Source organism: Pongo pygmaeus, chromosome 11, assembly GCF_028885625.2.
Source record: "Pongo pygmaeus isolate AG05252 chromosome 11, NHGRI_mPonPyg2-v2.0_pri, whole genome shotgun sequence".
In the NCBI taxonomy this organism is placed as follows: domain Eukaryota; kingdom Metazoa; phylum Chordata; class Mammalia; order Primates; family Hominidae; genus Pongo; species Pongo pygmaeus.
The window spans coordinates 46,627,412-46,699,500 of NC_072384.2; the positions used below are offsets into that span (position 1 = coordinate 46,627,412).

The 72,089-nt window shown below is 36.8% G+C and overlaps 1 long non-coding RNA gene across 1 annotated transcript; it reads left to right on the plus strand.

The window, feature by feature from the left end:
* The first annotated feature begins 8,783 nt into the window (after positions 1-8,783).
* On the plus strand, positions 8,784-56,364 carry LOC129031890 (uncharacterized). The gene is made up of 4 exons (XR_008501141.1): positions 8,784-9,039; positions 48,085-48,146; positions 49,135-49,241; positions 55,686-56,364. It is a non-coding gene; the product is annotated as an uncharacterized LOC129031890 (long non-coding RNA).
* The last annotated feature ends 15,725 nt before the right edge of the window (positions 56,365-72,089 follow it).

Below are 72,089 nucleotides of genomic sequence, written 5' to 3' on the forward strand. Positions count from 1 at the left end.
AAAACTTATTATAAAGCTGCAGTAATTGAAGTAGCATGGTCCTGGCATAAAGGCAGACATACAGACCAATGAAACAAAATAGAGAGTCCAGAAATAAACTCCCATGCATACGGTTAAATGACCTTTGAAAGAGTACAAAGATGATACAATGGGTGAAGGACAGTCTCTTTAACAAATGATGCTGAAAAAACTGAGTATCTGCATGCAAAAAAATGCAGCTGGACCCTTATCTTGCACTATACATAAAAATTAACTCAAGATGAATTAAAAGCCTAAACAAAGACGTAAAACCATAAAACTCTTATAAAAACTCCAAGGGAAAAACTTCATGACATTGGATTTGGAATGATTTTGTTTGAATATGACATCAAAATCACAGGGAATAAAAGCAAATTCAGAGAAATAGGACTACATTAAATTTAAAAACATTTTTGCATCAGAGGCAACAATCAGTGGAATAAAAAGGCAGCCATGGAGTGGGAGAAAATGTTTCTGAACATGTATCTCATAAGAAGTTAATATCTAGAATACATAAAAACTTCTACAACTCAACAACAATGAAAAAACGTGATTTTAAAATGGGCAAAGAACCTGAATGCACATTTCTTCAAAGAAGATATACAAATGATCAATGAACATATGAAAAGATGCTCAACATCACTAATCATTAAAAAAATGGAAATCAAAACTATGTGAAGTATCACTTCATACACATAAGGATGGCACTATCAAATAAACAAAAACAAAGGAAAAGAACAACTATTTTGTAATCATTAAAAAAAAACTTTGGTAATAATATGGAAAAAATGGATAATTTGTGAACTGTTGGTGGGAATAGTATACCCGCAATAAGAAACAATATAGCAGATCCTCAAAAATTTAAAAACAAGTCACCATATGATACAGCAATCCCACTTCTAGGTATATAACCAAAAGAATTGAAAGTAGGATCCTGAAGAGGTATTTGCAGCACTATTCACGATAGCTAAGACACAAAAACAACCCAGATGTCCATGAATGAATAAAGAAAAAGTTTTATATACCTAACGTGGTATATAAAAAAGAAGTAAATATTGCCACATTGTACAACATGGATAAACCTTGAGGACACTATGCAAAATGAAATAAATCAGTCACAAAATTCAAAAACTATATGACTGACTTAAATGAGTTATCTAAAGTAGTTAATTTTATAAAGACAGAAAGTAGAATGGCAGTTTTCAGGGTCAGGAGAGAGAGGAAGTAGTTGTTTAATGGGTACAGATTTTCAGTTTTGCAGGAGATGTATTCCACAACAATGTAACATAGTTAGCACTACTGTATTGTACATAGCTAAAATGGTAAATTTTATTTTATGTGTTTTAACCACAATTTAACAAATAAGTAACTAAATAAATCTCTACCAAACTCAGTGTTTTTATCAAGATTTATCTAGTTTTCTCAAATAAACTCTCTGTAGATTGTCTTAAGCCTTTGGTTAATTTCAAAAGCTACAAAAATGTTGATTTTGACAATTTTGCCATGTTCGTTTTGCTTTTATAGAGAAGTGAATGTTTGGAGGTGTTTACCTCACCATTCTAGATGTCTGACCTCCCCAACTTGAATCTTAAAAGATCACATTCTTTGGTAATTTGGCTCAAAAATCCCATTCATAGCTTAATTCCACAAGTAGCTAAGTAATGCCCTATATATCCTGCTCTTGATGGTATTCCTTAAATTAAAACTACAGTATAGTGTTCTAAGCACTGACACGTGTAGCACAGTTGAATAGATAGAACAGGGAAGATCTATTTGAGTTTGCACAAGTCAGTCTCGGATTCTGCAATGGTAAAATGATTATTGTGATATTTGCTTCTTTCCAATAGCAGCCCCACAATTTCTATTTAGAGGGGCAGTGGAGAAGTTACTGGTTGGATCTGGAGAACTATGGAATCTGCCTTGAAATCATCTTTTCATATGTAAGACAATGCTATTTATTTAGATTGCATGTCTATTTGTGGTGACTTGGGGAGGAGCTTTGACTAGAGACTTTATCTGCTTTGCAAATGCACTGTTTTATTGAGAATGCCAGTTTATTGAGAGTCTTTGTATGAGGGCCATTGAGGATCCCTAACCCTTAAGCACAGCAGCTGCTTCCCTTTTCCTTACCTTAATACTGTAAGGAAGAAGGAGGGAGCATATGCTATTTTAAAATTATTAATCTACACAAAATAAAGTGTAGCTGGTGACTATAATTATGTAATGACTTTAGCAGCTCCCACTAAGTGTGACATCTGAGACTAAACATTCTCTGTTACAAAGGGCAGGGGCTAACTGAAGACCATGTTGTGCTTTTTATGTAGATTGCTTCTGAGAAAAAACAATTGTCCCACGACCCATCTCCTACGTGCTAACTTACCTTTACAAGTCAGTAGACAGATGTCTTAGCACACAGTTTCCTAAATATCATATTGATTGATGTCACTATGTTAATTAGCTGAGCAGTCTGCCTTACAAAGGACCTGCATGAGTAATCATGGTCAATCAGTTAAAAAAATTAACTTTTCCTTTTGCCTATTATGCAGAAAATGAAAGAGTGGGTCACTTGTCATACATGAAAAAACAAGCAAGATAATTTTTTCATACATGAAAAAATTAAGCAAGATAAGGGAGTGATAACTAACGCTGAAGTTAGATACAAAGGCTTTTTTTCATGCCTTTTTCCATCATTCCAAAAGATTCCGATGATCCACCAAAGAATCAGTATGGTTTTATGATTAATCTAAGAGAATAATGTGACTATATTCCACAACTTAGCTGAGACAACTGCCCACAGTGCCTCAGCCAGGTAAAAGGTTTTGATGATTGGGGAAGTGGTTGAATTGTTCCTTTAATCTAGATTCAATGGAACAGATCTCTCAAGTTCAATATTATAGGGGTGTGGAAAAGTTATTTTCGGGGGTTAATAATTCAATATTGCCTTATTCTGTGGTTTCAAATTTCCATTAGCAAATGATTTCCTTTAATAAATCTTTTATGATTAGAACTAGCTACTCTGATGTCTTCATAATTGTCGACCTCACCATTGTTTATTTATATGACTCTTTTGCCCTTGTTTCTTGTTGAACACAAGTCAGTTATTTGCTGTGCCTCAGTGTCTGTGTTCTCAATAATATGGTGAAGTCTGTGATTAAAAAAAGGCCAGATCTGCTGTGTATCCACTTTTAGGATTTAGAACAGTGTTGTACTTTTACTGAGTGTCTAGAGCAAGTCAATGACCCAATCACATTGAGATCTTACTGTGTTTTGTTATTTAAAAAACATTTTCACCTCCGCTATTTTGTTTGATTAGATTCTAAGCAATCCCAATACTGTAGAATCCCTTGGCTAGTTGTAATAAATTACTAAGGTTGTTGGCATCAGTTATCTGGCCTTATAAGAGATTCCCAGATTTATTTTAGGGAATGACTCCCTTTTTATTCTTCACCTTGTGATTAAAGTGTGAGAAGATCACATCCCAGTTTCCAGAGAAGATACTTGACTCAGGTATGTCCAATCAATGCATTCTATACCCCAACCACAGTATTAATTTTCATGGATGGTATATAAAATAGTAAATCTTATATGCTTGGCACATGCATTAAACTTATTTAATACTTCCAACAAGCCTACAGAGTAGGAATTACTATTACCTTTAATATGCAGATAAGGAAACTGAGACACAGAGTATAAATTTCCTGGAAGAGATCAAATAGCTAGTGAATGGTAGAGTCAGAATGCAAACCCAGGCAGTCAACACCAGTCTCTCACCAGGGTACTTAGAGTCTAGTTCTTTGCTAGAATCAACAGGAAGGAAGTGCTGCAAGGATAAGTTGAGGCAGGAGCTGCTTGACACCATCAAGTAGAAAGGCCTGTCTGAGAAAATGTCATCATAGAGGAAAGCACATAGAAGAACGGGCTGAGTTCTGATGACATTGATTGAAGCCTTGGATTTAGTGGTTTCTGAAGCTTTTAACCTGGGACTTGGCAGTTTTGTTAGCTAATATATTTTTCTTTTCTTCTTAACTTGCAAATGGCAAGTCTAAAGAAAACAAAGTTGAAAGCAAACTTTAAATTAAATTTGCACAAGCAGTTATCATCACTGCCCTCAGAAGAACCATTATTAAACTGGCAAGTGTTGAAAGGATTAGTGATATGCATTTTAATTCCATAAATATTTATTTAGGTGAGGGGACTGGGACCTGGGAGATTCATGCTCTTTATATTATGCATTAGGTAGAACAAAACTAATCTTGTTAAGAATTGGTGGGGGCAGGGGGATAGTGAGTATCTTGGCAATCACTAACAAAATGGCCACCATCCTTAGAAAGGAAAAACTAAAAAACATTAAAAAAAACAAAAAAAAACACTTTGTTTCCCCCTGCTACTCCTAATGATGAGTAAATCTCAAAAAGAGGGCATTGAATTGTCAGAAAGATTTCAGAGTCGAAAGAAACACTGTAAGTTTCACGTATAATACAAGATTCTGTATTCCAGTCCTTGATGTAACAGCTAGATTCCTGTCTACAAAGATCCTATCGTGTAGAAATCCGAGCTCCTTCAGCTTCAGCTTAGATGATCTTCTCTGTCCACCCTCTGAGAGGGCAAATGAGTGATCCCAACCCCTAATAGAAGTGGTCAGAAACAACCTTAATATTATCAGGTAATTCATCCTGCCATGCTGCCCAGCAATGCCCCTCGGGGCCTGCTACTTGAAAGTGCCCCTCTTGTAGTCCGCTTGTCTGATATGCTTGTGCTGCCAAAGAGAGTGCCCCGAAAGGCACTTAAGGGATTTGAAGGGTATATGGTTACAGAATCAGTTTCATATATGAAGAATTTGTATCTGCTATCATGTCAGTGTTTGAAGAGTGAAAAAAGCACTCAATATACTTGCATTTATGAAAACTAGAGATAGGCTGCTTCCCCACTCTCCAACCCAATCTTAAGCAATTTATGCAGTATTAATGTCTACAACCTGCTTTCTGACTTCGTTTATCACTTTACTTTTTTTTTTTCCTTTCTGATTGGACAATTACATCTAGACTAGTTATAACAGCCAGTGCAGCACCAGGTCCTCTAATTTATGTGTTAATGTGGTGTTCTGGAAGCTTGATGTTAAAATGATGAACATCACCTGGGAAGAAGATTGGAAGAGAGCAAAAGAACTGGCAAGTTGCCCTGTGGAAATAGCTTTCGACTTTATCAAACCATGGAGTAACATGTCAGATTATATTACGTACAATTAATTATTAATGCAGTCTGGGCCTTATTTTGAAAGGCTCAAACATGCACTTCCAATAATTTCCTTCCCATGGAAAATCTGTTGTGTCCCTCAAATTGAGCAGCAAAATGTCCCTCACAAAATACCTTAAGGCTTCCATTTCTCCAGATTTAGCATGCATCTGAGACAAGAAAGCTTTCACAAGCCTCCTTGCCACGGACAAAACAGAGATGTGTTTTTGCTTAATTAAAATTCTTTTTTGGCAACAGATGTCCTTGCAAAAATAGCTCAGAGTGCGGTGAAGCATTTTTATGGGCTGGAGTTCAGCAATGAGGAGCCCGTCATCTGCCTTCTTTGCTCTGAGAGCAACACAAGAGACCAGGTGGCTGGTCACAGTTTGAAAAGTGAACAAATGTATTTATTCATTCTGAGCAATTTGCAACCCACTGGGAGAGCAGGAGCCCTGTCCCAGCCCCTAGCTTTTGAGAGCTAGGACTGTGAGAGAAGGGGGCTGTTTAATTGCCTTGCACAGTTTCTCTCACTAAAGCAATTAGCACCCAGAGGAAAGTCCAGGAGAAGAACACAGCCAGGCCTCACACACATATGGTGGCCTGAAATCGGCCTGCCTACTGTCCCAGGCACACAGATGATTCAATCAGTGATTCAGGCGGAGACCACGATGCTCCGCTTCCTGGGTTTGCTGCTGCTGAAATGTTATCTTCCTATTCTTGAGCTTCTAATCCATTGAAGAACTAGCGTACAGAGGGTGGGAGCTCATCAACTTCACACCTCGCTAATGCTACTGGAACGAGAACAACAACAAAACCTTAATAGGCTCGAGAACTGAAGGAAGAGAAGTTTTCTTCTGATCTGTACTCAAGACTAAAGTCACTGCCCAATGGACAGAGAAATGAGATAAACCAACAGAGGTCACCTGGCTAAGTATCTGAATACAATTAGAACCTGGATCTTAAAATAAATCAGGCAAAAGAACACACACTTTAAAAAATAAAAAAAATACTTGCTAAGGCTTGTGTGGGTAGGACACATGGCTGTCATATATGACAAGATTCAGTGAAAATTACTTGAATCAATTGTGCGTTGTTGTCATTGTTGTTTTTAATCTAACTACAAGGCTAGATTACAGCAAAGGCATTCTGTTTATTTTTAGTATATTCTGTCAATGACTGAACCAGATAATGCAATAGAGCATAGTTCATTAATTAAGATAATCACACATATTCCATGTTAGTAAATTTTCCTGATAACTGAAGCCTTTGTCTTAAAGATTTAAGGTTTTCTAAAATATTTAACCACTTTCCTTGGAAATAATTTTAAAATATACCTGTCTCTTTATTGTTATTCAACGTTCAGAGAACACTCACGGTTCACAGAGGGCTACATTAACAAATTATTCTCTTCTTCCTTTTGTGCAAATTGTGTGCAATAATGTTCCCTTTGTGGTTAAGCTATTTTTTTTTATATTGAAAGAATACAATTTTATAAGTCTTACTTCTTTGCATGCAGACGGGACATCTGAGTGATTCATTCTAAGAATCTGAGGAGGTAGACAGGGTTACTGAACAGAATTATCCATATACTCATTTAACAACAATTTAGTGATCACCTACCCTGTCAAATACTCTTCCAGGAGCTGGGATTCAACAGTGAACAAAACAAAGTTCTAGGCACCTGGAATTTGCATTTGAATAGGACAGATAGCCAACTTAGCATTAAATTCATATGCAATATCATTTCAGATAGAGCTGAGTGCTACAAAGAAAAACAAAGAAGAAAAGGGGAGGTGGTCAAAGAAGGCCTGTGACAGTTGAAAGTGATCTGAATGAAAAGTGGGAGGAGAAATTCATATAAATATGAGAGGATAACTCCAGGCAGGAGTTTTGGTTGGGAAACAATTCTCTGTGATGTTTCTACATGTGAGAACTTTGTTGGAAGGACCTTTTTAAAGATGTTTGTATACCAAACAGCTTTGAAAGCTAAAACAGTATCTCCCTCTGGGTTAAAGGGCAGATTTGTTTCTTGACCAAGGTAATAAATGATCATCTCTTTCTGTGGGTCAAAGGTCAGGCAGGTTTGTTGTAAGGACTTTAAAAGATTGGAGATTTCTAAACTCAAAGCTCAAAAGCTGGAACACCAGCAAGGTGTGTACAACATCTACTTAGGCTGCCTTTGCAACACCTTCATGGAACTTGGGAGACAGAGCAACCAATGCAAAGAAGAAAGTCATGCTGCCTGCTGTGCCAGAAATAATAAACCATCTAGATCTATTTCAACTCATGGGAAAAAAGGAATTTCAAGAAGGAGGGAATGATTAACTGGTTCAAAGCCAGAGTATGAGTAAATGAGGACTGAGAATTGGCTGTTTGATTTATCAACATCGAGGGTCACGCCAAATAAGAACTGTTCCTGAGGGCAAAATTACAGAGAAGATGAAAAGAGATAAGAGAGATATTGAGTATAGCAAATTCCCTCAAGAATTTTCCTGTAAACCAGAGCAGAGGAAATGGGTACTCACTGGAAAGGTATATGGGAATCAAGAGAGGGGTTTTGTATTGTTGTTTTGTTTTAATATAAGAGACAGTATAATATGTTTGCATGTTGGGAAATAATGAAGTGGGGGAGGAATTTAATGATGCAGGAGAGAAATGGCATCCCTGGAGGAGCAAAGTTCTCAAGTAGCTAAAAAGGAATGAGCTTCATCATGACACCTGCAGTGCTAACCTCACATCGGAGTGCAGGCAATTGATTCACTATAACAGAAGAGGAGGCTTAATCTATAGCACAGGTGCAAGAAATGTGCAAAATTTGGTAATGAGTGGATAGAGAAGTTTTCTTCTGATTGCTTCTATTTTCTCAGTGACTGAAGTGAGAATCAAGTCATCAGTCCAGAATAAAGAGAGTGGAAGGGCTATTGGAAGTTGAGGAGAGAGATGATGGGGTGAAATAGTCACTTAGGAAAGTCAAAGAAGGCATTGATTGGAAAAAAAAGTAATATTGTAAGATGACACCAGAAAGTGTCTACATTTCTGCACCAGTGGTCTTTAAGATATTAAGTGATGTTAAAAAGTCACTCTATAGGCAGGAAGCCGGGGGTGGGTGGGGGATGATTCCATGGCCAATTAAGTTGGAAAATACTTGGCATCAAAAAACTGATCAGGTATCTTTACTAAAGAAGATTTCAGAGGCCTTAATATGTTATGCAAATGGTGACTTTCCCAAAAGGGTGATAGTATTCAAGATTTCCTAGATGTATTTAACTGTGGAATATTAGTAGGGTTTTACAAAACATGTCTTAGAAAATGCTGGGTTAAATCATTGATGTCCAGCTATATTTGTCTAGGTTAAATAGACCACTATTCCTTTGGAGTAGAACTAGAAACATCAGGCACGGTTCATCAGAGAACTGGGTTCTAAAAGCAGTAATTGACACATTTAATGAAACACTCTAGTCATTGTGAGACACAGCATGACTCTAGTCATTGTGAGACACAGCATGACCTCGAGACCCCATGACTTCCAAGGGAGATCACTGGTTGAGTTTCCAGAAATGTGACCATAGGGTAGTCAGAAGTCCAGAGGAGGAACCTTTAGACCAGAGAGAAAACAGCCTTTTTACCCTGAGCATTCACTGAGGGTTGGAAGGGATGTCTACAGAAATGATTATGGAATAGCTTGGAACCCTCAGGCACAAGCCTTCAGCACACAGGCAGGTAGAAAGTGATTTCTGCACTTCAAGAGCCTTGAGGGAACAACCACAAGGGCTCAAGCTCAGGAGCAAGGTAAGTAAATGGGTTTTTATTAGGGATAGAGTATTTCACTGGGCTTAGTAGCAGTTCTATTCTGATTCTACTTTGAGTTAAAGTCTATGTAGCTTATGCTAGCACATCTAAAATAAAATTCTAGCTATGTTATTAAAAGTTTTCAGTACTATGTAGGAAGGGCATTCTGAAAAGGCTGGCTAGAATTAAAATAAAATTTTAATTTGTTCAAGTAGTGTAACTTCTATTTTGGCTATTTTTGTCATTATCCCTCTTAAGCTTTGTCTTAGGAATTAGAAATGAGTGTACGTGTGCATGTACACACACACACACACACACACACATACACACCATGTCTAAAAAATGACAATACCTGCATTCAGAGGAACAGCAGGACAAGGTCAGTCAAAAGACTCTTACTCCTCACCCAGGCTTGGAGTGAGTGAAAGTAACCAAAAGAAAAGGGGTTAGGGGCCACTGCCATAGAAAAGAAAGGAAAGATTCATATGGAAAGAAAGAAAGAAACGTATAATGAGACATGCTCTTGTCTAACCCTGAAATGTTGGTGCTCAACAAGAGGTGCCAAAGATTTCTGCAAATGAAAATGTAAGTTGATATTTACTCCTTCTGCAAAATACTTCTTGGAGTCAGCACTGCAGAGGTGGCTTTTTCAAAGCCTCTTCCATTTTTCTGATGACACACGACCTTTGCTGTGTCTTTTGTAATGCTCTTAACACAAGGGTTGCAAATGCAAATGACTTCAAAGACTAGGCATGTAATGTCCATAAGGAAAGCTGGGCCTCCTATTGGAGTGGTGAGGGCCATGAAACTGGAAAGGCATTACATTCAAATCATTTAAGAGCATTGTAACTGGGCCTGCAAGCCGACAGTTTAAGACTCTGCTTGAAAGCATGCCCACCTCCTTTTGGAAAGTGGGATGCGCAGGCTGCTAAGGAGTCATCTTCGTCACCACACCTGTCCAACGTGCTGCTTCCAATGTGCTGCCTTATGTTATACATGATTGTCTAGAAGAAAAACCATCATCTTCCTTTGCAAAGAAAATACAGAGGTTTTATGAAGACTTTTTAACATTTATAAGTTTACAATTGTATTCTAAATGCTTGCATTGCCAAATATCTTATTTCCAAATAAAAGATGGAAGATGTGTGAGTGCAAATAATAGTATATTTCAAATCATTCATGAATGTATGATTATTATATATGATAGTTCTATGATATACGCAAATGTAACATGACATTATATACACATGTGTATGCATTTCATAGTCATTTAACATATATAATATTGTATAATACATGATCATATATGTATACATATATACATATACATGGCTGATTGGCATTAGAGAAAGTCGTGTGTATTATTTTAGGAAAGCAAGAATAAAGTGAGATAGAAGAAAAGAAAGCAAAGGAAAGTAAAGAAAAATTATTTTGAGAAAAACAGTGCATTCCTTTAATAGTAATTTCTATTACTGTACATTCACATAATCGTCATCATTGTTTCACTCACTTTACATAATCTATAAAAGAAAAGCTAATCTGTAAACATAAGTCACACAATAGAGGACCATAAGCCAAATCCAGTTTATAAGATTTGGTTCACATTTCTTAAAAGAAGTTTGATTTAGCAAACTCCATTTTGAACTGGGACATTTCACACAGACATTCATGTTTTCCCTCCTCTCTTTTGACAGAACATGGGCTCTACAGCGCACTTCAGTCATCATCAGAGCTGCCACACCCATTTACATTATGTACTGGATCCTGTTTGGCATTTGATTTTATGGACCCTCTATTTACATCCAGTACAGTACGCAGGGATCTATCTGTTTTCAACAACACACATCTGGTGGATGAAGTCCAGAGAGTGGTGCAGGGGCGGAGAAGCCTTTTTAAAATAAGGCATGAAAAATTTAAACCAACAAATATAAACCTATAAAATATGCAGGGCATTAGAAGATCCTGTCTCCTGTCTGGAGGCCAAGGGATCATTTTTAAATGAGAAAGGCATCCTTGAAGAATGCATGCTGGTCTAGATCTAGGCCAAGTGGTCAAACAAGGGGCTTCCAAGGAATTCTATCTCAAGCTTAAAGGTGTTGAGAGTTGAATGAAGTTTAACTACCTTCTGTAGTCAGATTCCAGGTTCTTTTCTACAAGTGCTATATGGTTTCTTACAATGCCAAAGAATCCCTGGCCACAAAATAGTCTAGAAATGTGTCACTGAGCCCTGGTAGGGGATCAAGTTTCCTTGAAAATTGGGTCATAACTTTTAGTTTCAGATTCTTCTGTGCAGTTGGAATATCAGAATACTATATTGTAGGGGAGAAGGTAGAAAGACTGGAACATAACATTTTATTTTTACCAATACTATGTTATGAAATTGAAAAATCTACCCTGGAACATGCCCAAGTCAAAGGTGCATTAGAAATTGACCCCCCAAAAAATACTTTCTATAAAAGCTTTTAAAAAATACCTTAATGTATTCCCATTTCCAATTATTTTACATTTAAATTATTTAGGAATGTCAAGGCTATGAGAGATTTAACACACAATTAAGTTTCAGGGTGAAGGTGGGAGTAAATAGAAAGAGAAGAGACTATCCAGAGGAAATAATTTTCTAAATTAAAAAATGTTGAAAGACAGGGACAAGGAGATGGTTCCTGAATAGGAGAAGATAGAATTGAGAAAAGTCATAAATTTTGTGAAAATATTATAAAAGGATTCATTTAACAGGGAAGCATTTACTAGTATGGTAGCCCAATCCAACGTATAACTAAAATAAAAATTCTGCTTTATGGTATGTTTTGAAAGGCATAAAAAAGCCCTGAACACTAAATTAACTTTCACAAGAACTGCAGTAATGAAAAATGCTGTGAATACCGTCACACTGATTGGTTAAAGTAAAGTGTGCAGAAGGCTTCTTTCAAAAGAAGTTGGGGGATAAAACCTTAACTAATGTGTACTCATTTTAATTTGTCTGAAACTCTGTGACCTTGGATATGTTATATAATCTCTCTGGGTCTGTTTCTCATTTCTAAAGTGTACTGGTCTGTTTTCACGCTGCAGATAAAGGCATACCCAAGACTGGGCAGTTTACAAAAGAAAGAGGTTTAATTGGACTTACAGTTCCACATGACAGGAGAAGCCTCACAATCATGGTGGAAGGCAAGGAAGAGCAAGTCATGTCTTACATGGATGGCAGCAGGCAAAGAGAGAGAGCTTGTGCATGGGAACTCTGCTTAAAACCATCAGATTTCCTGAGACTTATTCACTATCACAAGAACAGCATGGGAAAAACTTGCTCCCATGAGTCAATTACCTCCCACTGGGTACCTCTGACAACGTATGGGAATTCAAGACGAGATATGGGTGAGGACACAGCCAACCATATCATTCCACCACTGGCCCTCCCAAATCTCGCATCCTCACATTTAAAAACCAATCATCCCTTCCCAACAGTCCCCCAAAGTCTTAACTCAGTTTAGCATTAACTCAAAAGTCCACAATCCAAAGTCTCACCTGAGACAAAGGAAGTCCCTTTCACTTATGAGCCTAAAAATCAAAAGCAGGTTAGTTACTTCCTAGATACAGTGGGAGGGGGGTAGGGTACAGGCATTGGGTAAATACAGTCATTCCAAATGGGAGAAATTGGTGCAAACAAAGAGGCTGCAGTCCCCATACAAGTCTGAAATCCAGTGGTGGCAGTCAAGTCTTAGAGCTCCAAAACGTTCTCCTTTGACTCTGTGTCTCACACCAGGTCACGCTGATGTAAGAGGTGGGTTCCAATGGTCTTGAGCAGCTCCACGTCTGTGGCTTTGCAGAGTACAGCCTTCCTCCCAGCTGTTTTCATGGGCTGGTGTTGAGTGTCTGCAGCTTTTCCGTGCAAGCTGTCAGTGGATCTACCATTCTGGGGTCTGGAGGATGGTGGCCGTCTTCTCACAGCTCCACCAAGCGGTGGCCCAGTAGGGATTCTGTTTGTGTACTCTGACCTGACATTTTCCTTCTGCACTGCCCTATCAGAGGATCTCCATGAGAAGCCCTCCCTGCAGCAAACATCTGCCCAGACATCCAGGTATTTCCATACATCCTCTGAAATCTAGATGGGGGTTCCCAAATCTCAATTCTTGACTTCTGTGCACCCATAGGCACAACACCACATGGAAGCTGCCAAGGCTTGGGACTTCCACTCTCTGAAGCAATAGCCTAAGCTGTACCTTGGCCCATTTTAGCCATGGCTGGAGTGGCTGGGACACAAAGCACCAAGTCTGTAGGCTACACACAGCACAAGGACCCTGGGCCCAACCCATGAAACCATTTTTTTTCCTAGGCTTCTGGGCTTGTGATGGGAGGGGCTGCTGTGAAGACCTTTGACATGTCATGGAGACATTTTCCCCATTGTCTTGGGGATTAACACTTGGCTTCTTGTTACTTATGCAAATTTCTGCAGCCAGCCTAAATTTCTCCTCAGAAAATGGGATTTCTTTTCTATCACATTTTCAGGCTGCAAATTTTCCAAACTTTTATGCTTTGCTTTTCTTATAAAACTGAATGCCTTTAACAGCACCCAAGTCACCTCTTGAATGGTTTGCTGCTCAGAAATTTCTTCCACCAGATACCCTAAATCATTTCTCTCAAGTTCAAAGTTCCACAAATCTCTAGGGCAGGGACAAAATGCCTCCAGTCTCTTTGCTAAAACTTAACAAGAGTTACCTTTGCTCCAGTTCCCAAAAAGTTCCTCATCTCCAACTGAGACCACCTCAGCCTGGACCTTATTGTTCATATCATTATCAGCATTTTTGTCAAACCCATTCAACAAGTCTCTAGGAAGTTCCAAACTTTCCCACATTTTTCTGTCTTCTTCTGAACCCTCCAAACTGTCGCAACCTCTGCCTGTTACTCAGTTCCAAAGTTGCTTCCACATTTTTGGGTATCTTTTCAGCAACACCCACCTCTACTGGTACCAATTTACTGTATTAGTCCATTTTCATGCTGCTGAAAAAGACAGATCTGAGACTGGGCAATCTACAAAAGAAAGATATTTATTGGACTTACAGTACCATGTGGCTAGAGAAGCCTCACAATCATGGCAAAAGGCAAGGAAGAGCAAGTCATATCTTACATGGACGGCAGCAGGCAAAAAGAGCTTGTGCAGGGAAACTCCTCTTTTTAAAACCATAAGATCTTATGAGACTTATTCACTATCGCGAGAACAGCTCAAAAAAGACTTGCCCCATGATTGAACTACCTCCCACCAGTACCTCCCACAACATGTGGGAATTCAAGATGAGATATGGGTAGGGACACAGCCTAAACATATCATAAAATGAGATTAAACTAGGTGATTTGTAGATACTTACAGCTCTAAAATTACATATATTTCTATATCTTTTCTGGAGGAAACAATCTACCAGTAGACATTCATACTCTGCCAGATTATTAGTTAGCAATTCCTAGAGGAGGGGAAGACCTTAAGATAAATGCAATATAGGACAAATTGCAGTTTCTTAGTAAGAGGCAAGCCTCAAGGAGGCTCAAGAACTCATTCCTTGAATAAACATTTATTGGGTACTTATTCAGATCCAGGCCCAAATATGAATTAGATCCAGTCCATGGTGTTCGAGGTACTTGCTATCACTGTGGGAGACAGGCATGTAAGCACAATCTAGTAGGTAAAAGAACAGGGTGTTCTGGGAACATGCTGAAGCAGCCTCTAGCCCAGATGGAGAAAGATACTGTTTTAGAGGACAGGACCTAGGACACATGAACACAAAACTGAGTCATCAGGGATTAGTAGGAGTCAGCCAGAAGAGATGATGGGGATAGAGTCCTTCCAGGCAAGGTGAGCAAAATGTGCAAATCTTAGATAAGAGAGAGCATGACCATTCTGAGAACTTCAAATTATTTAGCATAGTGGGAGCATTGGGCTAGATGGAGGAATGTAGAAAGATGATGAGCATAGGAGCAAGCAACGGTAGGAATGTGGCACCACAGTGGGGAAGGCCTAGCATTTAGGTGATGCTGGGTCAGCTTGGACTTGGCTGCATGGGAGCACTGCACCTCAGATGGTTAGAACTCAGCAAAATGAGGGTTGGTTGATGGAAAGAGAAAAGACAGAAAATCTCACATGCATAGAGTGCTATGGCAAGAGCACTTGTTCATCCTTCATTTTACAAGTAAAAAGACGGAGGCCTAGAGATTTATTTAAAGCAATATTATGTTATGCTTATTTCCTGATTTTGTCTCATGTTAGCCAGGTATGTACTCAGCTGTCTAGCAGGCATTATTATCAGGTGTCCTGCGGTATAAAACCATGTCAGCATTTCTTCCCCCAACTCCATCCTCTACTTCTCACCAACTGTACCTCCATGAAAGGTCCATGCTCTGTGATCTCATCACATGTTTAATGTAGCACTTATACTGTAACAGAATTATCCTCTTACTTGTCTGCTTCCCCTATCCTCCATGAAGCTGTGTACTATCAGGTCGGTGCAAAAGTAATTGTGGTTTTTGCCATTACTTTCAAGGGGGGAAACAGCAATTACAATTTTGCACCGTTACTTTTGCACCAACCAAATACTTGGTGATAGAGTTTTTATTTCAACTTTAGATTTTCAGAACCTAGCACTGAGCCTACCACACTTTAGTGCTTAATAAATGTTAGCAGAATAAAGTAAGATATTAATATGAGCTTTCTGGGTGGGGTTTTAGGGCAGATCTATTCACAGTGGAATCCTCAGATCAACAGCATCCTCATCACCTAGGACTTTGTTAAGGATGTAAGTTCTCAGAGCTCACTCAGACCTAATGTATCAGAGTCTTTGTTGTTGGGGGCCTGACAACAAGCCCCCCAGTTGATTTTTATGCATGGAAATTGGAGAAGCAGTGTGTTAGGGGACATGAGAGGAGAATAAGACATAGAAAGGAAAAAATGCACAAACTCAATAAAGAGGTATTTTCACTGTAGTCTATTCTTATTTTTAAAACAGATAAAAGCTAAAACACAAGTGAGATTATTGGAATAAATCATTGGAAATATATTCATTTAGGTGATGTGAAAAGGAAATAGGTTGTAATCTTCACTCTTATAGTTTTATACAAGTGTTATTGGTACCTTACACTTGCATATGTTATCTATTTTAAATGACACTAATATTATATATATTTTTTCTTTACATTTTGCTTACATGGATATATAATTATACTGAAGAATATATGGGTAAAGTGAAAAATCTTTTCTATATTTCTGTCCAAATCCCAATACCCACCCAGAGAAGTAACCATCATTAAGAGCTTGAGGTATCCTTCTAGACTTTCTATGCATTTCCTTTCTTATGTGTCCATATACTTACACAAGAACTTTTAAAATAATAAAGAGGATTCTGCTATATGTTAGAGTTTTGTGATTTTCTTTTGGTACTTTCTCTCTCACACACACTCTCTCTCCAGGCAGATGCGTGTGTGTTTGTATCTGAATATATTATTTGATATGTTTTCATGTCGGTACACATAGATCTACTGTGTTGTTCTTAAAGTTTCAGCATATTTTCTTTTGACTTACAAACCCTTATTAACTTAAACAGTTATGATTGATGACTGTTTAGGACGTTTCTCTGCTCCAGTAAAGAATGCTGTAATGAACATATGTGTGTGTATATATTTGAAGGTATGTGTTGAATATTTCTGAATGATAGATCTGAGGAAATCGCTGGATCAAAGAGTTTATGTACATTTATTACTATGTTATCTATCATCTTTTAACTTACACTTTCACCAACTTTGACCCCCAACATTTCTATCAGTCCTTTTGTGAATCCCAGAGGCAGGCTGGGAGATATCACCATGGTCATTATACAGAAGGCACTGAGATTTAAAGAGGTTAAGGAAGTTGAAACAAGTCACTGACCCCGTACTTATCCCTGATACAGATTTAAAAGGTTGCATATCAGATTCCAATTTATGATAAGGCAGCATCAACACTTCAGTTTTCACTTTGCCAGGACTTCTTCAACTCCATGATAACACCTGCTTACTATTCCTGAAGAATCCTTGGGTGTGAATGCTCACATCAACAGTCCATCCCAGTTCAGAAATCAGCTTCTAATTCCTTAGTCTGCCCAATTTGCACAGCAACACTGTGACCTGCATGTGTTATGTCAACATCAAAGATGAGAACTGAGTGAATCCCAAGGAGCCAAAACAGCCTCTACTTGGCTGAAACAGGCAGAGCTGGAGCACACGGTCTACATTTCAGTCTAGCAAATTTTCCACTACACTCTACTAATTTAGCTCTCACCAAAAAATAAGGAAGGAAATCTGAAGTTAAATTTCAAGGGTTTAGAATTTCATTCCTGTATGGGCCATGTTTAGCTACACAAAATTTAGGGGCAGTCTCCTCACATAGGTTTTGAAATTTCCCACAGACGTATTTCAGGAAAAATCTAAACTACTATAATCATGATCAGAATCACCTCCCTCCTTGAAATTAAGCCAGGTGGGAGGCAACTGTGAATCATTTAGGCCCTCTCTTTCTCTGTCTATAATTCCTCAGAGTTATTCCCAAAGCCCCATTTCTAAGCAGGCCTTCAGAAACCCACCCCATTCATTCTCACAGACTTCTTAGGTGTTATATTAGTCAGGGTTCTCCAGGCAAACAAAACCAACAAGAGGACATGTGTGTGTGTGTGTGTGTGTGTGTCTGTGTGTGTAAAGATATTTATTATAAGGAATTGACTAATGTGATTATGGAGGCTGAGAAATCCCAAGATGTGCAACCAACAGATTGGAGACCCAGAAGAGCTGGTGGTATAAGTTTCAGTTCAAAAGTTGGCGAAATCAAGCCCTAAGAAGAGCCAATGTTTCCATTTGAGCCGAAGAAAAGGAAAGACTGATATTCCAGCTCAAGGCAGTAAGTCAGGAAAAGTTCCCTTTTACTCACAGAAGGTTCAGCCTTTTTATTCTATTCAGGCTTTCAACTGACTGCGTGTGGCCAATCCACATCAGGGAGGGTAATCTCCTTTACTGAAACTGATGATTCCAGTGTTAATTTTACCCAAAAAGCATCCTGTGTTAATTTTACCCAAAAAGCATCCTCACAGACACACCCAAAATAATGCTTGACAAAATATCTGGGTACCTCATAGCTCAGTCAAGTTGATACAAAATTAACAATCACAAGTGAAATCACCTTTGATTCATTCTGTAAAAATTCCGAAGTTTTGACAGTTCCAAGACTGGCCAGGAAGCAAGAAAACAAGAGAGAAGTTTTTCCATTCATCTATCTAACTCTAATTAAGTCATAAGGTTGGAGGAAAGACTTCCTCCCACTAACTTCCATTATAACTGCAGGTACAGAGCAAAAAATACCCAGGATACATTTATGACAGCATATACAATAATATATATGTGAACACTGATAAAAACACAAAATGACAGAGTTATAGAATTCCAGACACAATAGAGGCCTCAGAGCTCACTCTGATCGACCCACTTATTCTTCATATAGGTATGTAAAAACACCAGAGACACATAATGATTCATAGACAGGAAGACACAAACACATGAGCATGCAAGAGGCAGAACACATTCAGATGGGCAGTGATGCACACTTTTGCAGCAGCCCTCCTTTTACTCTGCAAAATATCAATTATCTGGTCACATACTCTGATTTCTTCTCACTTTTGCTTCTTATTTATTAGGATTTTATCCTGGAGTGACTCCAACCATATCCCATTCATAATATAGCCTCCTCAAACTTCCTTTTCATGCATTCCTCCTATCTATAAACGAGGCCAGTTCAGTACCTATGGAGGGTACCAGTCCAATTATGGACAGCACAATGAATAGGAAAGTCTGAGTACTGACCTAAAATTATTGCTGTTCTCTGGGCTTTAACAGATGAGAGAGAAAATGCTTCAAAGATAGGGTGTGTACAAGAACCACAGTTCTAAAAGAATTGATACCACAGTTAACTACAATAAATAATACATAGATACATAATAAATTAATTGATGATTCAGAATCAGTACAATAACCCACTGGAATGAATTCAAAGTGTATCTATGTTACTTATTGGACTCCCTCTTCTATCTCAAGAATATCAGTAACCTCTTCCAAGCATTCCCAGACTCTCACAAACCTGCCAATAAATCTGTCTTCTTTCAGTCAATCCCAGCCCACTTCCATGTCTCTACAAGAGTGTTTCTCTTTTGAAAACACTCTTTCCCCTAGAATTGCTTCCTTTCCTTAAAATTCAAATGCTAAAGTGGTTGGCAGGTTGTACTAATTTAATTTAGTTCAACATATAAAAACAAAAGAACTGTTTATTTATCAATCATCATAAGCCCTGAAACAAAGTATTTAATTGTGTTCTTCAGGATCTGCCTGTGTGATATAAAATTTTGCAGAAGAGGACATGAGGGGAATTAAAGGGGTTGGCCCATTTTCCAAGGGTCATACTGAGTTGGAACCAGAGTTCATAGCCTGTTTTGTTAGTCTTTCAATTTTAAAAAATTTAATAAAAATAAAGAAGGTATTTAAAAATATTCCAGGTTCCAGTTCTTTTGTGATCAAAGCCAGATCCAAATCAACCAACAAAGATGTATATGCATATAAATGGCTTTTAAAACCATGGGAACAATATTACCTAGGAAAGGATGTAAGCATTAGTGGGCTAAGAGGGTAGGTATGGGCAACTCAGTAATGAACTTAGATTTTATGGGCTTATGTAATTTAGAGGGCCTTCTTCAAGGAAAATAATAAAAATTTATAACACAAAATTGGATACATTAAAATGATAAATTAATTGCAATAAATTACAGATGTAAAAATGAGGATAAATACCACCAACATCACATAATGCAGGAAAATTGATTAATATTTGTAAGTCTTAACTGCCTGATCCACTTTCAAATAGTTTTCCCCCTATTTTTTCCTGCATATTCCAATTATTTTTCATACAACAAAGATTTTATAATATTATTTTCCACTGGGAGAACAGAAAAGTAATCTGGTCTTTCTTCTAGCATTTTTCTCCTCTATACTACCAATATTTTACCCAGTGTTGGGGCCATAGACACATTCATGTCATGGTGCTACCTTTGGCCCTGTACCCTCATGTCCTAGCAACAGGTGAGTTGCCCAATGGGATGTTTGGCAAAAGCCTCATTAACGTGACATGATTGTATGTATCACACACATGTAACCCACTAAATCCAAAGGAAACATATCCTCCACCCAAACTCCCTGTAACTGGATTCCCAAAATGCCTACAGACAATCTAATACCACTGAACATTGTGGCAAGACGGATGGGGAAGTTGAGGTGAAAAAATGACTGTTGCTTTAAACAGTTGTGGTTAAAATATTTTACTTTTGCAAATTTTGCTAAAACATATGACCATGTTAGCCCTTTCTTGGGGTTTTGGAAGAGGTCCATGCAATGGAGGGGTCCTAAACCTTCTACTTTTATCAACTTCACAGCCAACCTGCCTCTGGGTCAGGAATCTATAAAGGCGAATGGGGAAGAGAGTCATCAGGGGCATTGAAGAAAAATCCAGAAAGCGGGGTATCTTAGAAACCCAAGAGAAGGGGGTATTTATAAAAGGGCATGAGAAACTATGTTAAATTTTGCTAATAAGTTAAATAATATAAAATGAAAAATATCAATGGATTTTACAACATGGAGGTCATTATTGACTTTAACAAAGCCATTTAAGTGGAACAGTAGGGGTGTAAACAAAATTATACAGTTATAAAGTGTATGGATGGTGAGAAATTAGAAACAGAAATTTATTTAGGTGCTATTAGAAGAAGACTTCCTTCCCATGTTTTGGAACCCTTTGAACCTTTGATTATTTCATCACAGGGGTAACTTCTTGGTTTTCTCATCTACCATACCAAAATTATCTCTTTACATGTTTCACCCTTTGATTAACAGCTTCTTATGATTAGGAACAAAGCTTTACATCTTATATCTTCAATGCCTACAATGCCTACATTGAAGATACAGTGGAAGTTACTGAGTAAATATTTGTCGAATGAATGAATGCCTTTTAGATATAGTTTAGTCTACCTCTTGCTCTCTAGAAATTTTTTATGTCCACCCTACTTAAAGAAAAATATTCACTCCTTGAAAGAGGACTAAATAGGATTTCACGTCTTTGGTTATTTTTCTCCCAAGAGAGAAAGAGGTAGAGAAACAGAGAAGCAGAGAGAGACAGACAGACAGACAGAGAGAGGTATTTTTAAAAATCATTCTTCAGAAATTCGGTCTAATTTAATCCAACTAACAGTTATTGAACACTAACTATATCATCAACCCTAAGACTCAAAATGAAAAAAATATTGTCCAGACTAAAAGTGAAAAAGTTTAATTTAACTTGGTAAATAATAAGATAGATGCCCAGGATCCCAGGAAGCAGGGAAGAGGCAGGGTATGAAGGAGGCTCCCTGGGAAAGACAGAAGCCTGAGCTGAAGTTTTAAGAAGGTGGAAATTATCCAGGCGAAGTAAACTGAAATTTCATTCCAGGAAAATTGTGCATGTGTCAGGAGTGCAAGAAATTTGGTAACATGAGAGTCAAGAAATAGCAAGATGTATCTGAAAACACTTAGGGGCCAATTTTGAACTACACTGCAAGGGATGCAAAGAAAGTTGATTATTAGCCTGGTTAACTTCTGGTTAAAGTTAGAATTACATAGGAAGCAGAAATTTGGCTTCCAAGCCTCTCTTGAAAACTAGAATACGTCTACTCATTTAATAGGAAACTTGCCTCCTATGAGTTCCCAAAGAATGAAAAGATTCTTTGCTTCCTTCTTAGGACTTCACTTGTCCAAGTAACCCTTGCCATGCACTGCCCCACAGTCCTGAAAAGTTCTGGAAGTAAATCTCACTGCAGCTGCAGTACAGTCACAGTGTGTCTGCTGACTACTCGAGAGTGAAAACAAATAGCAGCCATGTGCTGGCCACACATTCCAATGGGGATCCTGCCATCTGTCTTTGTGTTCATACAGCCATTCAGATTTCCAGTTCATACCAGCTCGATGCCACTTCCAAGCAGAACTTGGAACAGTTAGAACAGAGAGCAAGTTCATGGACAGCATCAAGCTTTGCACAGGATTTAGCACACTCACAGAGAAGCAGCAATGTGAGGGCAACATTACAGTAATATTTGTGATAATGATAATAATAATTTGCCAAGATAACAAGTAGAGTAGATGGTAGTAGAGCCAGTGGTGTGGAGCGGGCACAGAGCTTGCCTATATTACAAAGCCACACATACTGCATATTGGGGAAGCCAAAAAATGTTTTGCCATGGGCACAAACCTACTCTCAGCGAATTGCATTACTGAGTTAATTAATCCCTCTTGCAGTGCTCTGAAGAAGGTATTTGATTATTATCCCTGTTAGTGGTTGAATTGTGTTCCCCCAAAACATACATAGAAGTCCTAATCTCTGCCACCAGTGAATGTGATCATATTTGCAAATAGGGTATTTGCAAATATGTATTCAAGTTAAGAGAAGCCAGATCTTAATCTAGTATGACCAGTGCCCTTATAAAAAGAGAGAATTTGGATACACACAGGATGAATGCTATGAGAAGACAGAGGCAGAGATTGGAGCGATTCATCTACAAACCAAGGATTACCCAGGAATGCCAGCAGTCATCAGAAGTGAGGAAAGCAGCATAGGACAGAGTTTCCCTTAGACTCCTTAAAAGGAACCACCTCCGTTGACACCTTGATTTCAGACATCTAGCTTCTAGAACTGTGGGAAAATAAATGTCTGTTTTTCTCAGCCACTCAGTTTGTGGTACTTTGTTACAGCAGCCATAGGTAGTCAACATATCCCTGAAACAAATAGGAAAATGATATCTAGAGAGGCTAAGTGCCTTGCATGGATATTGAAAGAGCAAGCTTTGGAACCCAGCTCTGTCTGACTACAGGAGACAGCTACCCCTCTGCTGACAATGTGGCCTTCTCATAGGGTACTGCTTACATAACAAGAGATATTTAGATTACCAGTACCCGCCTTTAAATAGTTGTGTTTTTGTTTTGTTGTGTTTTGTTTACCACCTAAAATATCTACTGTGGGACTGGGGGCAGATTCCTTAGTGCAAAGACAATGGGAAGGACTATTGAGAATATTCTCATATTCTGAAGATGAGATAATGTTTTTAATACTTGTTCTAAGAACAAACATTAACAATTCTAACATTGACAATGTTTTTAATTCTTGTTATTATTATTATTGATACTTAATAACCTCCCTATATTCTTAAAAAGAATAATTCTTAGTTTTGAGGATTTTTGCTGAGCATAGTTATACACAGCTATAAATACTATGCTATCAACATCCAGTGACGAGCAACTGGAAATTAACTTTAAACAGTGTGTTCTCTCCTATGTATGAACATGTTATCAAAAAGAGGTCCTGATCCAGACCTCAAGAGATGGTTCTTGGATCTCACGCAAGAAGTAATTTAGGGTGAGCCTATAAAGTGAAAGCAAGTTTATTAAGAAAGTAAAGGAACAAAAGAATGGCTACTTCATAGACATACAGCCCCAAGGGTTGCTGGTTGCCCATTTTTATGGTTATTTCTTGATTATATGCTAAACAAGGGGTGTATTATTCATGCCATTTCTTTTAGAACACATAGGGTAACTTCCTGATGTTGCCATGGCATTTGTAAACTGTAATGGTGCTGGTGGGAGTGTAACAATGAGGACAACCAGAGGTCACTCTTGTCGCCATCTTGGTTTTGGTGGGTTTTAGCTGGCTTCTTTACTGCAAGGTGTTTTATCAGCAATCTCTTTGTGACCTGTATCTTGTGCCAACCTCCTATCTCAACCTGTGACTTAGAATGCCTAACAGTCTGAGAATGCAGCCCAGTAGGTCTCAGCCTTATTTTGCCCAGCCCCCATTCAAGATGGTGTTACTTTGGTTCAAATGTCTCCAACATATCTGCCCTCCCTTTTACAATAGAACCCTGAATCCTAAGGGTTGCAGAGGGACAAAGATCCATCTTCTGTAACTTCTTCATGCTGAATAGGGGTGATGATATTCCTGCCTAACTATTAGGATCTCTTGTATTTGGGGTAGAGAGGAACTCAGAAAGAGTCAGTATGTCAAGGGCTATTCAAAACTCTGAGTTCTGACAAAAGGTGATATCTGGAAGATTAATAACTGTTCAGTTTAAGAAAACATTCAGTAAGCTTATCCTGCATTCCTACACAAAGAGTGCAATAGCAATATATTCCATAACACTAAAGCAAAATAAGCAAAATTGTCCCAAGTATACTAAATTAGAAAGTTTTCCATGAATTGGCAACTGTTGGAACCAAGCTGATACGGGGTTACTAGCTGATTCCAATGTGTCCAGAATTAGAATATTGACCCAGGTTTTGACATCACTCATCCTTCTTGTTTATTCTGAGCTGTAGTCAGAGATCACTGGCTGGTTCACAGAAATAAGCAGGTTTAGTCTAAATTGCAGGAAAAATAAAACTGAAAAACAACTGAGACTAGAATAACAGGGGTACCATAGTTCTTAAAACATAATTTTTCTTTTTTTTCTCTCTACAGTTTCCCATTTTTACTAAAAACAAATCATGGTAAGACTGATTTGCTTTATTATACTTGGCTTGATTATTTGCATAAAGTATAGCAAGAATAATTATTTTTCACACATGCTGTTATTAAATTGGCTTTGATGGAACTCTGTTCCACAGAGAGAATCTCAGATAAGACTTTTTTAGGGCTGAGACCTGCCATGGGTTTGTACCCTCAAATTCCTATGATTTGGGTAAATGTCTCTCCTCTTAAGGTCCCAGGATAACTTGGGGCTCATGGGACTGTCACAAAGTGACATTCTTTACTTACCACAGGTCAGGAACTGTACACAGGGACTGTGTAGACAAGGTATGAGGCCAGTTTTCCAAGGGGCTTTTATTGGCTCTATAAGTCAAGTTTGATTCCTTAAAGGAAAGCATGCCATTCCAGTCAAAGCCTAACTAAAATAACCAGTTTCTCCAATTGTGTTTTGTTGCAAAAGAAAACAGCTTCTTATATCACTTATGCAAATAACTATATTGCATAAGTTAAGAATGTTCACAAGTAGTTTCCAAATTTTGGAGAAATCAGGTAGAGAGAAACAAATATGCTACAAATTGTGTTCACAGGAGTATACTTTACTCAATTGTTAAAAGCTGTAAATAGCTCTCAAGAAAAATTTCCTTGACTCTGAAAAACAAAACAAAGAATCAGAAACATTTTAAGTAAGAACTCAAAAATATTTTACTTAACAATTATAACTATTAAAAAGATATACTAAGTCATATTATGATTATAGGAGTTTCCCATAATTTTGAAACATACACCAATAACAAATTTATACAAACACAGCCCAAAGAAAGCCAAACACCATTTCATATTTGACAATGCTTCCTGTATGAGTTTTATACCAAAGAAGACAAATGTCACCTTTGTATTAGTGTACTATTAATGTTAAACCCAATTCTTAATAAAATCTTATAGACAAATCTATCCAATTTAATTAGTATGATCATAAGGTAAGATTTTCATACCTTTTATAACCCTTTACAATTTTTTGTTAAAGAGCAAATCAGTGCTCTAAGTTCTGTTGTGCTTTTATTCCAATGTTCAATTTATGGAAAAACTGAATGCCCCTTTAACTTTAGCTAATATGTTCACACACATAATTTTTTATATGATTAATTTTTTATAGACCTTCCACAAGTTGCTCAAACCTTCAGCTTTACCCTATCTAACTTAAAACAATCCTTTGACACTTTAATCCAGGAAGAAAAATCCATATTCCCATGACTTCTTATAATCTTTTACTAAAACACATTTCGCTTTTCTTATACAACTTGCATGTAAAACTGTTTTTTATTTCCCAAAGGTTACTAAAGTCATGTAAACTAAGAGGCATTATACTTTTTACTTTTCTGATAAAATTTAGGCTCTTATTATTATTAAACCAATTAATTAAAGTTCTTTCATATATAAGCATCACACCCATAATACATATAAATAAACAGAAGATAAACCAGCCAGGAATTGAACTCTGAACCCAGGCTACCACTGTGATGGCAGAAACCAAGAGAATGTACTGCCACATGGTTACAAAGTCAAGCTCCCAAGGACATGAAACAAGATTAGAAGGAAATTTATCCAGTTGTTTTTTTCAGGGGCCTGAAGAAAAGTTTGTAACGGACCAGTTTGCTGGGCCATCTTGAACTGCAGGCTAATAGGGTCCTAGGCCCTCATTCTATCCTAAGGTACCCGTCTTTGTGACAAAACAATACAGAAAGACACACAAAGCAAACTAAATTTACTACAGTTGAAGACTAGCCTCACAAATACTTTTTCCCATTAATCACAACTTTACAGAGGAGATAAACAGTGATTTTTACCATTCATTCAAATGGTTTGCACAGACAGAGAGAAACAGACCAGTAGTCTGACTGATAAAAAAAATTCTTACTCTTGGCCAGGCACGGTGGCTCACACCTGTAATCCCAGCATTTTGGAAGGCCAAGACGGGCGGATCACGAGGTCAGGAGATCAATACCATCCTGGCTAACACGATGAAACCCCGTCTCTACAAAAAAATACAAAAAAGTTAGCCAGGCATGGTGATGGGTGCCTGTAATCCCAGCTACTGGGGAGGCTGAGGCAGGAGAATGGCGTGAATCCAGGAGGCAGAGCTTGCAGTGTGCCGAGATTGTGCCACTGCACTCCAGCCTGGGTGACAGAGCAAGACTCCGTCTCAAAAAAAAAAAAACAAAGGAATAAACAATTCTTACCCTCTTGCCAGTATGCCAGGATTCTGGGTTCCCTCTCCCTGAGCAGCCCTAGTGACCCAGTTGCCTGCACAACAGCCCTGGGGCCAAGCCGTAACAAAAAGGAAAATTATCTTTTTCTGTTCTGGACAGAGTAAAATACATGTGACAAAACATAGAGTTTAGTCCCTCTGCTTAGCACCCACCATCAAACTGGCAAGGCTCAAACATGCCCCTAGTTGGGCCCCATCATCATTAATCCAACCTCCCACCAGGAGTTTCAACATGTGGTCTCTGGGCAAGATGGCAGCTCTGAGTAATAGAAAAGATAGGAAAGGGAAAGTAGAGAGACAAAAACATTGCCTGCGGCAGGGTGGAGAAGGTGAGCAGCTCAGGGAGGCCAGAGAAAAATCCACCCATTGCAGTGACACTGAAAAGTCCAGAAGGTCATTTGTCAGTTGTGAAGGGATCTTTTACAGCAGTCCCATCAGCTTCCGGGTTTCCAACTTTAAGGAGAGAAAAAAGCTCCCCATGTCCCATAATCCCATACATGCCTAATTCTGTCACCCACAGCCATCAGCAGAGAGTGCAAGGTAGGTTAATCCAAAGAGAATAGCAGTTAACATCTCATAATGCCAAATCCATTCTTAGCTGAGAGGATCTTTACCCAGAAGGGCCGCCAACCCCCTAAATCTTAGGAAGGACTCTAACCTTCCTAAGTTGGGCCTCGAACCCAAATTCAGTCAAGCGTTCTTGCCTTTTATTAAGAGGGGCCTTTAACCCACTCTGTTGTAGGAGAGACTTAACTCCCCTAAGTTGGGTCTCTAACCCAACCTCATCCTTCACCTAGGTATATGCACCCCACTTACCCAAGTCAGCCAATTGGTGCATGCAGATGATTTTCCTCTGGGTCAGGGGGTCTCTTCAGTATTGTCCCTTCTGTGGTTCACCAGAAAGATGTTATCAGACCCCACCACTTACCCAAAGTTAGCCTTTGGGTCGGGGGTTTCCTCACTATTGTCCCTCCCACGGTTGCCAGAAAGATGTTACCAGAAAGGGATTCTGATCCAGACCCCAAGAGGGGTTCTTGGATCTCACGCAATAAATAATTCAGGGCAAGTTCACAGAGTAAAGTGAAAACAAGTTTATTAAGCAAGTAAAAGAATAAAAGAATGGCTATTCTATAGACACGGAAGCCCTGAGGGCTGCTAGTTGCCAATTTTTATGGTTATTTCTTGAATATATGCTAAACAAGGGGTGTATTATTCATGCCATTTCTTTTAGAACACATAGGGTAACTTCCTGATGTTGCCATGGCATTTGTAAATTGTCATGGCGCTGGTGGGAGTGTAACAGTGAGGACAACCAGAGGTCAGTCACTCTTGTCGCCATCTTGATTTTGGTGGATTTTGGCTGGCCTCTTTACTGCAAGCTGTTTTATCAGCAAGGTCTTTGTGACCTGTATCTTATGCCAACCTCCTATCTCAATCTGTGACTTAGAATGCCTAACAGTCTGGGAATGCAGCCCAGTAGGTGTCAGTCTTATTTTACCCAGTTCCTATTCAAGATGGTGCTACTCTGGTTCAAATGCCTCTGACAAACACATCCCTTTTCCAATGCACTGTCCAAATTTTGTTAATTCTCTTTGGTGGAGCCCATACAGGCATTAAAAAAAGTTATTTAGGCAGATAGGGTAAGAATGTCCTCAGTAAGGTTTTCCTTTTAATGACAAGCAGCCCCAAAATCATTTCTTTTTTCAGAAAGAGCAACCCATAAAATTGAGCTGCTGACATAGATAAGCAAGCTGGAAGCTTGCACAGGTGAATGCCAGCCACTTTGCCAATAGGAGAAGGCTACCTGGGGGCCAGGAATGTTCAACATGGAGGCTTCTTCTTCCCTTTTCTTTGTCAACCATATTTACAGCAAGGAACAGACAACATGGCCCAGGCCAGGAAGAGACCCCCATCTACATAATAAAAGATTAGTTTGGGGTGGCAGGCCTCTTTGTGCAATTTGTAAATGGCACAGCTGGTCCAACCAATCTTTGGGCCCTATGTAAATCAGACACCACCACCTCAAGCCAGTCTATAAAACCCATGCATTCTGCCGCGGGCCAGAAGACCCACCCAGGACACCCACTCCGCAGGAGAGAGAACTATTCTCTTTTCTCTTTCTTTTGCCTATTGAACCTCTGCTCTCAAACTCACCCCTTGTGAATGTCCATGTCCTTCATTTCCTTGGTATGTGGCACCAAACCTCAGGTATTAACCCAGACAACAATGCCACTTCAGTTCTACACTCTATTTGGCTTTTATCTGTCTAAGGCCATAAACTGGGCTTGGGAACAAAGTTTTTTCCAAGCTGTGTCTTCAACTATTACCTACCAATGTTCCTTCCTCCAATGTGGTTGCAAAGTGCTTGCTTCTGCTCTCCTAGCCAGGTCAGAAATGGCCTTTGTCTGTGTACAACTGGTTCGTTGTGTTTTTCTTGTGGCTCCACCACATGCTCTTTTCTTTTGGGAGAGATAGGAATAGGGTTTGAGGAACTCCATTGTCGGAAAGAGCCTCCTTTGTAAGGATCTGAACTGAAACAGTTCTCTCACTGCATTGCAGCCGGATCACTTTGCAGTCCCACCATTAAATATTCTCCTGAAAACAATAGTTCAGGGTGTGTGTTTGTTTAATCACTTCATGCTCACTAGAATGCTACAAATGCTTCACCTCTAATCACAGTTCCTAATAGTGCTCATCATTATTGCATACCACAATGAAAATTGAAGAGTCAGTTCCTCCTTTCTGAAGGTTGAGATACTTAGAATTCTAACATAGAGGCATGGTGTTAAATACTTTGTTTATTCTCACAGTTGTTCCTTCTCTAACTGTTAGAAAAAGAAGATAGAACAGCAGATGGGCTACTAAACCCATAACAATACTGTTTGAAATTCTTGTTGTTTCTATTTCACACAAATTGGAATTTAATGAAAACATTTAAATATAAAATGTGTACAAATAGAAGAACCTTGGGAAAAACTTCTCCATGAGGAAAATGAAAAATACAGTGAAAAGAAAGAGTCTCAAGACCTTTCGGAGAAACTAAGGGTACAGACATCTTTAAGTAATTAAGCTATGTATTAGTCGTGGCTCTCCACTACCAGCAATAGTCTTTGCTATGGTTTGAGTGTTTGTCCCCTATAAAATTTACGTTGAAACTTAAAACCCATTTTGGCAGTATTGAGAGGTAGGGCTTTAAGAGGTGAATTGATTAATCCATTCATGAATTAAGGGACTAATGAGTTACTGGATTAATGAGTTACTGTGAGAGTGAGACTGGTGGCTTCAGAAGTAGAGGGAGGGAAACCTGAGCTAGCACACTCAGCCCCCTCACCAGGTGATGTCCCATAATGACTCAAGACTTCACAGTCACCACCAGCAAGAAGGCTCTCACCAGATGCAGCCCCTTAACCTAGGATTTCTCAGCCTTCATAACTGTCAGAAATAAATTTTGTTTCTTTATAAACTACCCAGTTTCAGGTATTGTTATAAGCAACACAAAATGGACTAATATAGTCCTAATATTTTATTTTATTGGATGAAATGTTTTTTCTAGATTGCTGAAATCATGGATTGTAGGAAGCTAGGACTTTAAGATGCCAAACATATATCCAATTACGTATTCTTTCCAAATATAAAACTTCGTAAATGAGTGTGCATGTGAGTGTGCTGTATGTGTATATGTGTCTGTGTGTGTGAGGGTATATGTATGTGATGTTTGCTGCAAAGCTGCCAACTCTCATTCTTTCAGAATGAGGTGCTTCCATTTATTGTCTCAATTTCAATCTGCCTGGGGCCTAAAATAAAGAGAGTCACAATTGATTTCAGTTGGATATTTAGAAACTCATTCAGATTCTTTCTGAGTCAATTAGATGATCACAAGTTGGCAGCTCAGTAAATTTCCTGCTGAGAACTAGATTGCAAGGGGGGAAAAAAAACAAAGATATTATGTGCAATTGTTCATCAAGAATCAAGAGTCATGGATGAGACCATAATTGAAACACCTGTTCTTATATTTGCTGGGGCCCATTTTGAGTACAAAGATGAAGAAAATACATCCATACTATATCTGTGACAGAATAAGAAATATATATTTGGTCTCTGTCCTCATTTCTGATACAGAGCTTCTAAAATCCTTGTAATTTCCTGACTGATAGTATCTTTTGTTATAATATTTGGTCTTAGTCCTGGTTCCTGGTACAAGAGCTTCTAAGAACCTTCAAATCTCTGTAGTGATGTGTCTTTTTGCATGCTAATGAGATGACTGGTGGCTGTATTTCCTAGATACCTTTAGGATGGGGCTAGTCACCAGATAGAGCAAGGCATGACTAAAGGATTGGAATGTTCAGCCCCACTTCTGACTTCCAGGGAGAGAAGGGCAGCTAGAGATTGACTTAATTATCAATATCCAATGATTTAATCAATCATGCCTATGTCATGAAGCCTCCACAAAAACTCTAAGCATAGGGTTTAAAGAACTCCTGGGTTAGTGAACACATCTATGTGCCAGGAGGGTGGCACACCCTCAGCTCCACAAAGACAGAGCTCCAGTGTCAAGGATGTTTTCAGACTTCATCTATGTACCTGTTCACTGTTCACCTGCATCCTTTGTAATATCCCTTATAATAAACTAATACACATAAGTAAATATTTCCCTAAGTTTTGTGAGCTGTTATAGCAAATTATTGAACCCAAGTTGGGAGTTGTGGGAACTCTTAATTTGCAGCCAGTAAGTCAGAAGTACAGGTGACAAACTGGGACCTGTGATTGGCATTTGAAGTGGGGAGCAGTCTTGTGGCACTATGCCCTTTACCTGCAGGGTCTACACTAGCTTTGAGTAGTTAGTGACAGAATCAAATTATAAGACACACTGTTGGTGTCCAGAGAGTTAGAGAATTGAATGGTGTGGGAAAAAGACCCATATATTTTGTGTCAGAAATATAGGTATAGAAGAACAGTTGTTTTGTTTTGTGCTAAATTATCCATAAATTTTTTTTTATTGTCTTTTATAGTGGGCATCAGTGAAAGCAGTTGTCTATTACAGTAGTCTTTTTTTTTTTCTTCATTTCTTTTTTTGAGATGGAGTCTCACTCTGTCACCCAGGCTGGAGTGCAGTGGCACAATCTTGGCTCACTGCAACCTCCGCCTCCAGGATTTAAGTGATTCTCCTGCCTCAGCCTCCCAAGTAGCTGGGATTACAGGCACGTGCCACCACACCCAGCTAATGTTTGTATTTTTAGTAGAGATGGGGTTTCACCATGTTGGCCAGGTTGGTCTCAAACTCCTGACCTCAGGTGATCCGCTCGCCTTGGCCTCCCAAAGTGCTGGGATTACAGGCATGAGCCACCGCACCCAGCCTTCAGTAGACATTATTTTATGAGACACATGGTGAGACTGATTTAACCTGAAGCCAACAATGATTTGGGCTTCCTTTCTTGCTCTTGCTATCTATTGAGAGAGTAAAAGGTCCTAAATAAGGTTTTAAAGATATTCAGAAGCACTGGCAAATATGAGTTGAGACCATATTCCAATATCTGATCACCAACAAGAGATAAATTCTAAACAATTTTATATAATTCCATTATCTCCTCAGCAATGGCCTTGTCACTGGGAATAATACTAGAATGCCTATTATTGTCTTATAAAACTAGTAGTCAATCATTATTGTTTTAGTAGCTACCAAGAAAGTTAAGTTTTTCAATTAGGTTATTATTTTAAGTAAAGAAGAAGCTATACTTGATTATTTAAAGCAGGGGTCAGCAAACTTTTCTGTAAGAGCCAGATTTTTTTAGACTTTACAGTCTCTGTGGCAACTAGTCAATTTGCCATTGTACTGTGAAAGCACCTGTATACATGCAACAGATGAATGTGGTTGTGTTCTAATAAAACCATACCGATGAACACTAGCATTTGAATTTTATATAATGTTCCATGTCATAAAGTATTATTTTTCTTTAACGTAAAAATCATTCTTAGCTATAGGTTATACAAAAACAGACGGGATTTGGGCCCATGGGCCATAGTTTACTATCCACGGATCTAAAGAATTAACACTGATTTGAACTACATCTCACTAAATATCAATATTCTATTTTGCCTAACGCTCAGTGCTAAATGTCATAGGGATAAAAGGCCATGGCAGTTAGAAAAAACAACACTGCTTTGTGTGCCAGAAAGCATTAACAATTCCTTTCACTGCATTCCTCCAAATCACATAATTTATTGACTATCCCCTTGTCCGTGATTGAAGGATCTAAGGAAGGAAATTAATACCTCAATTATTTGACAGGGCCAAGGAGAGGTATTTTCTGACTAATGAAATATTTTAATCAACTAAAGGTTATCTGACTTATGCATGAAGTCATTATTTGGGATGCAAGGACATGTGGAAGTCTCCTGAACATAAGAAGAACAATTTTATCAGCCACAAATCTTCCGTCTAGAAACCTAACTGTGGAACATTCTAGTAATACACACACTTTAAAGACTCAATAACTAAAAAGGATAAAAAGGCTATATTAAGAACATATTCTATGTAAATATATAATATAAATATATAAAATATATAAACATAATATAAATAGAATCTGTTTCAAATTTCTCTTCAAACAATAGTCAGCAGAGGTTTCTGATATTCACAGAATGGAAAAGGTGTTTTTATAATTGAATCTGATTTAAAATGCAAAAAACTAAAAGTGACTTTAAAAACCAAGAAGAATTTCAATGTTGTACAAATTAAAGAGTTTTTGCTAGAAAACTTTAATGTGCGAAGTTGTCTCCACTGTTAACTAACAAATCCAAAATGTAACATATTTTTTCTCTTGAATGAGGGGAGATAATATGGAAAAAAAAAAGAGAGAGAAAGAGAACATTGCTTTTATTACAGTAAGTGAACAGGGAGCAGATGTTTAGCACCCATGACACAGTAGGCTTCCCTAGTTGAGATGTTGTTTTAACTGTCTGTCCTAGATGTGAGGAAGTTAAACAGTTACATCCTGGCTATTATATTATATTTCATAGTATAAAACATAATACATATTACATATAAACATATTAAACATAATATATATTGGTTCTGTTTCTCTGGAGGATCCTAACTAATATACAGAAAATGTTTTGGAGTTTTGTAATGGAAAAGCCATTTTAATCTCAGATTTCAGCAAGGAAAAAATGTTCTGAAGTAAACAGACAATGAAATCTTCTTGTCACCACCATCACCACCATTACCATAGTCCATCAAATGCTATTTATGGCAGATTCAGCTGCAAGACCCTGATAGCAATTATAGAGAATTTAAAACAAATAAGCAAAGACCAAGCAAAATCTATGTTGTTAGAGAAAAGAGAATCTAAGGAATATCCCCCAAATACTTTGAATAAATTTTAGGTGTATTGATTAAGGCCTGGAAAGGAAAAAAAAATTGCACACTCAAATGAGATAATTGAGGAAATTTTAATAAAGGGGCTATTTATTACAACGTAGAAAGAGGTTAGAAAAAGCCAGAAGGGAAGTGAAGTATCTCAGGGTTCACATCCACTCTCACAAACTCCAGGCCAGAGGCAGCATGGTAGGAATCAATTACTAGAACTTGGAGAAAGAATTTCAAGGTGTTGTAACCACCCAGTGGGTTCACTTTGCCCGCTGCCTAGACAGAGCTGATTTACCCGGACAGAGGAATTGCAATGGAGAAACAGTAATTCATGCAGAGCCGGCTGTGCAGGAGACTGGAGTTTTATTATTACTCAAATCAGTCTCCCCAGGCATTCAGGAATCAGAATTTTTAAAGATAATTTGGTGGGCAGGAATTTGGGAAGTGGAGAGTGTTGATTGGTGAAATCATAGGGGTCGAAGTGAGGTTTTCTTGCTCTCTTCTGTTCCTGGGTGGGATGGTAGAACTGGCTGAGCCAGATTACCACTCTAGGTGGTGTCAGCTGATGCATCCATTGCAGGGTCTGCAAAATATCTCAAGCACTGATCTTAGGTTTTACAATAGTGATGTTATCCCCAGGAGCAATTTGGGGAGCTTCAGACTCTTGCAGCCAGAGGTGAAATGACCCCTAAACTGTAATTTTTAATCTTGTAGCTAATTTGTTAGTCCTGCAAAGGCAGACTGGTCCCCAGGCAAGAAGGGTGTCTTTTTAGGAAAAGGCTATCAATTTTGTTTCAGAGTCAAACCATAAACTGAATTCCTTCTCAAGGTTAGTTCAGTCTATTCCCAGGAATGAACAAGGACAGCTTAAAGGTCAGAAGCAAGATGGAGGCCGTTAGGGCTGATCTCTTTCACTTTTATAATTTCTTCAGTTATAATTTTTGCAAAGGCGGTTTCACTAGTTTCACATTTTCTTGATTGTCTACTTTCCTTGCTAAGAGTTTTTCCTATTAATTTTTCTGACCCTAAAAGTTTCTCTTTGAGATTTCTCTTTGTGGTTTTTCTCTTCCGATTTGCTTCCTTATGTGTCTTTCAGTTTAAGGACACGGAGGGAATACTTATAAATATGCTACCTCTGATATCTTGGAAAGAACTTCTTTTTATTCATTTGCATGTCTCCATTTTCTAAATCTAAGGTCTCTATGACCCTTGTGGTATATCTGTGCATTTTAAAATATGTGTTTATCAATTTGTGTTCAAATACCTCAAATATTTTACATCTCCGTACCATGGAATTTCCAGAGAAATTTTCATTTGGCACTTGGGAAATCATTCCATTGTACACAGAATAGGGGCTAGTGTCTTTCATTTGCCCCTGTAGATGCACCCTTCCTTCATCCTTCTCTATCCTGTCCTTGCTCCAGAGGCTAATCCACATGGACTACAGCATAGAACTCTCTTGTCTACTAGCTTCTGGTTGGGTTTGTCCAATAGGGAGACCCAGGAGATTGGAGAGGAGGAATGTGAACTTGTTGTATCTATTCCCCAGCACCCTCTCTATCTGTGTGCTGTAGGTTGGCCCTATCCTTCTGTCAAAGGCCGCAGCTCCTAGCATGCAGCCCATCCTGAAACCATCCTTGCAAACATTGTAACTGAGGAAATTATAAAACTGAAAGAGATCACACCTAGTGGACTCCATCTTGCTTCTGACCTTTAAGCTGTCCTTGTTCATTCCTGGGCATAGGCTGAACTATCCTTGAGAAGGAATTCAGTTTATCGTTTGACTCTGAAACAAAATTGGTAATAACCCTTTCTCAAAAAGACACCTTTCTTGCCTGGGGACCAGTCTGCCTTTGTAGGACTAACAAATTAGCTACAAGATTAAAAATTACAGTTTAGGGGTCATTTCACCTCTGGCTGCAGGAGTCTGAAGCTCCCCAGATTGTTCCTAGGGATAACATAACTACTGTAAAACTAAGTTCAGTGCTGGAGATAACTTGCAGACCCTGCAATGGACGGATCAGCTGACACCACCCAGAGTAGTAATCTGGCTCAACCAGTCTGCCATCCCACCCAGGGACAGAAGAGAGTAAGAAAACCTCACTTTGACCCCTTATGATCCCATCTCCAACCTGACAAATCAGCACTCTCCACTTCCTGAGCCACTACCTGCCAAATTATCTTTAAAAACTCTGATCCCTGCATGCTCTGGGAGACCGATTTGTGTAATAATAAACTCGGGTCTCCTGCACAGCCAGCTCTGCATGAATTACTCTTTCTCCATTGCAATTCCCCTGTCTCAATAAATCAGCTCTGTCTAAACAGTAGCAAGTGATCCCATTGGGCAGTTACAGTAGTATCACAAAAGATGAAGGAAAGGTGGGTCAGAGTGAAGAAATACAACCTTTTCAAAGCAACAGAGGAAAAAATGAAAGACCAAAAAAATTAAAGGCCATCATCTTTGGAGAATTGTAAATTCTAGAATTATAGAGATAATGCTAAATGCTCATTCTTTGCATCCATATACTTAACTAAGTGGATACTTTTTTTGCCCAAAGGCATTATTATTTTCATAAAACCAAAAACCAAAACCACCAACAACAAAAGGTCTTCAACTGCCATTTCAATCCCATGATTTCAGGATGCCTATTCTCTTATTAGAGTCTGTGGGCCATACGGGCACACATGGCAGAGCTCCTAGCACAAGAGAGGGCTTCAACAGGTGTTTGCTGAATTCATCTCAGGAACAAAAGTAGCCACAGATGAAGTAAACAACTCTTTGAGAAGCTGAATAGTGAAGGAAAAGTCGGATGAAAGGCCTAATGGGACGAAGAACTCTAACTCGGAACTAAGTTGCCACAAAGAAGAAAATTGTTTTTAAGTTACAAAATTTGCTTATAATAGGGTACTTGTTTTGCTTGCCATTGCCTTGCCAGTAGTCAGTGAGTAACTATTAGACTGCATAAGACATATTGCAATGCTAACAAATGATAGAGGAAAGGAAGTCAGGCAGTCTGTAGGATTGGGCTCTTTGGCAAATAACTTAGTGGTGCAAATAGCAGAGCTGCCATAACCCAAGTGTACTCCAGCCCTGTGTAAGTATCCAAGAGGATTGAATTTAAAGGTTGAGTGAGGCATTGGTGGTTCTCAGCAAACAGCAATATTTGGAGTTAGGTAATGGAACCATGGTAATAGGTAGTTTTTCCCAGTTAAAATATATCACCATTTGCCAGCTGATTGTCATGGGAGCATCCTACATGGAATGGTTTGCAAGATTTGAGCAGGGTCTGGGCCTTAAACTAGGGAAGGCCTTTGATCTAAGTGACAGAACAAAGAACAATGTACTTGGTCACACATATGAGGGCAGGCCCTACTTATCTATTACAGACAGTGCCTAGGACCTATGATACTTTTAGGAGTCCATAAATTTTTTTATTTTTATTTTTTAAATTAGAATGAAAAATGCATATAAAAGTAACAAATATGTCATAAAGAATCCAGTCTGAATTGTATTTATCTTTATACAAATATAGTTGTAAGAAAAATTTTCAATATTTTTTATGAAAGAAGGAGCACATAAAGGCAATAATGTGTAGGATCCGAAAAAGTCCTTTGTGGCCCAGGAAGAGGTTAGAGAGAAAAGGCTGGGGTTCAGTGACCATGAGGAAACATGGGGCTTACGCCAGCACACTGGATCCTAGCTTTTTGTATGCAAACTCTCAATTCCACCTTTTCAACCTTGGAATCGGCTACAGATAGAGTGGTACAAAACCACCAACCATTCGGTACTTGAGGAAGCAAAGGCTTTGATCTAGATTCTAGATATCCTCAGGGGTATCTGAGCACAACAATTTAAATTCATGAATCTGACAAGACACAGGCCTGTGTAATCACCAACCACTAGTCTTGTTTACAGACCAAATGCTGGTCTTCACAAGTCTCTCTACCCACTTGAACTGATTTCTAAGAGTCAAAGTTAATAGTAAAATCTAGAACTTGATTTCTCCCACATCTCTGGATTTTAAAAGTGACAAGAGTTATTTTCTAAGAATTATGGGTCAGAAGGTGAGATAGGGAAGTAACAATGAAGAAAGATTAAAGGAGAAGAAAGTTTTCTTGCTGAAAGATTTACATGTTTTTTTTTTAATTGATTCCCTGAACCTGTTCCCATCAATGAAAATATAAGAGGGAGAAAATGAGGCAGCATTAGCCTTATCAATCATAAGGCTATCAATAAAAGCCTATCACCAAGAAGCCTTCTGTGTTCTCCGTGTGTGGGGAAGAAAGCATTCTGACTGCTCTGGAAACACACTAAGGACCGATATAATCCTCCTCACCAGAATCACTTTTCAGCCCAGTGTGCACTCAGAATGCACAGAGCTCCATGTAAGAAATGAGGATGTGATAGTCACTCAAGCCACAGGAAGATCACTTTACAACAGACACCTGCACCAAGGCTAGAATGGAGATTTCACGACCATTTTTAGCCACCGGTAGCCTTTCAAATGGGGACCCCAAGTACCCAACTTTAGTGGTTTGGTGGCATGTGTCATTCACAGGAATAGTCATCACTGAAACCAAAGGAAATTGTTTCTTTAATAAGACCTATGTTTGAAAGTGTTGTAATTAAATTGCTAAACATATCATCAAGTAAGTTTCATATCAAAACTATATATGTGTGTGCTTTTGTTAGAATAAAGTATAAAACCCAAAGAGGTAGAATTATTTTTTATTCCCTCTGAAAAGTTTATAACAAAAAAAATCTAAGCTTTTTAACATTCAAAGCTTTATGGAATCTCACTAAGACACCCAAATGTGTCTATATTTCTGAACTTTCTATGGTCTTTCCACCTGACGGCATCAGACTGTCTAGAAATCCAGCTGAAATTCCCTTCAGATGGTCAGTATTACAAAAGTAAATGTTGTGTGACCTTCAGGCAGCAGAATAACAATCCAACTTGTCAGGGTGGCAGCTGATCCATCAATGATGTTTTTACTCAATGAAAAGCCCCTAGCGTAATTAAACATTTTCTAGGGCAAAGCAGAGCCATGAGTCATCCTACTAGAAACAATATCAAAGAGGATGGCAGAGAATGCCACTTACCAGGATCTTGTCACTCAGAGTAAGACTATATTTAGACAAGTTAAAGTTGAAATCTGAGCTGCCTTTGATGACAGATCCATGAGCACAACTGGACTACCGTTTACTTGAAATGCAGAATGGATAGCATTGCACTGACTCTGGGCAAAAAACAACTCAGCACCAAGAATTCCAAGTCATCAGAACCTGTCCTTCAAAACTGTTTGCTGAACTTAGCTTGGTAACTTCAAATTAAGTAACTTCATGTTTTGAGAGTCCTAAGATAAAAGTGATCTGGGGTTGGCCTATCTTTGGATGTTACAAAATTCTGGGGCTGAAACTAGAGGAAGAAAAAGGAGTCTTAACAAGTCTTTAACAATTGCGTGTAGATCATTAATAACTACCTAAGGATAATTGCATATTTTACAATTTTACTTGAAGATAGTTAATTGTAAATAACAGAATATATAATGGGACACTCTTTGAAGGAAGCAGCTAGAAATCAAAATTAAATCTGTGCATCTGAATGTATTTGGCCTACTAAAATGCACAAAACTTTAACTGACATCAGCCATATCTATAGAATAGAAAAGAATAGATTTAAAGTTGAATCATTCAAAATGCTAAACACTGCATGTTCTCACTCACAGGTGGGAACTGAACAATGAGAACACTTGGACACAGGAAGGAGAACATCACACACTGGGGCCTGTTGTGGGGTGGGGGGAAGGGGGAGGGATAGCATTAGGAGAAATACCTAATGTAAATGACGAGTTAATGGGTGCAGCACACCAACATGGCACATGTATATATATGTAACAAACCTGCATGTTGTGAACATGTACCCTAGAACTTAAAGTATAATAAAAAATAATAATAATAATTCAAAATGCTGTATAAGATTGGAAAGAATCAAAAAAAGATTAATATACATCATAAATATATATATAAATATTTGTATTTTACAAAACAATATCAAAGAAAATTGTAAAATACATCAAATTATAACATTTTAAATAAACATGGTGATGCTCTTAATGTCAATTTGTACATGCTTTTAATTTATCTATATAAATAAAAGATTAACCATTTAAAGCCTACATGGATAAAGCACACAGATGTATATTTTACAAAAGAGGAAATACAAATGGCTGGTAATTTTTTATAAACAAATATATGCAAGTGAAAATGAGAATTCAAATGCCATTTTTTGATGTCAAATGGCCAGAAATTCTAAAGAAAAAATAATATTCAATAATGGTTACAATAACTTTGGTGGGAGTATAAGTTAGAGCCAGATTTCCAGAAACAACTTAATTACAGTTATTAGGAGCTTTAAAAAATATTCAAATCACACAATGGATTTTAGGAGTTTATTTAGACATTTTTGGTAAGGAAGCACAACTATTCATATATTTCTCATGGAAGAATGGTCATCCTCTTCAGCTTCCTGGGGAATGCTGTTAAGATTAATGAGAGAATAAGGAAATATTGACTCAGCTCCTCAGATCAGCAGAATACTAGAAATAATTTGGGAGATGGAAGCTACAGCTTGATTATGGATACAACCTCTTTTTGATTCAGTTCATTCTCCTCAGAACCAACTTCTAGGAAATAACCAGATTATTCACCCATAGATTTATTTGCAAAGGTATTGATTACACTGTAATTTGTAATTAGAAAGAAAAAATAAAATTGTCCAGTAGATGGAATAAACTTCCACCCTTATTAATACACATCTTATCTATTAAAACTATTTTTAAAGATAGACTGTTAAGTAAAAATAAAATCTCTTGATAAAAGTATATGATTTTTACAATATAGCAGTAAATCTAGACAGGAAAACTCTAAAATATTTATGATGTTGACCTCTGAATTGTAGAAATAGGGATTTTTAAATTGTTTTACAATAAATATTTATTTTAATAATAATGTCAGACATGTCTGTTTGGTTAAAGTACTTCTTGCAAATTGTAACTACAGCACCAAAATTCCATTTGGTAAAAATGATTGATTTATTGCCAATTTATTATAATAACAAAAGTGTAGTCTTCCTTCAAACAACATTGTAAAGACCTCAGATTTTCATAAAATCTTTTCTACATTCTTTTCAAAATAAATCTAAGTCGCCTAATTACTCTGTGCTTCACTGAGTTTCCTGCTTTGTAACATGGAAAATTTGTCAATAAAATTGTCCTCTTCATGCATTTGTAAATTCTATATCATATCTGCCCTAGGTGTTACAAATGACCTGTAACAGTGGGCAAAAAAATAAGAGCCAGCAAATGCTATTTTCACTACTGGCCTCCTATGGATTTGTACTACCTAATGTTCTTTGAAGAGTTTTGGACCACCTCTAAACAACAGCTGTGAGGGGGAACTGCAGTACTTCAATCCTTGTTTTTGGCAGTAAGTATTTGTTTTTAATGCGAAAGCAAACAACGAAAGAAAACCTTTTCCATCTGCTTTTACCAGAAAGAAAGTCAAATGGAAGTCACACTATCCTCAGCAAATAGCACTTGACTTTAGTGCACAAACACATCCTTCATTTACAGACACAGCCTCCTAAAGTGTTAGGTCAACATTACAATGATAAACAGTCAGGGGCTAGGTGCTTAGGGAGATTTTAGGCAATGTTGAGTAGGGCTCTCCTACAGTGTCAGTTTGGGGCTCCCTGTCTATAGAGTTGAATCTTTAGCCGGAGATTCTAAAGTATCAATCTCATTTCTTGCTAACCCAAGCATGTTGAAGGAATATTCTCCTTCTTCAAAACTGCTTGTACGTTACAGATCAATCCATATTTAATTTTGTGAACTTGTGAATATTTATTTTACAAATAGCAAGAGTCCAAGCCACTGCCAGGTCCATATACTATTATACGGGGCACATGAAAGTGATAATGAGAGTTACCACACGTATCAGTATGTAAAGCTGTAAGCACAGCTGCTAATTAAAACTGACTTGGGAAATTGGATTAAGATAGCAAATATAGCCAATGTATTTATCTCTAAGTCCCAACTCAAATGTCCACAAATGAAGAAAACATACCCCTTTTCCTAAATTGTAAATTTATTATAGCACTGGAAACCATGAGAGAGTTAAATTTATGTCAAAAATTTTAAGAAATCTTTCCCAAATAGAAAGCAATTGGAATAAATATGCACAGAAAAAGAACTGCCACAAAAGGTAGAAGGGGCTTCAAAGTTGTTCCACACTCAGAAAACTGAGGCAACCATCAGAGTGATCTGTAATGTTAGAAACATTTGAAGAAATTTAGCAGATTAATCAATTGCTCCCTGCCCCCAACACCACACACACGCACACACACATATGCACAGAAGCAACAACAGAGATCTTTGGAATGCTGCAGCATTAAGCGTGTGAATATGGCCCAAAGGGGCTGTGCAGAATGTCCAGTGTCATGAGGAAAAGGGAGTGTCAATGTCTAGGAAATAAACTAGTATAATCCACCAATAGCATGTTTACCATTGTCCTACAATTATGTAGTCTACAGTAAATGGAGTCACATCTACAGACAGATGCATTGGGACTTACTGATTCAAAGGTGACATCTGATCAAGAATTGTGAAACATTTTAAGAAAACCAACTCCATGAAATAAAAGGGCTGAACTAAGAATGAGAACAAATAACTGAGGAAACAACAGAGCAAACAGGAGACCCCAAAATAATATTTTTTAAATTGAAGTATAACTTACATAAATAAATGTCTAGGTATTAACAGTTTAGTTTGATAAATGTCGATAATTGTGTACATTTGTGTGACTAACACTCCAAAATAAAATTTAAAACATTTATATCACTCCAGAAAATTCTCTCTTGCCCATTCACTCAATTTCTCTATCACAGGCAACAAGTTTCTGATCTCAATCACCACAGAATAATTTCGTCTTTCTTCATTTTATATAAATGAAATAATAATGTATATATTCTTTAAATCAACCTAGTACATTTGTGTCTATGTTGTATACATAATTAGCTTGTGCATTTTTAGTTAACAAATAGTATTCCATCATATAATTATAACACATATTATTGACCCATTCTCCTGTTGAAGAATGTTTGGCTTATTGTCAGTTCAAGCCTATTATGAATAAAGCACCTATAAACATTCTTGTACAAGTGTTTTTGGTAAGAATGGAATTGCTATCACAGAGGGTAGATGAAAGTTTAACCCTGTAAAAAAATGCCAAACAGTTCTCAAAAGTGTTTGTACCATTTGACACTCCAACAAGCAATGTATTAGATTTCTGTTTGCCCTACATCCTAACGAACATTTGGTGTTGTCAGTCATTTTTATTTTAACCATTCTAGTGGGTATCGTGTGGCTTAAATTTGCATTTATATGATGAGCGATGGTGTTGAGCACATTTTCATAAGCTTATCAGAGATTCTTATATCTTCTTTTGTAAAATGTCCAAGAGTAATTTCCATTTACTAATTGCATTGTTTGTCTTTTTATTGTCAATTTTTAGAGATCTTTTGTATATTCTAGACACGAGCCCTTGTACCTTGGTCAACAATCAATCAACTGTGCATAAGTCCATTTCTGGACTCTACTTGTTTATCCAAGTAGGCAATATCACAATCTTTAAGACTGTGGCTTTATAGTAAATAGAGTAAATCTAGAAAACAGTTAATGTAAAGTTTGCTATTGTAATCTTTTTTCCAAGATTGTTTTGTGTAGTCTAGATTCTCTACATTTCCGTATACATTTGGAAATTAATTGCTAGTTTCTAGGGAGAAAAACCTATCAGGATTTTAAGTAAGCTTGCTTTGAATCTCAAGCTTAATTTGAACAGAACGGATATCTTAGTAATATTAAATCTTTGAATCCACAAGCATGGCATATATCTCTATTTATTTGTTGTTTTCTTTAATGTCTCCATTCAATGTTTCATAATTTCCAAGCCCCACACCTTTCACTCTACCTATTACTCTGTATTCAATGTGTTGTGCTACTATTATAAATGTTATTTTAGTTTAACTTACCAATTTTTCATTGCTTGTATATAGAAAGAAACTTTTCTTATATTAACTTCTATATTGCAATCATGTTAGATTCAGTTATTAGTACTTTTTTGGTTAGTTCTTTTGGATTTTCTATGTAAACAATCATGTTGTCTCTAAATAACAGCAGTTTACTTCTTTCTTTCTAATTTTGGGGCATTTTATTTCTTTTCCTTGCCTTGTTGTTGTGGCTAGAACTTTTTAATTTAATGTTAAACAGGAGCAGTGAAAGCATATATTCTTGTCTTGATCCCAATTTAGGGGACAAAATTTACTGTTTCATTATTAAAAATAAAACCATGTGAAAGATTTTTAATAGATGTTCTTTATCAAATTTACGATGTTTCCTTCTATTTTTCATTTGCTGAGTCTTAATGTTATGAAAGAGTGTTGAATTTGGTCAAATTCTTTCTGTATCTATTGAGATAATCAAACAATGTTCCTGATTTATTCCAATAATGTGGCAAATTACATTGATTGACTTTTTAAAAAATGTTAAACCAACTCTGCATTCTCCAAGTAACACTTTACTTGGGCATAATGTATCATCCATTTATATATTGCTGGATTCAGTTTGCCAATATTTTGTTAAACATTTTTGCATCTATAATCATGAGAGATACTAGACTTAAATTTTCTTTTTTCATAATAGCTTTGTCAGGTTCTAGTGTTACAGTAGTACTAACCTCATAAATTAAGGTGGGAAGTACTGCTGCCTAGTCTATTTTCTGACAAAATTTTGTAAAGCCTAGGTTATATATTTCCTAAATATTTGATAGAATTAAAACATAAACATATCTGGTCCTGGGGTTTTCTTTGTATGAAGATTTTGAGTTACTAATTCAATTTCTTTAATACATATTAAACTCTTCAGATTTTCTACTTCTTCTTGATTCAGTTGTAATAAGTTGTAGAGTCTGTAGTGATGTCTCTCTTTTTTCTTATGTGGGTATTTTCTGTTTTGTTCTGGTCATTCTTACCACAGGTTTATCAATTTTACTAATGTCTATAAAGAACAAGACAAGTAATGGCTAGGATTTCTAATTCAATGTTAAATAGAAGTAGTGAAGTGTGCTCATCCATTTATATTTCATGCATTTCTGCTTTTATTTTTGATATTTTCTTTTTTCTACTTACTTTGGGTTTAATTTCCTCTTATTTTCTAGAGACCTAGGTCAACATTTATGTTGTTAATTTTAGACCTTTCTTCTTTTAAAATATGTACATTTAAACCTATAAATGCAAAACCTATAAATATTTCTCTAAGTAATGGTTTAACAGTAGCAGCATCCACACAGTTTTATGTGTTGTTTTTCATTATAATTCATTTTTAAATATTTTTAAATATTTTTTATTTTCCTTATAATTTCTTCTTTAATCTGTGGATTATTTGAATGTATCTTTGCCAAACTGAAAATATTTGAGTTTCCAGATAACTCACCATTTATTGATTGCTAACTTAATTTCATACTGGTCAAGGAATAACTACATATGATTTTAAGACTTTGATACATATTGTAACTCATTTTATTACTCAGCATATATTCTATCTTAGTGAATGTTGCATATGTCATACTGATGAATAAGTACTCTGAAATTTGGGGGTACTGTGTTCTATAAAATAGAAACTAAGTCAAGTCAATTGAAATAGTTTATATGGTATAAGCTAACTTTTTTGTAACTGCTTATTTCAATAATTAGTAATAGACAGTGCTAAATATCTAATTATTTTTGTGGATTTTTTCTATCTGTAGCTTGAGTTTTATCAAGTTCTGCTACCTGAATGTTAAAGCTCTGTTACTACTAGGTACATACACATTAAAGATGGTTACGTCTGCTTAATAATTTGACCTTTTAATGAAATTCTAATCTTTACTTCTAAGCCTCTTCATCTTAAGATTACTTTTGTTTAAGCTTCCTCATTTGTAATGAGTATATAGCATAACTTTTCAAATCCTCTACTTCTAACGTGGAGGTATCTTTATATATAAAGATTATTTTTTATTCATAGCATAGAGTTGCTTTTGTTTTCAAAAATTCAACAGTTTGTCTTATTTACTTGCGGTGTTTAATTCTCATATACTTAACGTAATACTGCTAACTTAATGCCTTTCATTATTATATGTGTTTTCTATTTGTCTTATCTGGTATTTATTCTGTCGTTCTTCTTTTCTCCCCTTATTACAGGCGGATCAGCATTTTTAACATTCCATTTTATGTCCTCAATTGACTTTAAAGCTGTAATACTCTGTGTTACTTTTTCAGTGTTCCTTTAGAGATTACGATATATACTTTATCTTTTTACATTCTTCCTTCAAGCAATATAATTCTTAAGGAAATATAAAAACATTATAGCATTATAACTGAATTTATTTTTCCTTCCAAATTTGTTTGTTTTGTCATATGTTTTAGCAATGCTATAGTCTCTAAGACACATTATTTTTTGCCTTAATTAGTAAATAATTTAAGTAAATTAAAAGTATGCCGACATAAAAAAATAATAGCAATTAAAAGATATTTTATATATAACCACATATTTACCATTTCTATGCTTTTTATTTCTTCCCGCAAGTGTAGTCTTCCATCTTACATCATTTCCCTGTAGCTAGAAAAACTTTCTTTACCATTTCATGTGGAGAAAATCTGTTGAAAATTTTCTTTCAGCTTCTGTCTGTCTGAAAAATCTACTTATCCCATCTTCATTTTTGAAGGATATTTTTACTGAATCTAGAATTTTGTGCTGACAATTATTTTTTAACACTTTAAAGATTCTATTTCATTTTCTTCTGGTCTCCATTGCTTGTGATAAGAAGCCAGCTGTCACTGGTATCATTTTGCTTTTTCTTCTCTAGTTGCTCTTTAATTTTTCCTTTTATGTTTGGTTTTTAGGAGTCTGACTATAATGGGCCTATGTATGACTTCCTTTGTATTTCTCATGTTTGGGATTTATTAAACTTCTTGAATCTGTGGGTTGATCTTTATTAATTATGGAAAAATCTCAGCTGTTATATCTTAAAATATTTCTTCTGCCATTATTGAACTTCTCTTCTTTTAAAACTCCAGGTACAAATTTTGGATGCTTTATTCCTTTTATTTTTTTCTATTTTATGTTCATTTAAAATTTTGTAGTGACTTATCTTCAAATTCACTAATTCTTTCCTCTATTGTGCCCAGTCTGCTGTTAAGACCATCAAGGTGTGATTCATTTCAGATGTGTGTATGTATTTCAATTTTTATATTTTTATTTCTCTCATGAAATTACCTATTTCTTCTGATACGATGTCTAACTTCTTCACTAGATCTTAATGCATATACTCATACTTTCTTAATATTTCCATCTGTTAATTAGTTAATTAGTTAATTAACGTTCCATCTGATAGTTAATTACACTATCTGGTCCATCTCTGGACATGCTGCTATTAACTATTTTCTCTCTTTCATGGGTCACATTTTCCTGCTTCTTTGTGTGTCTCATAACTTTTCATTGTATACAGGCATTTTGTGATTAAAAAATAAAGCCAAGTAGAGATTAAAGAAATAAGATTTACTCCCAGTAAAGAGCATACCCTTCTTCTGTCAGGCATTAGTAATGAGAGTTTTGTCAACCTAATCTGTAGTTGAGCTGACTCTGAATCTAGGTTTTGCTGAGTTTATGTAGGCTTAACCACTAGATTCAAATGTTTTGAAATAATGATCAGGACTTTTCATTCATCAGGACTCCACAGATGAAGACGCATCCACAGAATGACAGAAGAGGCACAACTGAAGAATAAATAAGTGAGTGGAAAGATTTATAGTTGTGCTATATTCCCAGAATGTAACACATAGAAAGATAAAGGAAGTATGAGGGGAACGTTCAGAGAAACGGATCATAAACTCTTACATTTATTATCTTATTATATTGAGTTATAGAAAAAGGCCTGGGTGACAAAGCGAGACCCTGTCTCAAAAAAGAAAGAAAAAGGTAGTAGATGGTATGTGTTTAAGCAGCCATTCACAAACTTCAACACGCATCAAAAGCATTCAAGGGGCCTGCTAATGTACAGATTGCCAGGCCCCATCCCCAGAGTTTCTGATTCACAAAGTCTGGGGTAGAGCTACAGAACTGCATTTTGATATATTTCCATGTAATGCTAATGTTGCTGGTCTTAAAACTTCATTTTGTAAACTACTGCGTTTGAAGGAAGGGTTAAGGCCAATATAAACCAAGAAGATGACTGTGATTTAGAAAACAGCATTAAGACAAGAGAGAGAAAATCCTTGCTCTTGTAGAACCTATCTCCTAATCATAGGAGGTAATAGACATGTAAACTAATGAAACATAATTTTTGATAACTGAAAATTATTAAGTACTTATGGACATAAAAAGAGAGTGTATAGAGGGTAACTGAGATGGACGGAGACAACAGATAGTGTGGAAAAGGAATCATTTTTCTGGAGTGTTATCAGAGCTGAGATGTTAAGAATAAGAAGGTGTTAAACTTTTGAAGTCCCCAAGGAAGGATGGTCCAAGAAGAGAAAACAGCAAGTCAAAGACACTGAGATGGGAAAAATCTTGATGTATTCAAATAAGGAATATACCAACAGTAAGCAAGAGAAAGCAAGTTTAAAAAAATAATGAGGTTTAAGTGGCAGGTGGAAAGAATACTATGTAGGCTGTTGTAGACCAAGAGCATTGGGGGAAAATGCATTTTATTCTATAGGTAATGAGAAGCCTTTAGAGCGTTTGAACTGTCAGAATAATGTATTCTATTTGAACTACTAGGAAGATCACTTAAGCTGTTATTTGGAGAATGATCGTGGGTGAGAGCAGGAAGGAATAGCAAGAAAAGAGATTGGGATAAAAGTTAGAAGAACATTATGGGATTCCAGGTAAGGCATGATTATTAATTTAACTAGAGTGGCAACAATGAATATGTAGAAAAGTGGAGATACTAGAGTGGTATTCTTAAAGTTGGCTGAGAATCAGCTTCCCAGGCTCCATCAGGAACCTAATGAATCATGTACTCTACATTGTGTCCCCAAGTGATCCTAATGGGCAGCCAGATTTGGGGCACATTGTGCTCTGTAGGTTACTGTAGTAGACAGAATATGTGACATCACCATAGGTTTCTAAGTAGGGAATTTCATGATGTAAGCAGAATTTAAAGATCATTAATTTGGTGGTACATAAGAGAAATTGAAGACAAATGTCCTGCAGTAAGAAGAGTAGTCAATAGGATGTCACAATAATTAAGGCATGAGTTTGCACTGGCTGGAAATATGGCAGCCAACAGCTACATGTGAGTATTTAATTTTAAATTTATTAAAATAAAATTAGGAATTCAGTTTCATAGTCACACTTACCATATTCCAAGTGCTCAGTAGCCACATGTGGCTATTGTATACTGCATTGGACAGTGCAGATATAAAACACTTTCTTCGTCACAGAAACTGTTGAGACAGCAATTGCCTAGACTATGGTATTAATGGGGGATAGAATCTGAGGGGCATATCTGAATTGGGAGAAGGGTTAAAGGAAGATTAACAGGGCACAGCGATAAGTGAAGCAGCACTACTTTATAAGCATGTGGATTTTATTTGAGAAATTTAAAAAATCTGTATAAAAATACACTCAAGTCAAGGGTGCTGTAAAATCAGCACTTGCTGTGTTACACAATTCACCATAATATTTTTTTTGATATAGGAAAATACCATAACTGATAAGATAAATATTATGATAGCAAGTTTTTCTCCCCCTCCTCTCCTTTCCTGTGGGTAATTACCAATGTCTGCAATTGACAACAGTTGATCAAATCAAAATATGAAAACTAATAATGAGCCAGATTCTCCCACCACATTCCACCCGTTGAAGTCAGTGAAAGTTCTGTGCACACAGGGAGACACATGGCGAGCTAATCTGGCCCAGTATTTACACAGCACTTTCAATTTGACGATCTTAAAATGTTGAACAAATATTCACTTTTATAGGCCATCCTAGGAGATAGAATCATCATTTATACATCTAACTAAATTGGGTCTAAAAGTTTGAGCTAAAGACTTCATGCCACCTAAAATAGTAGTATTTTAAAAGTGTGTTTCCTTCTTTCCATACATGCATGTGTCAGAATTCACAAGATCTGAACCTTCTGTTCTAAATTAAATTAGAGTATTCTTCATGGCTTCACTGAGCTTAGCCTTTCAATTATCATCTTCTTCCCAGCCACCCATCGGATCTCAGATAAGAAAGTTAATACCTCTTACTTATGCTAACCCAAATTAAACAAATTCACTCACCTAGACACATATTCATGTACCATGCATCAGAACTGAATAATTTATTCATGATTTTAAATTTATTAAAATTTTCAGATGAACAGTATACAAAATGTGTTAATTGAATCTCATTCTCAATTAACCACAAGTGGATTATCCAATTGATAGGTCACTCAGACATCCTGGGCCTCTCCTCTATCCCTCAACTGCTAATTTGCAGATGACTCTCCCCATCACTCTGCAGCTGGCCCTTGTGTCATTAAAAGCAAAGCAGGCTGGGGAGGGAGGAACCGGGAGAGCTGTTTGGCCTCAGTCACTTGGTTAATTAGAGAAAGAGATAATGCTGCCAATTTGTCCACTAATTCAACAAATATGTATGCAAGTCCTCAAATTCACAAGAACCTCAAGATATATTTGTAGACAGAGTCTCTCTACCCTAGAGAAATAGAAAAAGGAAAAGATGAGATTTTTTCCAGTTGTCACAGGTGGTACACAAATCTAATTCTGCACATGGGTACTGGAAAGGCTTTTCCAGTTCTTCTCTTCACCTTCGTTTCCTCCATATCTTGGTGATTTTCACATCCCCAGATTCCCAGTAATGGCCACGTTTGAGGCAACCTCTCAGGTACTGAAGTGTGTGACCGACAGCAGACTGAAGGTTGTGTTAGGTCCTGCGGGCTTGTGGAATGTCAAAGATGTAAGTGTCTCTGGCCTCTAAATGATTTGTTAAATCCCTGGAAAGAACCTAAGAAAACAGAGGACTAATAATGCATTGTATGCTTCTGTTAATGCTAAAATTCAGTTTTCATTATAGAGTGGTTCTGAAGGTGTCTGCTGTGAGAGGCAGAAACGTAGGTGACAAGAACAGTGTCCTGGAGGTTAAGGAGACTCAGGTCTAGTCTGAGATTTGCTTCAAATTACCTCAGCTCACTGACTTCAGTTTCCTCTTCTATAAAATTAGGATAATTAGAGGGTCCACACCACAGAGTTGATGTGGAGGTTAGATGCTTTGAACCATGACAAATGCTTAGAATATCACCTAGGCCTGGGTCATTCCTTGATATATGTTAGCCATGAGTACTTATTATTATTATTACTATTAACTAGCCATGGGCCAATCATCTAGTCAAAATGGACCTCAGATTCTTCCATATTATGAGGGACTGGGTTATGTTACACTGAATTTTAAGTTTTCTTAAAAACTACCCAGAGGCAACCTTGGGGGAGAAAAGGAAGGTGAAAAAGTAGAATGATGGCTAGGGTACCAGCACCTCAAGTTTTTTTTTTTTTTTTTTTAGACGGAGTCTCGCTCTGTCGCCCAGGCTGGAATACAATGGCGCTGTCTGGGCTCACTGCAAGCTCCACCTCCCGGGTTCACGCCATTCTCCTGACTCAGCCTCCCAAGTAGCTGGGACTACAGGCGTCTGCCACCACGCCTGGCTAATTTTTTGTATTTTTAGTAGAGACAGGGTTTCACCATGTTAGCCAGGATGGTCTCGATCTCCTGACCTCGTGATCCGCCCGCCTCGGCCTCCCAAAGTGCTGGGATTCCAGGCGTGAGCCACCGTGCCCGGCCCACCAGCACCTCAACTATATTCAACTTAAACTGTAGTGGCCCTTCCTTTATATATTTTACACATTTGGAACCAATTTTATTTCATTTAAATACACATTTGGGAGGAATAATTATGCTGATTTTAAAAAAGTTTGAAAAACACTGAGCCAGATATTCCCAAGGTCTTTTTGAGTTCTGATGCATGTATTACTTCACTTTTACAGACACAAGATGTTAGTAACATAAAAATATGCTTTATATAACTAAAAGGACCAATCATGCCTTTTCCTCTCAAAATGCAGGCACAAGATGTCTTTATCCCTTCATCTAATTAAACCTTTTTGACAGCAATTTCAAAGGCTTTATTTGGTCCATTACCTTTTTGTTATTTTTTTTCTAAAGGCTTGGATATTAAGATATATTTGATTTATCAAAGGTCTGATTTTTTATTCCCAGACTGAGATATTATAATATGAAAGTACAGGCAAATTGGGGATAAAGAATGAAGACAGGATTAAGAAAAGTAATGAAGATTGTTTAATATGAAAATGGGAAATAGTAATTCCACTATGAAAAAATAGCCTTGTAAATGAGGGAGGAGTTTAGGAGAATATTTCTTCCTTTTTATAGATTTAAATTGCACTGTTTTAGAGAATTAGTGTATGCCTTGGAAAGGCATACCTCTGTGTCCATATCAATATTTACCTGTAGGATAATGAGGAGAATAAAAAGGCAAGTTTATAACTCATGACCTGACTTGAATGAATAACTCAGACTTTGCTAAATGTACCACCAGGAAAGCAGGGAAGGAGATGTGACTCCTAGGGACTTTGTGGGAACAGTTTAGGACTTCCAGAAGATAAAACTGCAAATGTGTGGATTTAAAAGGCTCTCAACTCTTTGACCCTCCTTTCATCTAGTGACGGGGTCTAAGCAAAGACTTGGCTCTGGAATGCCTCTATGATTTACATAACTAGCAGGTTATGGCAGAAGTGATGGCACACAGGTTTCTGAGTCCAGATCTTAAGAGCTAGCAGCTTCTTATTCCTGTCCCCTGGAACACTAGCTCTGGGGAAAGAAGCTGACTTCCCTGAGACTGCCATGCTATGAAGAAAGCCCAGGGAAGCCATGTGGACAGGTCCTGGAAAATGAGATGCATGTGGAGAGAGAGAGAAAATAAAGATTACAGATGTTGAATGAAGAACTCAGCTTGGAAGTGAGGTCTCCATCCTCAGCTGATGCTGCATGGATCAGAGACAAACCTCACAGTTGAGTCCTTCCTAAATTCCTGACCTGCAAAATTGTGAACAAAGTAAATATTATTTTAAGTCACTACGTTTTGGGGTAGTTTGATACACAGTAATAGATATCTTGAATAGCACAGATTAGGAGGGAATTTCAGAAAGGTCTAAATGTGAAGAAAGAGGATCAAGGTTAGAAACTGAGTATAACCTGTGGAGATTTAATTTCTTAGTTTTCTTTTCTCTGAATTATGGGGAAAAGTTATACTGAACATATTTCTATCAGTTTTGTTTTCTAAGTGGAAATTTTTTCTGATTATCCCAACTTTTAGTAGTTGCCAATAAGCTAAGTACATGCAGCCTGGAGGGGAGCAGGTGGTATTGTAGAAAATAAAGGGAACAGGTCAATACAGAGAGGAGGATTTGGCCCCACACTTGCTCCTCTGCTGAGGCCAATTCTTTTTTTTTTTTTTTTTTAAATATATTTTAAGTTCTAGGGTACATGTGCACAACGTGCAGGTTTGTTACATATGTATACATGTGCCATGTTGGTGTGCTGCACCCATTAACTCGTCATTTACATTAGGTATATCTCCTAATGCTATCCGTCCCCCCTCCCCCAACCCCACATCCCGGTGTGTGGTGTTCCCCACCCTGTGTCCAAGTGTTCTCATTGTTCAGTTCCCACCTATAAGTGGGAATGGTGTGGTGGTTCCTCAAGGATCTAGATCTAGAAATACCATTTGACCCAGCCATCCTATTACTGGGTATATACCCAAAGGATTATAAATCATGCTGCTATAAAGACACATGCACATGTATGCTTACTGTGGCACCATTCACAATAGCAAAGACTTGGAACCAACCCAAATGCCCATCAGTGATAGACTGGATCAAGAAAATGTGGCACATATACACCATGGAATACACCATGTCCTTTGTAGGGATATGGATAAAGCTGGAAACCATCATTCTGAGCAAACTATCGCAAGGACATAGGCCAATTCTTAAGACCCAGTTTTCCACAGAGGGAACTGTGCCCAGATGTTTTGGGTGATTAACCTTCTGGTCCAACCCAGACCTGGAGTAGCATGCAGAAGCACATGATGCTGAGGATGAACTCCCTCATGAAAAAATTAGCTGTGCATGTCCAGTAGATCTCTTCTTTCTCAAATATACTTAAGTGGGCCACAAGGGGAAGCAAACTGACATTTAGGTTATTTGAAGGTTTTTTTTTTTTCCTGTTATATACACATTTTAGTCCCTAAAAAGCCCAAAGTTCTTTTACATGACTGTACTCATGCAATTAATCTTTGAATCACAAAGTGTAAGATATACCTTGCCTTTGGCTTTTCTGTGTGCTGCATGTGCTCCTCCAAGCAGCTGTGTGAGTCTCACAGTTAGCATGTGGTTTCCACTTCAGTGCTTCCATACTTTATCTTTAATTGCTATATCTCCTCTTATGCCAACTCTTCAACTAACTACTCTAATGGCCGTCACTTCTTTTAAGATATCTCAGGCAAGGAATATGACTTTCCTACTAATTATTTCATTTAGTTACTCAATAAAAATGTATTGAGTTTTATTAAGCTCAGAATCCTTTCTAGGATGCTAGGGCTGCAAACATAAATAAGTCATACTCCTTGTTCTCAGATATCTTAGTCTTGTAGAGGTTGTGAGAAAAATACATGAATAATTAAAATAGAAGGCATAAAAGAGATTAAAAGGCAGGATATTAAAAAGAGAAACAGATTCCTTCCAAAAAGGACAAAAGTAACATTTACTGAGTATCCCCTATGAAGCATATATTTTAAATATATTATCTAATTTATAATCTGCCTCCACTCTAAAAAGTAGGTAGCATGTTTTTCTTTATTTTACATAAAGACTTAGATTCAAAAATGTTGACCCACCCCCTTCCCACTCATAAAAAATAGTTAAGTCAATTAAGATCACAAGTAAATTAAAAACCTGTAACTATTCTGTCTTTGTCTGACATCAAAATCTCATACTCTTTCCATCAGCTGTCAAGCTTCCATAATGCTGTAATTTTAAAACCATAAACACTTTCTCAAAAACCATCTCATTTGACTTTCATAAAAACACTGTGAAGAAGGATGGCCTTCTCATTCTACTTTTCAAAAAGAAAAACAAACACTGGAGAGATAAAGGGACTTTTAAGTAATGACTAAAATGCAAACCCTATCCTGATTTAATGACTCCAACATGGCTTTTCTTTCCACTCTACCATGCTGTCTTTTCCAGATTGGGACATTATCAAAATGTCATGGCAAAGAATGCATTTACTTCTGGGCCTTGAGGAATGAACAAGATTTGGACAGGTGACTACTGGCGCATGAGAAGATATTAGAGTCCGAGAACTTGCAAGCGGAGGAAACAATGAGTGGTTATCAACAACAATGTAGCTCAGTTGCTGTCCAAGATAAGTTGCTGCACTGAATCTACTGCAATCAGGCCCCAAAATACTATGGCATGGGCAATATGCCCAGATGGACTATTTTTTTGTAACAATGTCTATCATACAAATATTCCCAGACAACATAACCTGGAAATTCATATGGAATTACATTTTTTGTAATTCCCAAGTTTACTGATTTCTTTCCCCACAAGTTGAACTCCCTCCTTCAAAGTCTTCCCATCAAATATTCCCGTGAATACACAGGAGTTGTGCAACATATGCTCACAAACAATGAAATTTATGCTGAGCATTCATTCTACTCTACCAGGTCTCACAGTCTCTGTGTATTGATAATTCCCCAATTCCAGACAGCTAAGTCTTTCTTTGCAAATTAATTTCAGTCCAGAGATCTCTTTACTTTCAGAATGAATTTTCTGGAGAAGCTATTCAGAGGTCATCCAAATAGACTTCTAGTGGTCATTCTTGCCATTTAATTCAATAAATATACATCAATCATCAATTGTCAATAATGTATCAGGTAGTTATTCATCAAACTTAGCCATAAATGTTTATTATCATCTCAAATCAAGTATAGGACCCTCCTTCTTACATTATGTTTTATTTCTTTTACTTTGTGGAAAAATTTGGGATAGCAGATATTCAATACTCCTGAAATATTTTCTATCACATCCTCCAAATCACATGTACTGATATAAGCCACTAATAGGAAACATTTAAAATACAACCCATGGCATAGTATGTGGGATGAGTCAAAGTGGATGAAGTTCAGGTTTTGAGTCTGAAGACAGGGCTTTCTTTGAATCTAGGCACTGCTGTTTGGAAACTATGCAGCTTTAGACAAGTTTTTTTTTTTTTTTAAACTATCTTGAATCTTGGCAACTACATTTAAAATGTGAATAATCATAATATTGCCTGTTGTGACTAACCAATAACATTATTGTATTAAGCGTAATAGTGATTTTCTTATGCCTGTACCCACTATGTGTCAGGCTCTTGCGAAGCCCTTTACATGCATTACTGATCATCCTCATTTGCACCCTGCAAGGGAGGTATTTTTAACTATGGAGGATTATTCTTTGCTCAAGAGCATACAACTGGTACATGGCAGAGACAATATTTAAGGCAGATTTGTTTGACATTAAAGCCATGTTCGTTTTAGTATACATTGCTGCTTCTATATAAATATTGTTTTGCTTGGTATTGGTGTTTGTTTTTTGGACCCATAGCCCTTAAAAGCAGTATCTGGGTCTTTATGCTCAAGACCTACATCATGTAGAAGCACAAAGCCTGTCCTCCTCACAAAAAAAGTTTCAATAAATATCTGTTGGATGTATAAATGAATAATGAAAAATAAATTGTTTCTACTCTATTCTGAACCCTAGGCTAGATAAAGAACACCATCAGCATCTTCGAATATGAAAAGGAAACTTTCAACATAAACAAATGTATTAAAGTAACCATAGACACACTTTTAAAAACATAGCAACTCTGACACTCATTGTCAATGGCAGCCAATTTCATTAATCAAAAGTGGGGGGAAAAAAAGCTTTTACATTATTCTGCCTCAAAAGCAAAATTGATTTAATACCTTTTGAAAATTTTTAAGCTATCTCAAAACCTCAGGTAAAAAAAAAATCATGCATTGGTATTTTAAATGAAAGTAAGAAATAATGTCTATGTTCGTGCAAAGTGTCAAGGCTGTGATTTTCCCATAGTTTTGCATTCCTCTGAGTAAAATGCTATCTACATCTCACAACTGGTGGATGTAAAGATTGTGAAACAAAATTGGGCGTAATCCATCAGACTCACACCCCATGCCAACTTTAACCACTCAGTCTCTAAAGCACACAAACTAGGTAAAGATTTACAGGAAAATACTTAAATCAAAAGTGACTGCTATTGATGCATATCTCCTAGAGGAATTAGTTCTTTCCCCTTTGATTTAGGTCCCCATGCAGCACTGGGCATTTTTGTTTATCTTCTCTCTCCAGCAAACCAAAGCAAAGGTGAGCGTTTTTGAGTAACTGCTATATATAAGCATAGAATGAGGTAATTCCTTCAATCATCACAAGAACCATAAGAGACAGATGATATATCTCTATTTTAAAGATAAGAACATCAAAGGTTGGAGAGGTTAAGTAACCTGAGCAAGGTTATACAATTGAAGAGTAATGAGACTAGGATTTGAACTCAGTTTGACTGATTCCAAAACTACAGCTGATCCCCCAGAAGGAGAAAGGATGGCTTAGTAGTACTCGAGGTTTTTAAAGCATCAAGTTAAAAGCAAAACCTAACATGAACTGAAAGAAAACAGTTGTTTAAATATTGTTTTAGGATAAGGGACTTAAAGGGGAGATGGAGAAGCAAATGGGGAGAGGAGGGAGAGGAGGAAAGGGGAAGAGGTAGGGTAAAAGAGAAGGAGTGAGAACAGATTATTCATGAAATAGGTACACTGATTTCTGGCATTCTATATGAACTTTTTGTTTTAGTGGAGGAGAGGGGATAAAGGCGCTCTAAAATGCCTTTCTAAGAGCAATGAGTTTAACTGCATTTCTTGCTCTATATACTCTCTGCAGTAACATGATGATCTTTCAGACTTCTGAAGTTGGAGCTATTTCTAGTGGCATTTGACCTGCTGTAACTTTGTTGTCTGCACAACAGGCAGAAGAAACACTGGGAAAGAGACTCCACTCACAGTTGAGGGCTGAACTCAGCCCCAAGTGGTGCGTTTAGAGATATTATTCATACCCAAATATACATTGGCCTCACTCTTAGCTACTCAGCTTACTCCTTTCTTTCCTTTTTGCCACAAATCAATTTTTAGACTTCACACTTTGATGCTTTTCCTAGCTACATGATTGGTTTTTCTTAATAGGAATTATAAATTTTTATTATCTAAATGCAGTTTGCTATTTTAAGACACTTATTTCCTTTTCCTGCCTCTGTTCCAAGAAACTTCTACCCTAGTATCACATGTTTGGGCAACTATCTGACTTTGTTCACATCAGACACATGATCGAGGAATATACAATAAGTCAACGACTTAGATCAACAGTTTTCAAACCTCACTACACAATCACATGGAGAGATTTCAGAAAATATTGATACCTAGCCCCCACGCTGGACCAATTAAACCAAAATCTCCAAAGGTGGTGCTCAACCAGAAATACAGTTCAGATCTTTTAACTATAGGACAATGTTTCTGCTCTGATGACTATCTTGAAAAGCTCCATAAGCCTGGAGTCACAGAGAAACTTCTTCCAACCAGTGAGCCCAATTTCTGATTTGAATTATATTTCTGCATCAGGCTATTTCTCTGGAAGGCCAACACAATGAATGTCAAGTTCAGTCAATAACATAGAAACTTTATGTGGTTGTTGTGTATCATTCAAAACAACACTGCAGTTTACTAACTGACATTTTCTTATGTCAGTGGGTGATTTGTGGCCCATTGACAGAGATGTATTGTGACTGAGCCACCTGGTTTTTCTACCTGTTGGGAGGACTAACAGCATTTGGGGGTCACCTGTCATCTGTAAAAATAAGTGATGTGAGTCCCAAATTCTACCTTTTTCCCCTACAACTCTTCAGACCTGGGTTGCAAACTCAGATATCAACAGGAGTCAGGTAGGTAATATAAGTGATAAAAGGAGTTTTAGGTGAGGGCCCAGCTAGTTCATGGCGGCAGATGCTATTTAGCTCTGACCATTTGTTTTCATGAGGCAATGTGGGTTTTTGTTGCCTTTGGCTTTGTTTTACTATTTTCTGCATAGTTATATATTCAAGTCCCAGATTCTTTTATAGCAACTTCAGGTAACCACATTACCTATTAAAAAATCTGAATTCCAAAATCTAGAATTCCAAGCCCTCCACCAAATGACTCTCTCATATTCTTCAACCTCACTTATTTTTACTCTTCAGTATAGAGTTCTGGCTTTTTCAAATACACTTATCTGATACTGCACATAACTTGTTGATTCCCACCTCATCATTTGTGTTAGTCTTCCCAGTTGAAATGAGCTCTCTATTCTCCTCTATTCCACCCATCCAGTCCTTCACCTCTTCCTTTACTTTTCTCTTGTGTCATTATTTCTCCAACTACTCACTTCTCTTGTCACTTTCCCCCAAGACCTTCCAAATGTTCTTCTGTTTCTTTTGCTCCCTTCAGAAATAACAAGCCACCATCTAAAACTACCAAATAATCACCTCTGCCCTCTGACTTTATAAGAAGCATTATTAACATTATTGTATTAAAAGAAGTTACTTGAATAAGCATGATAAAGCTCCATTTACAACTTGCCTTTATTCAGTAATGCCACAAGTTCAGTGAAGCCACAAATTCAGTCACATCCTTCATGTATGTGTGATCTATACTACATTTTATGTGATGTGAAGGTGAGCTAGGATGCATTTATTCCCTCATCTGTAAACAATAGCGACTCAGCAAAAGTGTATTTTCTCTCTGCACCGACATATTGCTCGGTAATATTAGTTAATTTAATCAAATTACAAATTAAAAAGCCATAAACCTAAAGTATCACAGAGGTGCTAAAACACTGTTTTCCTGCTTCTTGTACCTTGAAACTCTAGGAATATCATCCCACAACAGGGCTTGTAGAAAAGACCTTAAGAAAAAAAAATTGCAAAATAGCACTCAAGCACAATTAAAATCATCAAGTGATGACATTTAGATCTCCCTATTCTTCAAATCATAAGTCATCATCAGAATTGCAACAAATATTTTGTCTAGCAACTCACTAAAGAAATACAGCCACTCAGGCTAGACGCTAAATCAAATAAAATTTAAAATCCTCTGAAATCAATTTCAGAGTAAATGTAAATGGAAAACCCATAAGTTACATTGATTAATTTAAGTACATCCAATTTTTATAGGAAATTTTTGCTTATAAAATAAGAGACTCTGGTTCAAAAGAAATCATTTTTATCTTAAAGTCATAAATTGACATCATAGCATTAAATTGTTTTTATAAGCAACAAAATTCTAAAAATTGAATTATCTTTTTGAGTATAACTTTATATTACTATAAATCTGTATTTGGGCAAAATACAGAATAAATATGGAAATTTTCTTTTTGCCTTAAGGAAACTATTCTTGAAGCTCATTAAATGTTTCTTTTTATTTGTTTATTTTCTGTTTATATTTTTAAAACTCTCACATTTCCAACCAAATTCTGTCCCAGCTTTGAGGCAAGAGTCCTGGACTTTACTAAGGCATTTTTTCTGCTAAACAAGAAACAAAATGTGTTCAATGAAATAAATAAAGACACAAGTGTGCTTTACAATATATTAAGGACTCTGCAGATTTCCTGATTATTTGTCAAAAAAAATTGCTCCTATTTTTCAGAGCTGTAGCTTAAGATATGTAAGCAATTATGTTTTTTAAGATCTCAAAAGACTGTGTATGGTGCAGTAAGAGAAGTATTTTCTTCTGAGAGAGGGAAAGCATTATGAACCCAGAATTTTGAAACAAGTAATTGGAGGAAATGAATTTATTTGTTTTGCAACAGGACTTGTAAGCATGTCTGGTATATAAAGTTTGTATGTAAATAAAACTTTTATGCTTCAGATTACTTTGGAGGTTTCTAAGTAGATATGTTTCAGTGATATTCTGAATGCAGCAACCTAAGCACTCTGGGGTAAACAAGGGAGGAAGGGGCCTGTAGAAGAGTAAAAAGAAGGGTTTGGGGTATTGCTAAGTAAAGTCAGTGCAACACCACAGAATGGATTGCAGCTGGGGATTCTGAGTGTCACATTATAAGTAATCTGGGGAGAAAAAGATATCCAGGCCAGGCATGGTGTGGCTCACGCCTGAAATCCCAGAACTTTGGGAGGCCAAGGCAGGTGGATCACAAGGTCAGGAGATCGACACCATCCTAGCCAACATGGTGAAAACCCGTCTCTACTAAAATACAAAAATTAGCTGGGCATGATGGCACATGCCTGTAGTCCCAGCTACTCAGGAGGCTGAGGCAGCACAATTGCTTGAACCCAGGAGGCGGAGGTTGAAGTGAGCCAAACTCATGCCACTGCACTCCAGCCTGGTGACAGAGCAAGACTCCATCACAAAAAAAAAAAAAAAAAAAAAAAGATATCTTACTTCAACACCAGTTTACACACCTGGGTGCAATGAAGAGTTTATAGAGCAGTGTTTCTCAAAGGTTGGCCCTTCCACTATCTGACTCAGAATCACCTGTGCCACTTGTTACGTGGGACATCTAGGGTCCCACCCCAGACCCGACCTATGAAATCAGAATTGCTATGCTCAGGACCTAGGAATCAGCATTTTTAAATCTCCCCTGGGGATTTCTAGGTACACCAAACTCTGTAAAGTACTACAAAATACCCATTAGGATAAAATTACAACCTTTGGCACTTGGGAAACCAGGTTTGAATTGCAGCTCTCTGAGATGAAAACAGGAACAATAACAGTGCTTGCTTCACAAGACCATTGTGAGGATTAACTTAACGAGACAGTATATGAGGCGTGAAGAGTAGGTTCTCCATCAGTGGTACTATTAATATTCCATATCAGGGTCCTTAATACAAATGCACACTCACAGATGGGCAGCCCCTGCTGCACAAGGGAGATGAGAACCAGAATTCTGAGGAATGCTTTGAGGCACCAAAGTTTTCTGTCTGCTGCTGCAGGTATTGAAGCATCTTTACAGCAGCACAATTTAATTTTCTCTTTGCAAAGCGAAGTTCAATTTGACATGAATCGGCACTAATACATTTACATATACACCAAAAGTGATGGACTTTTGTGCTTCTGTGAATTAGAAATCAAGGCTCATTTACATAATGTTTAGAAAGCTCACAAACTTTGTATTTTGTCTAAAATAATTGTGATTTTCCAAGGTTTTCCCAACTGTGCCAATTTGGCTGGGGCTGCTTGCTTGGATTGCCAGCCTGCATCCAGATTTCTCAGTCTAATCTTTGGCAAGATACTACTAACTCCAGTTTCAGGACCAAGTGACTGGCAGCAGCCCAAGAGCCTAAGTGTGCACTCCTGCCAAATTAACACCGGCCAGGAAAAGCCTTCAAGAGTGTGAAACAAAAGAGATTCCTTGCCCTCAATACAGAACTCAGCTGAGCAGGCCACCCTGCAGCTGGTCAAAGGGGCATCCTCGCTCCTGAAGTTCAGGGGAGTCCACAGCTAAAGATGCCATTAGAGGCACCATGGAGGCAGAGTGGAAAACTTTTCATCATGCCCCATAATTCAGATATAAAAAGGGGGGAAGGAAGGACTTGTGTCAAATTGGTTTGTGTCATATAAATAACATTCCAGTGATGGGTAAGTATTTTATCTGTCTTGGTCATATATTCAGGGATTATGTAGACAGCAAGAAGGTGAAGTGTGAGCTCTTAATTATCTGAATATTTGATCAATACTTACAGTCCAGCTAACCAGTTCACTTTATGTCCTAAATTATCTTTCTATGCAGCCTACCTTGATCAATAGACCATAAAATTGCCAAATGCGCATTTCACTTTATAATCTATGCTAATAAATATAACCTGCTAATAAATATAGCAGTGGTGGCATAGCCAGTAAACTTCACAATTCTGAACATATTTATTTTATACTGCCACTTTTAAGCATCAGAATACTAAAGATATAGTCGTTTAGTCATAAGAGTTATATATATGTTAGGGAATCATCTTGATCCAGCTACTCACAATACACTTGGGAAAAGTGAAATCCAGAACAAGCATCACCAAACCTGGAACTCAGCTTTAATTAGAACACATAAATTATTCTTTGTTCTTTTTCAAATCTATGAGCTATTCAATCATAAACAGGAAGAAATGATATTTCTTCCCGTTTTATCATAATTCAAGTAATTTGGCAATTTATTAACAGCTTCTCTCCAAAGATTTTGTTCCAGGGCTATTTTCAACATTTTTCCTGAAAGTTAACATTCAATCTGTCAGCTCCAATAGTCTCAGATTTGACAAATTAGGTTATCTTGTTACAGGCTTAATAACATTTTCTCCTGCATCTATTCTAAGACCCCTGATAACGCAGAAAAATGTCTTCTGAAACTCAACAAGGAAATGAAGTCAGTATAAATAAATGGTATTGATGTGTATAGTCAATTAAATACACAAAGTATGTGCAAGTATTAGAGGGTAGATGTGCATATTAGTAAATGCATGCAGGTTAATTAAAAGAACAGAACTGTAAAAGTTAGCAATGTTTGGTTCATATCTTTCGGATTTAGAGCATAAGATACCCTTTTCCCTATGTAATCAGAAAAGCAAATTGTGTCAAGCCAAAAGACCATGCTGTTGAAAACACCTGAAGCTAATTATCCTAGGGGGCACCAACAGAACTAGTTGAAAAATGCAAATTTTAGTCAATTTTTGTGTTTTCCAAAATGCCAAGTAACTACCTGGACTCATTTTAGCACAGACTTGGCCAAATAATGTTATTTGTTGAACATCTAAAGTGCCAAGGTAACCAAGTCACCCAGTTGCTTTGACATCATCTTAACTCAAACACAATATGCATATTTTCAATCAATTTACTTTGGATTCATTTTTATATATGAAACATGGTCAGTGTTCCATGAACACATTTTCAGAGGAAAGATTGCTATAAATATGATGTGATAATGACTGGAATGTTTCAGGGAAGGACAGGAGGAGAAAAGAAGGCAAGTGCAAACTCTCATAAAATTTAAAATAAACTGTGAACTAAGACTTGGCATTTCATCATTTTTAAACCAAAATCTAATTAGTAAGTTCTGTCCTTTAAAAGAATGTTGCAAGCTTTTCCTTAAATAAATATTCAATTCAAGCTTTGAAAGAGTGATGCTTAAGACTTTTGCTATAACAATAAATTCAGCTTTCAAAATCTGAAACAAAAACAATATGGGGGTAAGAACAACATAGATAGGTAAACAGATAGAAAATAGATTTGTAAATAGATAGGTAAATAGATTTGAAAAGTCTCATTTAAAAATATAGGCTTTGATTTTGGATCTCTATTAGTTGTTTTTAATTTAATCCTCCCTTAATGTGTATTTTAGACTTATAATAGAAAACTATCAATATAAAAAGAAATTTTTCCGTTATAAAGAAGGAAAAATATAAACCCCTTAAAACAATTTCCATGCTTAAGCTTTAAATTTTAGTTTTGAGTCTTGAGTTTCCTGGAAGCAAAGAAAAAAAAAAATGACAAAAATCTACGTACTTCTATTTATCATAGAAAACATTAGTTCTTTAAGAGATACAGCTTTTTTCTCAAACCAAATTAAGGTACAATCAAAAGGCAATAGATAAAATGTTGATGATTATTTTACAAAGAATTAAGAAACAAATATTCTTTCCATTACTACTTCTTATATTGAGGCTCAATAAAACAGAGGACATAACAATTAAACCTAACTCATGGTTTTATGTCCATATACTACACTAAGTGAATGCAAGACTTAGGTGTTGCGGATACATATGTTCAAAGTCTGAACATATATATGAACATAATATGAAACAAATCATATTAAGTATCAAACCTTTTGCCTAATAGAAAATTAAAAATTTTATATAAACTTTCTGGTAAAAGCTCAATGAAGAATAAAACTTAGAATACATCAAAAGGCACATGAACAGAAGGTTACTTTGCCTCTTCTTGTATGTCATTTCTCTCAGAAGCATAAAATTGTCAGTTCACTTTAAACCTTGGAAATGCCTAGAGAGTCAACATTCTATTTGGTTAGTTGATTTCAAAAGATTTGAGCCTTTGTTTGTCTAATAAACATGTAAGTCTAGAGATTTTGGGTTGAGTGCAGGGCAACACACACTTTAGGCTTTTAATCTGTAAAAAGAATTCTCTTGAAAGTCCAGCTCAGTTTTCTGTAATTATGTCAAAGCTGCACCTAATAATACATTGATCCCTTAGTTCTGTTTTATGATCTTCCTTGGGGAACCCTCATAGGATAGTAAGGGGTCTTGTCCAAGTGTTCAAGTTAGACTTTGGGTATTTCTAACATCATCCAAATTCCTGGGAATGGAGATCAGGACAGAAACTCAATTCTGTGAACATGGTTCCCCATGTTCTCAGAAGAGTGAACTCTTCTGGTTGATATGAAAGGCTTGAAGTTAATGTAGGTGTGGGACAATATGTTTTATTAATTCCAGAGTCAATAAATTATTAGCCATTGACAGTGTGACAGTAAACTAGGCATAGGCCTTCTATACAGAAAAAGTACTCTCCATTTCCAAAAAATATAAAACCCAATAGAGAAAGCTAGATAGTAAAACAGTCTCATATGTAGTCTACAGATGAACAGCTTAGAGAAAGCAAGGTATAGTGAAAAGGATTTGAACTATAGAGAAAAAGGAAACTATATTCTCAACCCAATTTAGCTGTTTTCTAGGATTCAGCTCAAGTTAGGTGAACTCACTGGATCTCAGATTTTGTTGTGTATCTTTCAGTTTGTAGCAAAAATTAAAGATGGTAAATGTAAAACACCAAGCACAATTCAGACACATAGAAGACACTCAATATTATTAAAGATGCTAAAGTATGCAGAAACTAATCATTTTTGTCAAGAACCGGTAAATATTTCCGACAATTTAAATAAGACAAAATAGTAGCAGTTAAGCTAAATGTCATAGGTTTTCCACTCGAAACAAGATACTTTCAGCAGAATGTGACTGCTGTTTCCCTTGGTTTCCTCGCAACTCAGGGGATGTCTAGTGAAACGAAGTATATAGATTCCAGGACCAAGAATCTCAAGTCCAAATCTTGGATTTTAGAGTTAAATATGATAAACAAAATAAGTGGAACCAGATAGATTCATCTTCAGATGTGAGAAATCACTTTAAATTTTTCTAAATGAAACAGGAAAATATAGATAATAATATTTAAATCATCAATAAAGTTTTTCTTAAATTGTTGTGGGTTTTTTTTCCTACTAGAACCACAGGCTTTGTAAAAATATATTCTAAGAAACTCACTGGATAAACCCATTAGTGTTTCTGTATTTCCATGTTTGATATAAGTTGCAGGTAAAGGCAAACAAGAAACTAGAGCCATGCTATCTTACAAAACCATCATCTGTTAAATATATCCCTTTGAAGGAAAAGACTGACTTTTTTAATGAAGAAGAGAGTAGTCATACATTGGGAAGTCCTATGAAATTAAATGGGGCAATTAAATGGGGGTAAATAATGGGAAAATTGAGTTATAAAAAAGTATTTCTATAAATTCCTATTATTGAGATCAGCTCCATTTATGTAAGGGAAATACACAGAAAATATTTTTAACTCAAATATTTTAGTCTGATTGACTAAGAGTAATCAGAGAATAATATTCTCACTAAATATGGGAATTGACTTACAGATGAAGAAAGACATTTAAAAGAGCTACTAATTCTCTGAAAGGATTTTTTAAATTTTATGCAAGTGTTTCCCCAGTGCTATATTGTGCAATACTAGTCATTCAATATCCTTCATTTAAAAGAAATCACTAAGGCCATATAAAGTTGGAAACAAAAAAAATCACTTTCCCTCTCTTGCAGAGTCATAATGTACATTAACATATTGAGAGTTTTGAGAAGTCCTGAAGATAAAGTACCCCATTCAATGTCATAGGACCTCCCCAAGTATGACTACACAATCCATCCCTAAGTAATTTCAGCAGTAATAGTTTTTCATTGGAGCATATTTAGGGAAAGTCTGCTCTAAGGTGAGAGAAGAATGTAACATGCAGAAGGAGACTTATAGCCTATGAATTGTTATTGGATATTATCAGATAGCTGTTCAAATATACAATATCTGCCTATAAACTATGTAATTATAATAGCAAATATAATAGGCTGAGCACGGTGGCTCATGCCTGTAATCCAAGCACTTTGGGAGGCTGAGGCAGGTGGATCACGAGGTCAGGAGATTGAGACTATCCTGGCCAACATGGTGAAACCTGGTCTCTACTAAAATACAAAAACATTAGCTGGCAGTGGTGGTGCACACTTATAGTCCCAGCTATTCAGGAGTCTGAGGCAGGAGAATCGCTTGAACCTGGGAGGCGGAGGTTGCAGTGAGCCGAGATTGCACCACTGCACTCCAGCCTGGGTGACAGAGCAAGACTCAGTTCCCCTCTCCTCCCCACTCACCCCCAAAAAAGTCAAGGATTAGGGGAAAAAAAAAGGTAGCAAATGCATTTTAGATGGCAGACTAACTTTCTTGATCATTTTTACCTCAACTGAATACAACATTTTTATGATTTTAACCCATACTATGGTTTGGATACGGTTTGTTTGACCCTGCCAAGTCTCATGTTGAAATTTGATCTCCAATATTGGAGGTGGGGCCTGGTAGGAGGTGTTTGAGTTGTGGAGGTGGATCCTTCATGAATGCAGTAATAAGTGAGTTCTCACTCTATTAGTTCTTGCAAAAACTGACTGTTAAAAAGAGCCTGGCACCTCCCTCCCCTTCCTCTTGCTTCTGCACTCTTGCTATGTGATCTCTGCATGCCAGCTCCCCTTCTGCTTCCATTCAACTTCTGCCACAAGTAGAAATTTCCTGAGGCCCTCATCAGACCCAGATGCTGGCACCATGTTTCTCATGCAGCCTGCAGAACAGTAAGCCAAATAAACCTCTTTTCTTTGTAAATTATCCAACCTCAGGTATTCCTCTATAGCAGCACAAACAGACTAAGACAACCCACTATTCACACTAAGTAGCCAACTTCTCCTTCACTCATTGACAGTATCCTAGCTGTTAGTAAACCTATCTCAAGCTTATAATGCAAGATGTTTTCAAATATACATCCCATGAAACTTACTAATGCAACAGAGACACATAGAGATAAAAAAGGACATTAAAAATACAAATTGGAAAGGTACTAGTCTAGGATAGGAATTTTCAAAGGGTAGTCCCTGAAAACCTGTTAGAAATGCAAATTCTCAAGTCTCATTTCAGAGCTACTGAATCCAAGAAACTTGGAGTAGAGCCTAGCAATCTGTGTTTTAAGAAGTCTTGCAGGTGATTCTGATTCACATAAAAGTTTGATAATTCTTGTCTAAGAGCCAGAAGCTCTGTGTTCATGTCCTGTTTACTTTTTACAGATTTGTGACCTTGTACATATCACTTAATTTTTCTCAGTTTAGCCTCCTCATCTATAGGGCACTGGTAACATATTGCCAACATTTATCATAAGTTTAATTAGGGACAAATAAGAAACTTAAACTTACAAATAGTACTGGATTATAAAGAATTATCAACAACATGAAAGATGGCTAATATTTACTTTTTTTTATTGATGTAAAAGATGCATATAAAATTTACCGTCTTTACCATTTTAAGTGTACATTTCAGTAGCAATAAACACATTTATATTCTTTTGGTTCTTCCTTCATCTTCTCCCTCCCCACTCCAAAAAAGTGGATCTCATGAAAATAGAGTGTAGATTGGTGGTCTCTGGTGTGTATTTTTTTTTTTTTTTTTGAGAAATGTGTATTGAGATCATTTGCCCACTTTTTAATGGGATTTTTTTTTTTTTTTTTACTGTTATTTGAGTTCCCTACATATTCTTGTTATTAATCCTTTGTCAGATGAGTGGTTTGCAAATATTTTCTTCCATTCTGGGTGTTATCACTTTGCTTTGCTGATTGTTTCCTTTGCTGTGCAGTAGCTTTTTAGCTTGATATAATCCCACTTGTCTATTTTTGCTTTTGTTGCCTGTACTCTTGGGGTCATACACACAAAAATCTTTGTTCAGACCACTGTCCTGGAGTGTTACTTCAATGCTTTCTTCTGGTGTTTTCATTGCTTCAGGTCTTAGATCTAAGTCTTTAATCCATTCTCACTTGATTCTTGTATATAGTGTGAAGAGTATAGTTTCATTCTTCTTCGTAAAGTTATCCAGTTTTCCCAGCACCATTTATTGAAAGGATTGTCCTTTCCCCCATGTATGTTCTTGGCACCTTTGTCAAAGATGAGTTTGCTGTAAACATGGGGGTTTATATCTGGATTCTCTATTGTTTTATGTGTCTGTTTTTACACCAATACCATGCTGTTTGGGTTACTGTAGCTTTGTAGTAAATTTTGAAGACAGGTAGTGTCATGCCTCTAGCTTTATTATTTTTTCACTCAGGACTGCATGGGCTATTTGGGGTCTTTTATGGTTTCATATAAATTTGAGAATTGTATTTTCTCTTACTGTGAAGAATGTCATTGGTACTTTGATAGGGATTGCATTGAATCTGTAAATTACTTTGGGCAATATTGCCATTTTAATAATATTGATTCACTAATCCATGAGCATGGAATATCTTTCTATTTTATTGTGTCCTCTTCAATTTCTTTCATCTGAATTTTATAGTTTTCTTTGTATAGATCTTTGACTACTTGTTAGATAGATTCTTAGGTATTTTCTATTTTTTGTAGCTATTATAAATGAGATTGCTTTGATTTGTTTTTCAGATTGTTTGCTGTTGGCATATATAAATGTTATTAATTTTGTATTCTGCAACTTTACTGAATTTGTTCTAATTTGTTCAGTTCTAAGAGTTTTTTGGTGGAGCCTTTATGTTTTTCTAGGTATGAGATTATGTCATCTGTACACAAGGCTAATTTGACTTCTTCCTTTCCAATTTGATGCCCTTTATTTTTTTTTCTTGCCTAATTAATTACTCTGTCCAGGACTTTCAGTGTTAAATAAAAGCAGTGTAAGTGGGCCATCCTTGTCTTGTTCCAGTCCTTAGAGGAAAGGCTTTCAATTTTTCCCTGTTCAGTGTGATGTTAGTTGTGGGTTTGTCACATATAGCGTTTATTATTTTGAGGTATGCTACCTCTATACCCATTTTTTATTTCAACTTTTATTTAGATAGAGGAGGTACATGTGCAGGTTGGTTACCTGGGTCTATACCCATTTCGATAAGGAGTTTTATTAAAAAGTGATATTGAATTTTGTCAAATGCATTTTCAGCATCTATTGGAATAATGTTTATGTTCTTGAATCTGTTAATGTGGTGGATTCTGTTTATTTATTTGTTATATGTTGAACCATCTTTGAATTCCTGAATGAATTCCACTTGATCATGTATATGATCTTTTTAATGTGTTGTTGAATTCAGCTTGCTAATATTGTGTTGAGGATTTTTGCATCTATGCTCATCAGAGATACTGGCTTGTAGTTTTCTTTTTTTATTGTTGTTGTGTTTTTGTCTGGTTTTGATATCAGAATAATGCTGGCCTCAGAGAATAAGTTTGCAAGTATTTCCTCCTCTTAAAATATTTTGAAGTGTTTGAGTAGGATTGATATTAATTCTTTAAAAGTTTGGCAGAATTCTACAGTGAAGCAATCAGGTCCTGGGCTTTTTTTGATGGGAGACTTTTTATTAAGCCTTTGATCTTGGTTGATTTTTTTGTTTTGTTGAGGTTTTTTTTTTCTTTTTCTTTTTTTTAATTTCAGCATGATTTAATCTTGGTGGGTTTTAGGTATTCCAGAATTTATCCATTTCCTCTAGGTTTTCCAATTTATTGATGTATAGTTGTTTGTAATTGTCTCTAATGATTCTTTGTATCTCTGAGGTCTCAGCTGTTATGTCTCCTTTGCCATATATGATTTTGTTTATTTGGGTCTTCTCTCTTTATTCTCAGTTAATCTAGCTAAAGCTTTATTTATTTTGTTTATCTTTTTAATACAGTAACTTTCTGTTTCATTGATCCTCTGTATTTTTTTACTCTCAATTCTATTTTTACTGTGATCTTTATTATTTCTTTCTTTCCACAAATTTTGAGTTTGTCTTGTTCTTAATCTTCTAGTTCCTTGAGGTAAATTGTTAGGTTGTTTACTTGAAGTCTTTCTGCTTTTTTGATATAGACATTTATTGTTGTAAACTTCCCTCTTAGTACTGCTGTTGCCATATCCGATTGATTTTGATATGTTGTATTTTCATTTTCATTTGTTTCAAGAAATTTATTAATTTTCTTTTTGATTTGTACATTAACCTGTTGGGCATTCAGGGGCATGTGGTTTAATTTCCATGTTTATGTATTTTTTTCAAGGTTACTATTGTTATTGATTTCTAGTTTTATTTTATTGTGGTTAGAAAAGATACTTGATATGATTTTTTAAAATTTTATTCAGACTTATTTTGTACCCTAAGATATAGAACATTCTGCAGAATGTTTCACGTGCTGATGAAAAAAATGTGTATAAGACCAAATAGACCCACAGGCTCTAAACTACCAGA